General features: G+C 41.1%; 10 protein-coding genes across 13 annotated transcripts in view; 7 read left to right on the top strand and 3 right to left on the bottom strand.

The window, feature by feature from the left end:
- LOC129582542 (protein transport protein Sec23A-like) overlaps positions 1 to 95 on the bottom strand; it is a 5,983-nt gene extending 5,888 nt beyond the window's left edge. Inside the window, 1 exon segment of the mRNA XM_055474054.1 lies at positions 1 to 95. This exon segment is cut by the window's left edge and continues 511 nt beyond it. The gene's annotated coding sequence lies outside the window, so the exon portion shown is untranslated.
- A 266-nt stretch (positions 96 to 361) lies between these two features.
- On the top strand, positions 362 to 7,790 carry LOC129582880 (cationic amino acid transporter 4-like). Its single transcript, XM_055474502.1, has 12 exons — positions 362 to 1,126; positions 1,946 to 2,088; positions 2,150 to 2,213; positions 2,614 to 2,805; positions 2,887 to 2,943; positions 3,774 to 3,841; positions 3,930 to 3,996; positions 4,592 to 4,684; positions 4,887 to 5,020; positions 5,684 to 6,295; positions 6,638 to 6,746; positions 7,294 to 7,790. The coding sequence occupies exons 1-12, from the start codon at positions 946 to 948 to the stop codon at positions 7,476 to 7,478; spliced, it is 1,905 nt and encodes a 634-aa protein (XP_055330477.1). The 5' UTR covers positions 362 to 945; the 3' UTR covers positions 7,479 to 7,790.
- A 302-nt stretch (positions 7,791 to 8,092) lies between these two features.
- On the bottom strand, positions 8,093 to 9,093 carry LOC129582876 (uncharacterized). The gene is made up of 2 exons (XM_055474500.1): positions 8,735 to 9,093; positions 8,093 to 8,623 (listed from the first exon to the last, which is right to left on the bottom strand). Exons 1-2 carry the CDS (start codon positions 8,927 to 8,929, stop codon positions 8,480 to 8,482), a joined length of 339 nt encoding a protein of 112 aa, XP_055330475.1. The 5' UTR covers positions 8,930 to 9,093; the 3' UTR covers positions 8,093 to 8,479.
- A 2,998-nt stretch (positions 9,094 to 12,091) lies between these two features.
- Positions 12,092 to 29,075, top strand: LOC129582745 (uncharacterized). The gene is made up of 5 exons (XM_055474353.1): positions 12,092 to 12,206; positions 26,559 to 26,825; positions 27,032 to 27,318; positions 27,521 to 28,264; positions 28,454 to 29,075. The coding sequence occupies exons 2-5, from the start codon at positions 26,561 to 26,563 to the stop codon at positions 28,640 to 28,642; spliced, it is 1,485 nt and encodes a 494-aa protein (XP_055330328.1). The 5' UTR covers positions 12,092 to 12,206; positions 26,559 to 26,560; the 3' UTR covers positions 28,643 to 29,075.
- Positions 29,076 to 31,904: 2,829 nt separating this feature from the next.
- LOC129582615 (exportin-2-like) lies at positions 31,905 to 40,103 on the top strand. 2 transcript variants are annotated; one of them, XM_055474166.1, is made up of 23 exons: positions 31,905 to 32,244; positions 32,311 to 32,456; positions 32,550 to 32,660; positions 33,223 to 33,368; positions 33,950 to 34,040; positions 34,172 to 34,375; positions 34,599 to 34,766; positions 34,913 to 35,048; positions 35,129 to 35,194; positions 35,488 to 35,597; positions 35,682 to 35,768; positions 35,840 to 35,924; positions 36,070 to 36,128; positions 36,199 to 36,499; positions 36,585 to 36,694; positions 37,037 to 37,190; positions 37,265 to 37,470; positions 37,702 to 37,799; positions 37,878 to 37,966; positions 38,055 to 38,125; positions 38,451 to 38,605; positions 39,102 to 39,184; positions 39,670 to 40,103. In XM_055474166.1, exons 1-23 carry the CDS (start codon positions 32,169 to 32,171, stop codon positions 39,852 to 39,854), a joined length of 2,937 nt encoding a protein of 978 aa, XP_055330141.1. In that variant the 5' UTR covers positions 31,905 to 32,168; the 3' UTR covers positions 39,855 to 40,103. The 2 variants fall into 2 exon arrangements, with proteins under 2 accessions (XP_055330141.1, XP_055330140.1); XM_055474165.1 differs by having other exon boundaries at positions 35,673 to 35,768.
- Positions 40,104 to 40,185: 82 nt separating this feature from the next.
- LOC129582616 (uncharacterized) lies at positions 40,186 to 46,049 on the top strand. 2 transcript variants are annotated; one of them, XM_055474168.1, is made up of 9 exons: positions 40,186 to 40,871; positions 41,107 to 41,217; positions 41,786 to 42,149; positions 42,609 to 43,090; positions 43,397 to 43,560; positions 43,742 to 43,928; positions 44,165 to 44,410; positions 45,088 to 45,683; positions 45,913 to 46,049. In XM_055474168.1, exons 1-8 carry the CDS (start codon positions 40,608 to 40,610, stop codon positions 45,145 to 45,147), a joined length of 1,878 nt encoding a protein of 625 aa, XP_055330143.1. In that variant the 5' UTR covers positions 40,186 to 40,607; the 3' UTR covers positions 45,148 to 45,683; positions 45,913 to 46,049. The 2 variants fall into 2 exon arrangements, with proteins under 2 accessions (XP_055330143.1, XP_055330142.1); XM_055474167.1 differs by having other exon boundaries at positions 41,053 to 41,217.
- LOC129582617 (uncharacterized) lies at positions 44,898 to 46,718 on the bottom strand. 2 transcript variants are annotated; one of them, XM_055474170.1, is made up of 4 exons: positions 46,534 to 46,718; positions 45,919 to 46,037; positions 45,461 to 45,666; positions 44,898 to 44,930 (listed from the first exon to the last, which is right to left on the bottom strand). In XM_055474170.1, the coding sequence occupies exons 1-3, from the start codon at positions 46,619 to 46,621 to the stop codon at positions 45,469 to 45,471; spliced, it is 405 nt and encodes a 134-aa protein (XP_055330145.1). In that variant the 5' UTR covers positions 46,622 to 46,718; the 3' UTR covers positions 44,898 to 44,930; positions 45,461 to 45,468. The 2 variants fall into 2 exon arrangements, with proteins under 2 accessions (XP_055330145.1, XP_055330144.1); XM_055474169.1 differs by lacking the exon at positions 44,898 to 44,930 and having other exon boundaries at positions 44,981 to 45,666.
- Positions 46,719 to 47,443: 725 nt separating this feature from the next.
- LOC129582531 (AP-2 complex subunit mu) lies at positions 47,444 to 52,689 on the top strand. The gene is made up of 10 exons (XM_055474039.1): positions 47,444 to 47,673; positions 47,745 to 48,010; positions 48,142 to 48,224; positions 49,065 to 49,200; positions 49,941 to 50,082; positions 50,245 to 50,361; positions 50,430 to 50,565; positions 51,052 to 51,261; positions 51,349 to 51,527; positions 52,289 to 52,689. The coding sequence occupies exons 1-9, from the start codon at positions 47,600 to 47,602 to the stop codon at positions 51,481 to 51,483; spliced, it is 1,299 nt and encodes a 432-aa protein (XP_055330014.1). The 5' UTR covers positions 47,444 to 47,599; the 3' UTR covers positions 51,484 to 51,527; positions 52,289 to 52,689.
- Positions 52,690 to 53,301: 612 nt separating this feature from the next.
- On the top strand, positions 53,302 to 55,816 carry LOC129582614 (ubiquinone biosynthesis O-methyltransferase-like). Its single transcript, XM_055474164.1, has 3 exons — positions 53,302 to 53,522; positions 54,097 to 54,607; positions 55,061 to 55,816. The coding sequence occupies exons 2-3, from the start codon at positions 54,248 to 54,250 to the stop codon at positions 55,529 to 55,531; spliced, it is 831 nt and encodes a 276-aa protein (XP_055330139.1). The 5' UTR covers positions 53,302 to 53,522; positions 54,097 to 54,247; the 3' UTR covers positions 55,532 to 55,816.
- Positions 55,817 to 58,446: 2,630 nt separating this feature from the next.
- LOC129582541 (activated CDC42 kinase 1-like) lies at positions 58,447 to 67,147 on the top strand. The gene is given in 16 exon segments (XM_055474053.1): positions 58,447 to 58,815; positions 58,880 to 59,080; positions 59,741 to 59,947; positions 60,990 to 61,117; positions 61,803 to 61,955; positions 62,034 to 62,088; positions 62,625 to 62,716; positions 62,925 to 62,999; positions 63,161 to 63,212; positions 63,283 to 63,307; positions 63,310 to 63,428; positions 63,653 to 63,747; positions 63,835 to 63,949; positions 64,518 to 64,880; positions 65,621 to 65,891; positions 66,369 to 67,147. Coding segments are annotated over 16 exon segments (2,628 nt in total). The 5' UTR covers positions 58,447 to 58,758; the 3' UTR covers positions 66,989 to 67,147.
- The last annotated feature ends 1,320 nt before the right edge of the window (positions 67,148 to 68,467 follow it).

Raw genomic sequence — 68,467 nt, 5'->3', positions numbered from 1 at the left:
ATCACAATAAAATCCGGGGATGTTGGAAACGATTTTTTTGAAAAGAAGCTGGAAATTCCTGTGAATTTCCGTGCAGCAGAAGATGCTCTGCACTTCCACGTCATGCGAACAGTGAAGGCAGGGGGCGGTTCGTATGGTGCGTACCGGAAACAGATGCGCGGCTGTGATTGGTCAGCGGTTGTGCCGATGTACGGTGAACGGACCGACCGCACGAAACAGGGAGCCAACACGGACTGCGCTGTTTTCTGTATTGATAAGAACCGGCGGTACAGGGAATTTGTCTGCGACGCGATGAATCACCCCGGTTCCGGTTTGCAGTGCGACGCGCTGTGACGCATGAGTGGTAATCGCTGATTACTTTGTTTCTTTTTCACAACTGGCTCGCTCACAACGCGAAAAGCAGAGCATGAAGGTCAGAAACAACAGGTTTCTCACCGCGCGGATGTTTTTTCCTCGCTGAGCCAATGCGCGCTTGCATACATTACCGTTTTCTTTACCGTCTACATTAGCATACAGCAGACCTTGTAATCAGCGTTCAAATTCATTGGATTTCTATCCTTCTTCCCATCGTTTGATACAAACAGGACGTTTATTTACCAAACGGCTGGTATGGATTGTTTAAAAACTGGATGGATTGGTTGACAAAGATCGCGTTTCCTCCCGCGGACAAGGGAATGGCCCAACCCCTTCCGATCGATCGATATGGGATAAGATCAGCCGCTGGCATTTGCATCGGGAGAGAGTGCGCATAACGTGTGTGCGCTGTGTGCTGGCTGTCATTTGTCAGAGGAAACACTTGTAGACGCGCGACGGCACAACAAGTCGCCTAATGAGATCAGGCTACATATGCGCAGATTGTATATGTGGATCTGTGATTGAGGCGTGTGCATTTCGGGGGGCTAACAGCTGGTGCAGTATATTCCGGCGGTGTTTGGCGGATTCGTCATGGGGGAGACGGGGAAGAAGGTGGCCCGCTGGCTGGGGGAGTTTGCGGGGAAGTTGACGCGTAAGAAGCGCATCAGCGGCGATGTTATGGAGACCCCGCTGCAGCGTTGTCTGGGCACGTGGGATCTCATGTTGTTCGGTGTGGGCCAGATGATCGGCGGGGGGATTTATGTGCTGAGTGGTAAGTCCGTTAGTGGGCTATTTTTAGGGAATTTCTATCCTGGGTGTGGCGTGGGCGACGGGGAAAGGAAATTAATTATGGAAATTTTTGTAATCAGATTTTATTAGGGAGAGAATTAATTACGGATTTAATGCTAGTTGTGAGCAAAGGCTATCTTTCGGTTTTGTGAAAATACTGTCGTTTGTTCATTGGGTTATTTAAATTTTTTCAAAATTGTCTTCCGCTTATTTTTCAATGGGCAGTATCGCAAAAAAAACATATCCTGCAACAAACCGAATTGTAAAAACTGTACGTGTACACTGTACATAGCTTGGTGTTATTTTTAGCTTTTTGGCATTTGTATTTGTGTTGTACGCGTGCAAGAGCGAACGGAACTTTTTTAATTCTTAAATCTTAATTTTAAATTTGGCAGAAATTATAAGCAGGACCTCTATGTTATAAAAACCTCTTTTAGCAAAATTAATAGAATTAATTTTAGCATCGGCGAGAATTTGTTACGTTGATCATTGCTTTTGTTTGAATTGTGAAGTGAAGTAATTATACGAGAAATAACGTACTCTAGCTCATAATTATCTTCAAATAAAAAAAAACGGTGGTTTGTATTGGTCTATAAAACTTTATGATTGTGTGCTTTCGTCACGCATGCTTTGCACTTGCAAATCATAGGTAACAGAAAGTAAAAGAAATAAACCGAATTAGAAGTATAGATTATGAACGCGCGATTGGCGTGCGCACGGAAATTTTTTGGGATATTAAGAGTAGAGATAATATGCAATAACAGGTTTGCAAAACCAAAATTAAAAAGGTTGATCGGCACAGGAACGGTGGCCAAGGATAACGCCGGTCCGGCAATCGTCATATCGCTGCTGATTGCCGGTTTCGTGGCGCTCTTGTCGTCGTTGTGCTATGCGGAATTCGCGGCCCGGATACCGAAAACCGGATCAGCATATTTATTTGGCTACGTATGTCCGTTGCCGCTTGGTCTGGTTAGCATTTCCGCTGACGTTATTCTGTTCGTTGAAGGTCACTATGGGAGAATTCGTCGGCTTCGTCATTGCCTGGCAGATGGTGCTGGAGAATATGATCGGTAAGTCAAGTCGCATCACTTGGGAATAGACGGCAATTAGAGGAAATTATCTGCTGAAAAAAAATTCCCATCGAGAATATTTTAATCGTTTTTGCTAAACAAGACAGAACTGAACTTGCCAGCTTAGCAAAAAAATATTATTATGTCAGAAAATGTAGGATGCATATTTTAAAAAAATTATCGCTCTGTTCTGCGCCTTATTTTGAAAAAGTTGAATTACTTAGCGCAACCTGTGACTGATTAAGCGCGTGCTTATAAGTAATAGATTTGCCAGAATTACACGTGGGTGGTTAATAATTTTTGGAGAAATTGTTGCTTTTTTATGGCGCTATAATTTATCTGCAGTTAACCAATCAATAAATTATCTATAAATTTTTTGCTTTATTTATTTTATTTACAGGCGCGGCCAGTGTAGCGCGCGCATGGGGCGGCTACGTGGATTCCATGCTGGACGGCGCCATCCGCAACTCCACACTGCGGACCGTCGGGGTGGTGCGCGTTCCCTTAGTCGGCCAGATCTATCCCGACTTTGTGGCCTTTGCGGTGTGCATGGTGGCCTGTATTGCCGTCGCCATCGGCGTCAAACATTCCGGTAACAGACGGACGATATGATGTATATGTTGTGCCGTTATCATCCGGCAACATCAATTATTCATTAGGGAATGTTTTTCAGCCCGACTGAACAATGTCTTCACCCTGGTGAACTTGATGGTTATACTCTTCGTCATCGGTAAGTCGGGTCTGCATGGCAGATCGTGCAGTCAAGCGGAGTCGAAACGGGGAAGCGGCGCATAAGCTGTTAATGACTGGCCATGGCGAATCGGAAGCGATATTGTGGAAGAACATGTCAAATGCGCTTCCGATTGCCGGTTTCGCGAAATAGGGAAAAAACGTTCTTTCTTCGAAGTACTCGCCATAGAAGTTAATCGTTTGTGTCAAAAATATGCGATGTGTATTTTATTTCCTTTTGTGAATATCGTGCGAGCTTATTAACTAATAACAAATTCAGTAATTTCCGTAATTTTAAAGCTAATTTAATTGCATTAAAACTTATTATTCTGCATTTTTGGGCGTATATAATTTTATGCAAACGCTTCAGTTTGTAGAAGCATCTATTTACGGGAAATTTAATGTCATGTGATTTAAGAAAATTCTGATTGCGTAGGTTTTGTCGGATTGCTTTTTGTTTATGTTTGTAACAGAGTCTACTCATTTTAGCGAATTCGTTTTGATTGAAGGAAAATATTGCCAGGATTTTTTGTTATCTATGTTTTGCTGTAGTTTTCAAAACGATTGCAGCGAAATTTCAGTATAGCATTTAGTATCAAACACATTTCAATAGCGTATCTGCAACGGAGTGTAATTCACGCTTCTCTGCTTTTATTGGCCTTGGTGGGATACATATCGGCTTGTTGTTGGTGTTGCAGCGGTTAAACATTTTAATTGTGCCATGTAATAACAGCCTGTCAAAATGTTTGACGTTAGTGGCACACGTATATAAGGTGGATCGATGGGACTGATATAGCCGGGTTAATCGTGTTTATTTAATGTGTTTTACAGTGTTCGGTTTCACATTAGCTGACAGTAACAACTGGACGGCGTATGGCTTCATGCCGATGGGCTTCGCGGTAACATTTGCATACTTGTTGGCTGCATATCAATTCTCTGGTGCATGATCAAAAACGCTCTAAAATGTTGCTTTCTCCCATTCCGTAGGGAGTGCTGCGGGGCGCAGCCATCTGCTTCTTTGCATTTATTGGATTTGATTCTATTGCCACTGCCGGTAGGTGGGAACCGACGTACGGAAAGGTCAACAATGAATATTTATGTGCATAGTGTTTGGGAAGGCTGTATCTCTTAACTGCGGTATTATTAGTCTTTTTTGTGCTTTTGCGTTTTGCGAGGCTTCATTAAATTATTCTTGAAAAATACCTTCATTTTACCGGGAAGTTCCTTTTAAATAATTTAAATTATTCCATTTTTTCCACGTGTTTTACTTTAGTTTGGAGGAAAATAATTTTGAACACCTGTTTCTGATTGTTGTATGAGCGAATGATGGTAAGTAACAAAATTAATGTAGACTGATGTAGCCGCTGCTGTGCTATGTAGTAGATGATGGCTTATGACAGCCTTATGTATGGCATTGTTAGATCCGTTGCATTGTACGAGGTGTGCACTTTCTAGCATTGATGTCTGTTTATTAAGAGGTAGATTTTTGTGGATGTAGAATTAGTTTTGATAGAATAAAAAATTTGTTTTTGATTCTATGGTGAAGCCAAGTTGTAGTTGTGGAAGCAACCTGTACGTAGTTCGCATAATTTTTTTATTTGCCATGGCTCTTATCCAGTTGCTTATTTAAATTTGCTGTACAACCGCAGGCGAAGAAAGCATCGATCCACAGCGATCGATCCCCATCGCGACCCTAGCGTCAATGAGCATCGTTACCCTGTCTTACGTCGGAGTGGCAGCTGGTGAGTGGCGGCCCGGTGCCGGTTCTTTGTCGCCAACAGATGCTGCTTGTTGCATGTTGTTGGGATACTTCATTTCTACTTGTGTCATTGATCCGCGGACGGCAACTGTAGCTGCGCGCCATCTCGTATAAACCCCACTTCCGTTGATCATGCGCCAGATGACGTGCGTGTGTATGTGTGTGATGGTTGATGTTGATTGCAGCCCTGACGCTGATGGTCCCTTACTTCAAAATCAACGCCGATGCCGCGCTCCCGGATGCGTTCGCGCAGCACGATCTCACCTGGGCCAAATACTTGGTGGCTATTGGAGCGCTGTCCGGCATGACGACATCACTGGTAAGGACGAGCACGCTGTTAAAAGCAGATGGTGAGAATGCCGGCAGAATTTTGCGTGTGGCATGTATCGGCTGATTTAATTTTCTGCCTGGTGTGTTTTATTACGAGGAACGCGCTTAAGAATCATGAAGGTGAACAGCATAATCATGTGTGATTGTAAATCATAACAGGAGCTAAACTCGTAAAGTAAATTGGAAGGACTCTTTGCAACTGCCAAAACTTGATAGTTGTTGACAACTTGACACACACGTTCCCTACTCCACTGCATATCCGGTATATACTATTTCGTAGTACAGTGGCAGTTACATGTAGTGGTATACGGTTCTTAATGACTTAATCGAGATTACAGTCGTACGATATGTTGATTTAACTGCATTGCATTATGCCCATCTTCTCACGTTTTTTTGTTAGCGGTAGATTTTGGTGAATCTAGAATTCTGGAATGAGCGTGCCAGGGTGCGAAAGTATTTCTGTTCTAACAACTGAAAAAGTAGAATCATTTGCTTTAGTTTATTACAAATATCATCGCATACCGGCGCAGTGTAAAGTGTCTGGGCAGCTTTTCTCGGGAAATTTATTAATAAAAGATGATCTAAATAATTAAACACTGCTGATATGTCCTCTGCTTAAGTGTATTAACCATTCTCGTTGAACCTGCAACAGGTCGGGAGTGTATACGCGTTATCACGCTGCTGTTACGCTATGGCCTGCGACGGGCTGCTCTTCGAGTTCTTCTCCCGTCTGAACGCTCGCACCCAGGTCCCGCTGAACGCCGTCATCGTCTTCGGCACCATCAGCGCCATCTTCGCCCTCCTCATGGAACTGCACGTCCTAGTGGAGTTCCTCAGTGTCGGCACGCTGCTGGCCTTCACCATCGTCGCCGCCAGCACCATCATCCTGCACTATCAGCCCAAAGTGGATTTTATCAGTGAGGAGAAGAACTACGGGAGCATCACGCCCACGGCGGAGGAGGCCGGGATGCCGCCGTCCACGGTGGCCGAGGAGAAGCAGAAGATGGCCGGGACGCTGAAGCCGGCGTTTAGCTATATGACCTTCCTGTCCAAATTGCGTCCGGGCGTGGCGGTGGTGGTGGGCGTGGTGCTGATGGCCATCTTCACCGGGGCCTTCTGCTCGACGCTGGTGCACGGGCTGGGACAGCTGCAGCGCGGGACGTGGTGGATGGTCATCATGGCCATTGTCTTCGGGATTGGATTGGTGCTGAGTTTCGGGTTGATTATTGTCCATCGACAGAGCGATCTCAACTTGAGCTTTCAGGTATTATAAATCAGTTACTGTATTTATCATTCCGCTGTTTTGTTACACAGATAAATTATTCAGTGCAATCAATTATGTAGTATAACTTGGTTAAAAATGTGCTTCCTTAGGAAAGATTGTCAGACTGATGGTTTAAAAAGTGCACGGAAAACCTCTGCTTCTGAGGGGAAACTGATGCCGATAATTTGCAGGTTTTCGAGTTCTTAAGTGTGGGCAGTTCATGATTTTATTGTTACGGAACGCAGTATTATTAAGGAGACATGCTAAGATTTTCCGTAGGAAGCGTAGATTTGGAATGCAGATTATAAGGGAAGCGTGCTGCAATTCGTTATTCATTTACAGGTTCCTTTTGTACCTTTCACGCCGGCTTTGTCCATTTTCTGCAACGTCGTACTCATGACCAACCTGACAAATATGACCTGGCTTCGCTTTTTTATATGGATGGTCATTGGTAAGCCGGGTTGCTGGATGGGCGCACGCAATGAACTGAGTAATTGTAGTGCATTCTACTCGTATATGCAGTCCCGTTTCTGATTGTACTGTAATCCAGTTAGCATTGTAGTACATCGGCATATGCTTTATTTGGCAAATTGGCAGTACTTTCTGTATGCCGTATATTTCCGTACTCAGGTTTAATAAACTTGTGTTCGGGTTGAATTTCACTGCATAATGTGTGCAATTTTCTAGCCAAAGTACTGCTTTTTGAAAAGTTTTTGTCGATGTGAATTACCGATCTGGATTCTGGACACTGTGATAATCCTTCTTTAACGCGCAGTTTGCACAGTTTGTTGTATTAATGTTCTCGCGATCATTTCATTTTAACCGCTGTCATATTTTAATAAAAATAAATACTGTTTGGTGTTGCTTCGGTGGTACTCTCATGCTTAATGGTGAAGAAGACGTACATAAGATAGCGTGTGCCTAGTAGATACAAAAATTTTATACGAAAAGGAAAGTTAAGAACTCCGTTATTTTATTTTATGTGTACGAAATTGCAGGTCTGTTGGTGTATTTTGGCTACGGTATCCGGCACAGTAAGGAGAACAAGATCCTGGACTACGGCACGATGATGGTGGTGAGCGGGGATGACGACGCGCTGTCCCTCAACGGCACCATCCATCGGCCGCAAATTGACGGCATGAAGAGTCCCGGTGCCGGCCAGCCGAGTCCCTTGCCCCAGTGAATGTGTATCCTATGAATGCGTTCCTTTTGTGGTGTATTCGTTCCCCGGTTGAACGGCCCAGATCTGTGCAATGTTTTCCCGGTTCATGTTTAAAGCGGAAAAGAGAGATCTGGTGGTTTCCTAGTCGAGATTCCGTGTTTTTATTTTGGTAGGCCGTTTTTACAGATTTTTAATGATTCCTGTTTAAGGCGTGATGTATACGCGTACCGTGATGTGTATATTCTGTAATCGTTTGTTTAATTGTTTTTAAAGGGTTTGTTTTATGATTTTGATGTTCGGTTTCTGACTAGCAGGTATTAAAGTTAGTGAAAGGCAAGCCTTATAAGCGATACTCAGGCTTTACGAAAATTTGTATTTCTGGTAGCGGAGCTTGATTGTATACAACGGAACATAATGCGCTGGAATCGATTATGGTTCAACAGGCAAAATTAATATATAGATATTACCCAGTTCATTCATCTCTGAACTACTGTGTACACTTATTGAAGTTAAATACCTTGTAGAAGAGTTCTCATTAAGTACTGTACTAGTTTTTATTCGTTTTAAAACGATGCGGTCTCAAAGAAGACAAACCAAAGCTAAACATTGCACTCATTAAACTTTTTCGTTCCTTCCATTGTACCAGCCACCGATGCCGCGTTTTCTCGTTGTACCTCCAACAAAAGTCACTGACGAAGAAAATTCCAACTGTACTGTACATTTCCAAATTACGTAACTTCGAAAATTCCAGTGAAATGCAATGATCGCTGCTGCTGAGAAGCTTACAAATTACTGTACTTCCTTCCTAAGTACAAAGAAATATCTAAAATTGTAACTACAGGATTATAATTAATTATCATAACAAAGCTCAGAAATGAAAAACATAAATACTGTTAACAAATGATGCAAACCAGCTCATGTTAAAAGTTAATCACAACAAAAATGAAACTGTTCACCGATCGTTGAGCGTTGTGACCTTATTCATCATATGTTGTCAATGTCATCGTCCTTGTGTGCGCGCTTTAAGATCTAATTTGCGCGAGAAAATGCAGGGACATGCGCGATAGTTTCTCTAACTGCAGATCTCCCAGGATAGCCTCGAACCATTCTTTTCCGTGGTAATGCGACCCCGGACGTGGATCTGCCGTCTGCACCGAACTCACTATCTGCAAAGCAACGTCAATTCACTTTCATCGGTAGGGTTATCATCGGTTGTTAACGTTATAAGCCGGGAAACTATTTACAACTGAACAAAATTCCCTGGAACAAATTTCTACCTGGCACACCCACAGGATCTCCCTTTTTTCACCTATCGGCGGCTCTATCGGCGGCTGGGACAGCCCAGCTACATGCAGCGACAACCAGGCAAGCTGCGCCGCCGGCGGCACAGCCAGCGCCGCCTCCAGCGCATCCCACAGAGCGCAGCCGAAACGTCGGCCCTCCAGGCTGATCCGCGCTTCCGGAAATTTCATTGATAAACAGACATCTGCTGGTTTATCTCCTGGCTACACAACTCAACGTCGCAGTTCGTCATGCTGAGCACGTCACCCGGCAGACTTCGGCAAACACCCACAAAATTCTGCAGGCGACAATACCGGTGGCCAATCTCCGCCATGGACCCACTCCTCCGGTCCACCATACACACTCCCCGGTTGATGGAATCTGACTCGCTGTGGATCCACAGACGCAGCGTCATACCCCTCAAAGACACCGTCGGCAGTCGGATCCCAGGATACAGCTCCGCCATGTAGTTGATCATGCCCAGCATCGCCAGAATATCCTCCATATCAAAATAATTATGGCGGTCAACCACGAGAAGGTTTCGGGTGTGGGGGCGCAGACATTTGTAGATGACCGCCGAGAGAAGGAAGCGCGGGCGACGAGTGCCACCCTTCCGACTGGTTATGCTAAGCGTGGCCGTTAGCGAATATTTCTGCGAGACGATGATGTCGTTCCATGCTGCCGAGACGGCGCGCAGCGCCGTCTGCTGCAGTGTGTCCAAATGGGAAATCACTTCCATCCATAATTCTACCGGAAGCCGACTGTAGTCAGCTCGTTTATCCGGCAATGGCTGACCGCACAGCAGGTGGAACTGGAGGCTAGCTATGACGGTCTGCAGAACACAACCAGTGACGCCACGTATAAGTAACCGCAAGCAAACGACCGTATTTTTATTAGTGACCTTCCCGGATCGATTTAGAAAATGGGTCCCCAAATAAGCTGCCCAAACCTTGGGCTAAAGGCAAAAGCAAAAAATGATACGAGGATATTGTACGAGTAACTTGTGATGTTGCAATATTAAATTTATATTACGAAACTTCAGAAAGTATTGTAATGCGATGAATTGCAACGACGCTAGTTTTTCTTAAAACCAGTACACTAGATACCGTACACAAACGGTACACTGTTGTTAGTTGTTACCGTACTTTAAGGAGAGCACGAATATTATGCAAAAAGACATAATATAATGCAAATGCAATATTGGTACACTTTATTTGCAATAATTTTAAAGGCGAGCATCACTCACGAAATACGTGCAAATAAAGAATTTGTCCCAGTTAGCACGAGAAGGGACAATAAATGCATAATGTAAAGAATAAGAACCCACGTACGCCGAAATTTAAAGCAAGCAGGGTACTGCTAAACGACCTTAAACTGACCCACCCAAATGCAAGCAGTGCCAAGCACAGGACTAAATACGTGAAAAATATGAATTCATTCTCTCACCAATTTCAGTTAAAAAATGTTGTGAATCGTGCTACAGATATTTAACCAATTTTGTAGACAATGTGCAATTGCGCATCACGCATGTAACGTTCGTACGCGTTCTTTTATAATTACCAATAATACTCGGTTATTATTACTAGTTTTCTCTTTGCCTTGGAAAAATAAAATTCGAATAAAGCTTGCGAAACGCTCGCTGTTAGCCCTATAGAACCGAACCTATTTCAAAGACGATTCTACCCGAACATGGATCAACTGACCCAGGCATAATAAACTCTCCCAAAATAAAAACCTTACGACAACATAATGACCCTGGGTTACTAACTGGTAAAATACCGTTTTATTCGCTGAATTTGAAAAGGTCCAGGCGAAGAAACATCTGCTATTTTTTTTATATTTTTTTATTGGCGGCTGATCACAACAGAGCCTAAAATAGTGGAGTTTTAAAACTACACACTCCCCCAGGCGCCCCCAAGGGGGCTTGGTTAGGGGCACAGACATTTTTTTTACTGAAATGCTTTGTATGTTAAAAAAGCATTTGACTATTGATGGTTAAAAAAATTTTCGAGCGAAGCGTGAAGCTGACGAGCCATTTTGTTAGGAAAACGCTAGATAACTCATTTTTCAAGGCCATTCCTTTTGTTTTCACAGTTTTAATGCGAAAAAAAATCATTACCAAAGTATGGACAACTGCTCTAAGCTACTCACAATTACTCTAAATTCAAATTTAAGAATGCCAGCCATGTATTTTGAACAGAGGAAGTGAGCTTATTCTTGGCGTCATTAACGTGCGGTGACCTCGCTGTTGAACTTTTAGATGGAAATAATATCCTTTTCGCGCGAAGCGCGAAGCTGACGAACGATTTTCTCTTGAAATGTCAAGAAATTCCATTAAAAATGCAAATTATAAGTTAAATTTTAATCTTTCAGACCCCTCTAAACTTTTCTCGTTGGATTCCTCGTTTTTTAATCTTGCACATTTAGAAAGTTAAAAATGCACAAAGCACATTTAAAACTACTCGTACACAAACTGTGTAATAATACACACTATTTTAGGCTATGGATCACAACACGACGGTGTCAGTCAGTGGAGAATAATAAACGGCCGCGACAGGACTACGATAAAGGACAGACTGAAAGAAAACAGTGAAGTTTTCCTATCAGAAAGAAATTCGCGAACCACGTAATGTACTCGTACCAGAACGAGTTACGAGTATATATTATTAGACTAATCTACCCAGATTACCCAATCACTCAACAGGGAGCCGTCCCCGGCTACAAATTCAGAAAATATTTTCATCTGAAATCGTGAAAAACAACAAAACAAAAATTAGACGAATACATAGTACTCCATACTGCAGGAACTACGGCGCAGTAAACTACTGCGCCGTAGGATTTTTCGTAATACGGTAATTTTGCTCACGTATATTTTGATTTTGTGGCTACTGCAGTAGCCGTTGTCCTGCACAGTGTGCACACTGCAATCTTCGAGCACCGACGTAACTGGCGCACGTATGCGGTGGCCGATGCCATCGCCACTAAACTGTACAGTCTGTACTTACTTAATTTGAGCAATTTGTTGTTGGCTAATTTGCAAGCGCATTTATGAAGGAAATTAGTTTTTAATAATTAGCAAAAAACGATTTTTTTAAAAATTTATTATGGTTTGTTATTGTACCATCAGCCAACGCATCGGTGATCGACTTCTGCACGATTAACCTTTACTCAACGGATACCTACACCGGCGAGGCGCCGACACCGTTGAATGGCGTTGATCATGCCATACGTTAATCTTCGCCTCGGTGGGCGCCCTGATGCGTCTGACGCATAGTTCAAGCCGCAGCACGATCTCTTTCAAGCACATCATCGTAGACGATGCCCGGATGCTGACGGAGCCGGAAACACTGCGGCCAGTGGGGTCCTATATTGGGCGGGGTCAGGAACGGGAAAATGGTGCGAGTCGGAGAAGTGCATCAACTGCTGCCGAAAGTGGGTGCGGACGTCGCCCATGTTCGTTGACTGCAGGTGAAGATGTTTGAACTGGTTAGTAATTGTGCTTTGTGCAACATACCCGTATTTCGGTGCTTTGCACGGTAATTTGTTTTCCAGAATTCTCTACTGTTTCCTGTACTAGATCATTACATACTAAAATTTCGGTTTAGTGCAGAAGTTTGTTACGACATCATCCAAAAATCACCGCATCCAGTCATCCACATCCAGTGATTACCGCATCCAGTGATTGTTAAACTGAAAAGTTTTGTGTAGCAGAAGACAGCTATATTTTGACTTAATTCTTAATTGAAAATACTTAATTATATAGCACTTAGATACTTACTTATATTTATTTATCTACATCCGTAACCACGTATACACGATTGATAATGTAGCCAATGTTTGGGCGAACGGCTGAACCGATTTCGACGCGGCCAAGTGCGTTAAATTCGTCTCAACGGCGCGAATGTTCTTACGCTATTGCGCCATCGATACGCCCCAAAAGGGAAGGAGTAGCCCCAAAAAACAAATTGTTGCCATGGGCCCCCATAGACATACATGGTAAATGCATTGTCTGTTCGCGGACCGTTCGGAAAAACCGAGACAGACCGCGGCCTTCGGCATCGGCACGTTACAAAGTATTGAAAATTTAAGAAACATGTGCAAAAATTAATCGTAGTCAATCCCACCAGCGTGATCGGTATATCTCGTATTCTTTCATATACGATATTTCTTAGATATTTTAGGTTTCTTAGGTTTCTTAGGTTTTCTTCGGTTTCTTAGGTTTCTTTGGTTTCTTAGGTTTTCTTAGGTATTCTCAGGTTTCTTAGGTATTCTTAGGTATTTTTAGGGTTTTCAGGTCTTAAGTTTCTTAGGTTTATTAGATTTCTTGGGTTTCTTTGTTTTCTTAGGTTTCTTAGGCTTTCTTAGGGTTTCTCAAGTTTTCTTAGATTTTCTCTTTCTTAGTTTTCGTAGTTTTCTTAGCGGCTGGGACCAATGCAATCAACCGTTGCGAAGTGTGCATTGCGTAGCAAACTTGCGCCGCAAAAGTTTGTGTACGGATGTAGATCCCGTAAACTGGTTATATGAATACTAATCATCTGTGCCAGAACTTCGGCCCCTCTCCTTTGAGGCAAAGGATCTCGGCTTCTACTTCACCAATTTTGCTACTTTAAAGTGCATCAGAATTCTCTCAATGTGGCGGTGGATCATAGATTATTGATTTTTTGCTAAAATCATTTGGCTACGTCCAGTGGTCAGTCGTAAGCTTGTTACCATGGACACGATAAGAAATGCATACACATCTAACCCGACCTGACCCAGCGGAACACTAGCATTCTAGCAGTATCTTTGCTCGTATTTTAGTACAGTACAAAGTATCAGCGTAAACTATGTGTAAATAACTTCTGTACACTATTTAGCCAGTCCGTGTTGCGATAAACATAAGTATGTTCATTACGAGTATGTAAGAAAACGAAAAGCAAAGCATCTTTGTGTGTAATACTGATAGTACTTACGTAAAGTATGTAGGCAGGTCACTGAAAACTATAATATCGCTCATTCTGATTGTTTCTTTAGTTTTACCGGCATAATACATAAAACTGTAGAAATTAAAGCATTGCAGTTAATAATAGTCGTACAAGCCAATATTCATCCGTGCTCAGCTTGTAATTTTATACTTGAGTACCTAATGTATGTACTATGTACAGTATATAGTATCTATATATGTAAATATGTGCTTCCAAGTAAGTATACAGATTTACAAGTATCGGTCGCGCTAGCGCGCGACCAGTTGTGTTTGAGGTATGGAAGAATTAAAGAAATACAAAATATACTTCGTAAAGCATTAAAAAAGATTTTGAGAAATATTTCAAATATGAAACCCAGCGAGGCCAGCTACGAAAATATTTTGAACATTTGGAAATGCGGAATTTTTTCAAGCTTTCCGGTTAAATTCGACCATTTTCTGAAAACTGTGAAAGCCCCCGTAAGTTTTTCTTTTTTCATGGTTCTTTATCGCGTTTTTAATGTAACTTTATATTACCGATCTAACGAACTGAAGACTTGATTTTTTTGGTACCACAGAAAATATTTTTACGGTGATAAAATGGATTGAGTGGGGTCATATATCTGCACACGATGCCCATAAAATACCATTTTTTAGCGCAGAATTAATGGAAACTTGCGGGGAACAGTTAACGGTCGCCCAAGGTGTCTTTGCAGGCTGCATCTTTAGATACTAATTGTAAGATTTTTTCAGCCATCAGTCAAGCTCTTCAGTATTTATTAAAATAAAATTAATACATGTTTATTAGATTTCGAGGTTAGTGAATGCCCAAGCTACCACCAGTATCACCGAGCCGCCATGTGAGTAGAGATATCAACGGTTCGACCGGTTCGGTTCCGTATGTGGTTCGACTTGACATCGAAGTCACTTCCTTTCTAACGGTTCCAAGCACGAGTCACTTAAACCGGTTCGGTTACTGCCCCAAGTGACTTGTAGATATTTAAAGCGCTTCGTCCGCGTCGGCGCGGCTTTTAGATATTTAAAGGCTTCGTCCCCTTTCTAAAGCGTATCTCGTTGCGATACAGCACCGTATCTAGTTTCGCTACAGTACAAAAATGGGACACTATTTGGTGCGCATCACCAAGATGCAGCACAGGCTACGCATATCGAAACTGGGCTCGCTCTCCGTTTTCTGTGTCGAACTTTCAGCTTTGGTTCCGTATCGCTGTATTTGCGTATTTGCGTATTCTTGTGCTGTTTTTATGCCCTCATTCTAGTTAGTTCCTAGTCTGAATTGCTAGATGTTGTTCCCTGGATTGAAAGTTTTTGGCATCATTGTCCTTACTTTTTAGCTGGTGATGAGTCAGATCAGTCGCACCACCCGCGCAATTATTTATTTTGGCCAGCATGCTGCAGTATAGTAATAGCGTTAGAGCAGCTACATAAGTAGTACATACGGATCAAAATTTGAAAATTTAGATCTTCATTGTCCGAGCGCTCCTATTCAGTATTTTATATGGTAAAGAATACAAACCAATTTCGTATTCCAAAACACACTCGGTCTGAATAATTGTTTTTTGAAACCATTGTTTTTCGAAACCATTCCGCTTCTCTGTAGCCGCATGATGTTGTAGTACTTAATTGTTGTTATCTGGTAGAATTTTTATTGTTTTGAGCTGGTCACATTTCCTGTTTCAGTTTTTTGTGCATTCAGTTGGGTTTTAAAATGATTAGGAATTTCACAAAACGTAAATAACCCACGAAAAGAAATCGTCACACAATGGCAATACTAAAAAATGCTCGCTCATCAACAAAAAAATACCAGGGAAAGCCACCTCTGGAGGTGGCTTTGCGTACCGTATCATTTTTCTTTGTATTTCAGGGTATGCATAAAAAGCGCTCGTAAAATTTTTGGTTGATGTGAGACGCGGGTTTGGTACGGGTTCTGAGATGCGGTTCGCAGGATACCGTATCTGAGAGTTGTGGAAACGGGACGCATTCGGATACGCAGCACCCCGTCCCGAATCTTTGCACTGATAACCAGATATGCGAAGCGAGAACCGACATACCGTATCGCGTAACTCCTATTATGGGACGGTGGTGTCCTGTACCGTAGCTAGATTCGCTACAGATTGGGGACGAGGCCTAATATTTAGAAATTACATATAAATTAGACAATCAAGGGATTTGCCCCGGCACATAGCACCAAATTCGGGTACATACACGGGAACTTTCGCTGTCGCGCAATCTAGACACTTTTTTGTATGGCTAGGTATGTACCTAATATTCATAACGGCTCTCATACTCATACTCATAACCCTACTCCTAATTCCGAATCCATACTCATAACGGCCCTCATACTCATACTCATAACCCTACTCCTAATTTCGAATCCATACTCATAACGGCCCTCATAATCATAATCATACTTTGGTCCTACCGGTCATCATATTAATTTATTCATAATTATAGCTCATATCTTAACCATTACTCATGCTGGTGTGTCAAAAATGTAATATTCAATTACAACTATGTGTTCATGTAAGTCTACTCAACCGCCCGCTTTCGTCCACTCGTAAAAATTATTTCATCATAATTAGTAGCGAAAAAATATTTATTCGAAAATGGCTTCATTACAAAATGACTTCAGCAAACTTGAACTGGGTAACGAAAGCTAAGTAGTTTAATCTGCATATAAAACCTGAGCAAAAAAATCTACCATTGTCCACTTTCGTCCATTTTTTAAACTACTTGAAGTAGTGCTAATGATGAAAAAACCTGAAATGTTAATGGGCTTACTACGTAGCTTCCACCAAACAAAAAGTGAACGGGCTGTTAACTTTTTATTTCCACAAAACTAAATTTCGACAAAAGCATCGTGTACACTGTACAGCAATAGAGCACAGGAAGAGTAATAACGCAGTTTAATCGTTGCTAGCCAGGACAAAAGCAGATATTAAAAAAAATTTTTAAAAAATTCAAGAACGGTGCACAATTTGCGCAACAGCAATTACTACTTAGTGTCAATAATACGGTTTTACGATTAATAAACAATATAATGCTTTTGCTAATAACAATAAGCGCAGTACCGCACTGGTATGAGTAGCGGTAAAGGTTTGAGTTATGATTATGAACAAAAATATGATAACCGGTAGGATCAAAGTATGATTATGATTGTGAAAGCCGTTTTGAGTATGAATTCTGAATTAGGAATAGGGTTATGAGTATGAGGACCGTTATGAGAATTAGGGTTTGGGAGCGCGCGACAGCGGAAGTTGCCGTGGACAGTGGCTAAACGAGACCCCCATCGACCTCGGGACTTTTTTTAGAGCAAATCTGACCTCGGGATAATTTTCAGCGCATTTTTCTGATACTGAAACCATTTTTCAAATTTTTTTTTGAAAGAAAAAATTTCTGACTGCCGGGCCCCCATACGCCCCCAATAACCTTGGGCGGCTGCAATGACGCCACTAACAAAACTCTTATTTTTGCATTTTGAACACTTTTTCTAGGAGAATCGATGTCGCTGATTCTGAATATGTTGTTAGAAAAATTGTTTGAGCCAAAGGAAAGAAAAATTTTTATACAAACAAAATTTTGCAAAATTTTCCTGAAACTTTTAAAAAGAAAAATTCTTTCTTCAGATAACTCATACAATTTTTCTGACAGCATATTTGGAATCAGCGACATCGATTCACCTAGAAAAAGTGTTCAAAATGCAAAAATAAGAGTTTTGTTAGTGGCGTCATTGCAGCCGCCCAAAATTATTGGGGGGCGTATGGGGGCCCGGCAGTCAGAAATTTTTCTTTCAAAAAAAAATTTGAAAAATGGTTTCAATATCAGAAAAATGCGCTGAAAATTATCCCGAGGTCAGATTTGCTCTAAAAAAAGTCCCGAGGTCGATGGGGGTCTCGTTTAGTCACTGGCCGTGGATACATTCAAATTTGGTGCTAAGTACCGGGCCAAACCCCTTAAGACCGCGAGATATTGAGGTACTCAGACATTTCTAGACATTTTTAAAATTCGAAGCTCTGGAGGCTCAGAAAATTAGAGGTAACGGCCCCGCTGCGCGGGGCCGAGTCGAAATATTTAGAAATGTTTAGAAATTCTGGAAATGTAAAAGCTTTAGAGCCGACTTTGGAAAAATTAATAGTTATTTTGAGGTATTCGAACATGTTTTAAAAACATCTTAGAGGTTTCAAAAATTTTAAAAAGTTATAATTTTGATGGAATTGACAATTTAAATAACATACACAGATCTGTAGTTTAGGTTGCTAAGCTGCGAAACAGACTACAACAGTACGTACTACAACGGTATAGTACAGTACTACAACTGTAATACTGTACAGTATACAGTACTGTAATACAGCTTTTAATATTATTGTATTAATACGCTGGCGATTAAGTGATAGTAGTACTACATTTAATTGCTACAACTTACGTACTGAGTACTGTAAAGTACTCACGCATTGCCAAAATAAGTAATTTAATTAGTAGTACAGTACCTTTAAGTACTAACAACATTTTAAGTACTGTACTGCAACATTTCAAACTTTTTTAAGAACTGCTTTAAAACTGATAATTTTTTTAAAGATAAAGGTAGGAACGTTTGTGTGATGCTCAATTTTATAAAAATAATAACTTTTTGAAAAGGTCAATGGTGATTTAGGAGATAATTTCCAAAACTAACAACTTTTAAGTACTAAAAACCCTTAAGTACTACAACTTTCAAAAATTTTATTTAGACTTTCTCCAAAACTTGTGATTTTTTTAAAGATAATGGTAGGAACGTTTGTGTGATCCTGTATTTTATGAAATTAATAACTTCTTAAAAAAATCAATGTTCGTTTAGGAGATAATTTCCAAAAAATAAGGACGTAAGGATATATGAATCTATGTATTGCCCCTGGCCTTCGGCCCCTGTCCTTTGAGGCAAAGGATCTCGGCTTCTACTTCACCAATTTTGTTGCTTTAAAGTGCATCCAAATTCTCTAGGTGTAGCGGTGGATCCAAGATTGTTGACTTTTTGCCAAAATCATTTGTCTAGGTCCAGTGGTCAATCATAAGCTTGTTACCATGGACGCGATAAGAAATGCACACTGTTCTAACACAACTTGACCCAGAACAGTAGAAATATCTGAGCTGCTACTTAACAATAAGTACGAGTACAGTACAAAGTAAAAAATTCATGTAACTTAACACGTCAGTCATCATTGCAAGTTATGTACTGTATGTACAAGTAAACAGTCAGTCATAATATTACTAAACATACGTACGGGTTTATTAATATTATGACAGTCTGTAAGCGACCGCAAATCAACACATCCTTGGAATTACTTATTTTTTAATAGTCATCGGCCAATATTCATCCGTGCTGGGCTTGTTGTGTACTATACAGGCAAAAGGTTGACTTACTTACTCATACTTATTCAAAGGTTTACTTTTAAAATGTGGATTTATTTTCAAAAATGGTTGCTGACCTTTTGAACATTATCAGAAATGAGTACAGTCAAAGGCCTTGAGTATTATACATTTTATATGCAAATTTGCTAATATCAAAGCGAACCCTGAAACTCTAATTAATCGCGTGTCACCGGCAGAGAGGTTTACGGGTTAAAGGTTTACGATCAAAGGCGCCGACCAACCTAGCTTTCTGCCGGATTTCGGTGGAACCTTCCGCCGAAATCCGGCAGAAAGGTTTATGATACGTAAACCGTCCTGCCGGTGGCAACTTTGGAAGCTTAAGGGATTTGGCCCGGTACATATTAGCACTAAATTCGTGTACTTACATTGATGGGATGCCGCTGCCGGATCCGTAAACTTTTCGCAGAACGTTTGCGTAACTTGCGTTTGCACGATTATAACTTATTCATTCGTCTGCAGTTACAATTAGTAAACAAAAGAATACTCAATAAATTCGCACAATGCACTTTTTGTTAGCTAAACAGAGGAAATCCTAATAAAAACGACGGTTCACAGAGTTTACTGAAAGCCTAAAAAATACAACCATTTATTATTATTGAAAATTATAATTCGTTCTAATGTAACTACCAAATCAAAACATAAAAACACAGGATCCTCCAAAGAATGTCAGTACATTATATTAAACAAAAACAATCAGCAGATTAAGAATCGCACCAGAAATCAAACCGTTTCCGGCACTGATGCGCTTCGTGGCGTTTGCCTATCCAACACTTCATCGTGCATCTATATATGCGAACTTCAAGAGCGAACTTGTTCGAGAAAGCGCAGGGAAATGCGCGACAGTTTCTCCAGCTGCAGATCTTCTAAGCCGACCACGCACCATTTCTTTCCGCGATAATGCGACGTCGGGCGCGGATCACAGGTCTGCACTGCACACAGCACCTGCCAATAAACATCATGCGGTTTTTTTTGTCAGTCGTACAGTTAGTCGGTTGTCTACGTTTACCGGCAATATAATGTTGCATCGTATTTACCAACGGCCTGTGAGACAAATTCTTACCTTGCACACCAACGTGACATCCTTAGATGTAACTTCCCCCGGCGGGGCCTGTCCAGCCAAATGCTGCGTCAACCAGTGAAGTTTTCCGGAGCCGGCAGAGACAAGGCCGCCTCCAACGCATTCCACAGTGCGCAGCCGGAACCACCATCCAGTGTGATGCGCGCTGTCGGGATTTGCATTGACAAGCTGACCACTGCTGTTCCTGTACCACTGGTCAAGCACAATAATTCAACATTGCAGCCCATCATGAAGAGAGCGTCACACGGCACACTGCCGCAGGCATCCACAAAATCCTGCTGGGAACAGTAACTGCCGGTATTAATCCTCGCCAAGATCAACTGAGGGTACACACTCGCCCAATGCACCGCACAATCCTTCCAGTACACAAGATCGGGCGCACCGCGGAATCACACCGTGCGCAGTCGAATTCCGGGATGCTGCTGCGCCATGTACCGGATCATACCCAGCATTGCCAGAATAATCTCCGTGGCAAAACCTCCATGCCGGTCGGCCAGGAGAATCTTCTGTGTGTGGGCGCGCAGACATTTGTAGATGACCGCCGAGATTAGGAAGCGGGAATATGGGTTGACCTTCCGGCCGGTTATGCGAATCGTGCCCGTCAGTGTATATTTGGGCGAGACGATGATGTCGTTTCATGTCGGCGAGACGGCGCGTAGCACATTGTGTTGCATTACTGTGTCCAAATTGGAAAACACCTCCACCCATTATTCCGCCGGCAACTGGCTATAGTCAGCCGTTTCCGCTGGCTTATCCGGCAATGGCAAGCCACATAGCAGCTCAAATTCAAGATTAATATATATATATATATATATATATATATATATATATATATATATATATATATATATATATATATATATATATATATATATATATATATATATATATATATATATATATATATATATATATATATATATATATATGTATCTCATATATATCAAGGAACTAGATCTATAATACAACTACATAAAAATCTGAGGCAACGAGATCGGGAAAACTATAGCATATCGGAAAAAACTGTAAACGCTATCAGATTCAGCATGTTTAGAAACTGTGTCATATGATTTTAAATTTTCAAAAAAAATAATTTTAGCCGTAACACTAATGCCGGTACCGGTGAAACTGGCTCCGGTACAAGTTTAGAGGTCATCTTGAAACAATAGCCATTGCAGTTGCTTAGATCTATTAAAATAAAATTTAAAAGGGCATTAGTACTCTTATAATTATTAACTCGATTAAAACCAATATCAAAACCAATATAAATACTATCAAGGAACAAGATCTATAATATAACTACCTGACACATCGAGATCGAACCTAATAAAAAAAACCTAATAAAAAACCTGCAGAACCTACTGTAATAAAAAAAGCCTATTATAAAACCTACAGAACCTAATAAAAAAAAACTGTAAACGCCATTAGATTCAACATGTTCAGAAACTGTGTCACATGCATTTTATTTCTTAAAAAAATTATTTAAACCCGTCCCAACGATGCCGGTTCAGACGAAACTGGTTTCGGTAAAGCTTTCAAGGTGACCTTGAGATTACTACAGTGCCAGTTGCTTAGAACGTTTATTAAAGAATCAAATATATGTACTATAATAAATTTGTAGTTATTTGCAGGCATGCTAAATTTTAACCGCCTGATTGCTATTCAAATGTTCAAAGGTTCAAATGTTCAATGTTCAAATGCCTAAAAAAATCCGACTGCCGAACCATGTTTGAATTAGCCCAGGTTTCGAAGGAAACAAAACTCAGTGAACAAACCTGCTAGGGCAGTGAGTGTCCCAGCTACTACCACTTTTCAGTAAACAAAAGGAAATCGCATGGTGAGTGATGACCGAGCAATAAATCGCTAGGTGAGCAGAATTGCTAGGTGAGCGAGCGACCGAGCTACCACCGCTGTGCAGGGAATAAAATTGCTAGGTGAGTGGAGTGACCGAGCTACCACCACTGTCCAGTGAACAAAATCGCTAGGTAGATGAGTGACTGAGCTACCACCGCTGTCCAGTGAACAAAATCGCTTAGGTGAGTGAGTGACCGAGCTACCACCCGCTGTCCAGTGAACAAAATCGCTTAGGTGAGTGAGTGAGCGGGCTACCACCGCTGTCCAGTGAACAAAATCGCTTAGGTGAGTGAGTGACCGAGCTACCACCGCTGTGCAGGGAATAAAATTCCTAGATGAGTGAGTGACCGAGCTAGACTCTTTACCTAAAAAGTGTTTTACAATAACTGCTAAGGAATTAACTAATTAAGGAATAACTAGTTAGTGAATTTAGTCAATTTACCGAAATACTGTAAATGCTATGATTTGTTCAAAGCGGCCGTGGCTCACAAGAAACGCGAAGGCGAAGCCGCAGCGGTTTCTTGTATATATTAAGTACAAGATCTATACTACGCGCGGTGCCCCATAGTTTTGAGATCTCTATAACCATAAAACTTCTGGAAAAACGGACAACGCCATTAGATCCGGGATAGTTCAGAAGTGGCCGGCATGTATTTTTTTTATGAAAATATCGAGCCGGTATCAAGCCGGTATCAAGACCAGATTGATCCAACCCATCTTAAAGGTCACCTTGAAACTTAGAAATATTTGCCTAGATACAATACAAAATACCAATTGACATAATTATCACACTAATTAAACCGAAAAATAAATAAATTATTGTACTTATTCAAACACTCGCGTTATTCAAACATTCCAGCCGGTGTTGCCGAGCTCGAAACACGTTTAAAATCAACCGATATAAAAATGTAAAAATATCAAATATAAAATCAGTACGAAAAATCACTGGACGAGTGAGTGACCGAAACACTATCACCAACCACTGAGCGGAATCTCTAGATGAGTGGGTGACCGAGCTACCACCACTGACCAGTAAGAAAAATCACTAGACAAGTGAGTGACCGAAACACCATTACTGCCCACTGAGCGAAATTTCTAGGTGAGTGAGTCATCGAGCGGGCTTTGCTCTTGCTCACCTAACGGGCTCTGTGCACTGGACAGTAGTTGTAGCAGGGTCACATCCTCACCTAGCGATTTTTCTCCTTACCTAGCGATATTTCTTACTGGATAGGTTGAGCTCGGTCAGTCGCTCACCTAGTGATTGAGTGCGTCAAAAAATCGCTAGGTGAGTACGTGACCGAGCTACCACCACTGTCCAGTGCCCAGAACCCGTTAGGTGAAAGAGTAATGAGATACCACTACTGTCCAGTGCACGAACTCCGTTAAGTGATCTAGTGACCGAGCTACCACTACTGTCCAGTGCATAGATCCCGTTAGGTAGATGGGTGACCGAGCTACCAATACTGTCCAGTGCATAGATCCCGTTAGGTAGATGGGTGATCAAGCTACCAATACTGTCCAGTGCACAGAGCCCGTTAGGTGAACGCGTGACCGAGCTACCACTACTGTCCAGTGCACGAAAAACTCCGTTAAGTGATCTAATGAGCGAGCTAGAACTACTGTCCAGCGCATAAACTCCGTTAAGTGATCTAGTGACCGAGTTACCAGTACTGTCCTTTGCATAGATCCCGTTAGGTAGATGGGTGACCGAGCTACCAATACTGTCCAGTGCATAGATCCCGTTAGGTAGATGGGTGACCGAGCTACCAATACTGTCCAGTGCATAGATCCCGTTAGGTAGATGGGTGATCAAGCTACCAATACTGTCCAGTGCACGAAAAACTCCGTTAAGTGATCTAATGAGCGAGCTAGCACTACTGTCCAGCGCATAAACTCCGTTAAGTGATCTAGTGACCGAGTTACCAGTACTGTCCTTTGCATAGATCCCGTTAGGTATGGTGGGTGACCGAGCTACCAAAGCTATCCATACACAGAGCCCGTTAGGTGAACGCATGACCAAACTGCAATATTACTGAACAAAATAGAGCAGCGCCTGCTAAGTTCTAAATGGGTGACCTATCTAGCACCACTGTCCAGTCTTAGCGTCCTTTTAGTTTGTAATGTGATACTCTCGTGGGTGATTAGATTCGGATGGTTTTTCGCTAAGAAAATTTAACAAAAAATGATCTGTAAAGTCAAAGTAATTGCGTTCGACTGCACGAAACCAAAACATCCATTTTTTTATAAAATTTTTGTTATTGGGCTCTTCAGATTTATCCGTTCTAAGTTAACAATCCGTAAACCGGCCAAGGAGTTTAGAACCCAAGAAACGCGGAGGCGAAGCCGAGGCTGTTTCTTGTATATTATATATATACTAGTAGACCCCGCGCAAACTGCGCGCAATATATCGGCTACGTAATAGGAACGATTTAAAATCAGAAGGATATCATCATTATTTAACTTTTGGTGACGAAGATCACGGTTTTTTTGTGTCATCAGCACTATCATGCACTGTATTGTTTGTGCGAATAATGTTTTCGTGGCAACGTCACAAAGTTGAAGCAATTGTAAATCCCCAAGTCTAATACCGGAAACAGCACTATGAGTCTATGACTCACCATCAGAACTAAGGAGCAGACATTGCTCGTGTTTCTGGTTTCTGTCTACCCCCTCCGTAAAAATAATTTTTCGACCCCTGCCCTTTAATCCGAAAGTATCAGTACGAAGTATAGGAAGTGGTGGGAAAGCGGAATGCAGTCTCGGGCAAAAAATATTGCCACGATTAATGTCTCACTTGATGTTCCGCTCGCGCCGCAGCTTGGCATCGGGCGTCGCCTGCGGCTCCGCCTTCGGTTCTTATTCCTCATAAAGGAAAAAATCAGATTTTCAAAAATTTACGACGCAAAGGAAAGACTTATAATGTTCCGTGACATCTGGAGCCACCTCTTCTCAGATCTAATTTTTCCTGGTTCTGCAGAGTAACTGACTTGGAGTAAAATCCATCGAATGATAGACCCCGCGCAAATTGCGCGGTTTAGATCGGCTACATACCGTTCTGACTTCTGAGGATAATTCAGTCCAACAGCTACCACTATTATATGGTATTTTGTAGTATGAGCGATCTGCAATACGCAATACGGTACGGTATTTATTTAACTCCACCGAGCAGAATAGGGGTGGCGCCATGGCTGTTGACTTACAACGATTTTTTTAAAAATTTTTCTCCCTTGCTGCTTTGCCTTCTGCTGGTTGCCACACATTTTACAAAACAGAAATTTTAGAAAACCTTTTTTTACTGCTCTCGAGCCCGCTCACTGTGCCAAAAGTGCCTACTTCCATTGCTCACCAGCTGCTGCCCGTGGACGCGTTGCTGGTATGCTACTTACTTTAATTTAAAACTGGTCAGACTCCTGCGGAGGGCAGTTGTCTTAATGATCATGGTGGAAACTGTTCGATACGCTTCGACTCCAGATCTTCGTTGCTTTTTTCATCAGACTCTCCTTTCTTTCGGAGTCTGAGTTCCGATGAGAAAAAATAAAAACGCGAGGCTCCCCTATAATTTATAAACATTCAAGTTTCGTTCCAGTGAAACGCTCTGGAGGCGTTTCACTGGAACTGCTGCTTGGCAGCAAGGTGGTTTTTGGCTGTTTATTTGAGACAATGGTGAGGTGGTCGGTTCTGCAGTGGTGGATTCTTCACTTCTCCCGTAGACTCGGCATGTTAAGTTTTTTCAATGTTTTATGAAACTGGAACTGTTTTTCTCAGATCTGACTTTTGATGGCTCTACTACACGATAAGAGCTATCGAATGATACCAAGACATCGAAGTTTGGTCCTGTGTGTGGCTGGGACTGACTCCCCGCAGTTGAATTTTGAGCACTTCTTATTCTTTTAGTATAAAGGATGTACCGTATCTGTATATCTAACATAGCATCCTTATTTCTTAGGGTATTTTAGTTTTACCAAATTACTGGTCACCTTCCCCGATTTAGAAATCCACCCCGAAACAAAGACCCCCTGCTACTGCTTCGAACTTTTAGTCCTACCCGAAATGCAAGTCCAACCTTGAGCGTATTACCTTATGTACTGCGGTATGGTATCAAAATAACGATAAATGTAAGCGCGTACTAAGATAAAATAACAATAATACACTACTTACTTGTTGGCGCTAGCCGCCGGACGAAATGGGTGCGCGAATCTAGCTTCGACATCGTTCCCTACCACCTGTAACGGTGACCTTTCACTCTTCTATGGCCTATGCGCTCTGGACACGCACAGACACCGTACTTGTGCTCGTCGTGTTGAGTAGCCGCAGAACGAAATTAATACACGGCAGAAAATTATGCAAAAAATAGATCGTAGTGCGGTGGCTATCACCGAAAAGCGCTATCATGCAGCACTGCGTGCTGGGTAAAGTTGTGCAGTTGTCTCTGGATGTCTACATTTGATTACCTAGTCCTTCAAGACAAACGCACATCCCAGTCTACCCATTTATACCCACAATTATTCTCTTGATTTTTTAGCAATGGATTACGGTGTCAAGTGGAGGAGTGGCCGCCGCAAGTGGATGCGCGCCACGGCCAATTACCCGCTTATCGTGGAAGTGCGAGGAGAAGATGAAGTGCTTCAATGTGGCCAAGCGCTCGCAGCTATCGACGGAGGACTGGCTGTGGATTTTCGATGCATCTACCGCCCGACTGAGCCGGTTGCCCTGGCCATAGTACGCGTAGCCCGCACGCAAGAGTACTTCGTGCCGCGTACGCGAACTGACGGAGCTCCCTACGAACAAGGTAGATGGAAGAAAGAAACTAGAATAAATATTAGTATAATGTATGAATAACGATGAGGAACATAAACTGTACTGCACGGTTTTTTGCGAATGTGAAGCGTAAATGTGATTATGTGGGTGCATCGTAAATGTGGGTGCGTAAATGTGATTATGTGGATTGAAATGTAATTAATTGCATGTTACACTGACGTGTATATTTGGTGACAGGGTTGAGCGAGCCAGTGGAGGTGCTGATGCAGGACTGCAGCAGTCTGTTGGAGCCGTGGATGTGGCAGCCGGCTGAAGTCGTCGTGTACGATTGGGCGCACCGCCAGTTCGCCATAGTGACCGTTCGCACGCGGGATTCGAATGGGAATTGGACGGCGGTAAAAACAGTGGTCCGACAGGATCGAATCCGACGCCCATCTACGAGTACGGAGGCAGCTGCACTGTTCCCGCATGAATTCCTGAACATGGTTAGCGAGCAGTGTGGAGAGACAATCAACGAGTATTACGTAAGAGTATGCTGTGCAAAGAAAAATTTCATTCGGCACACTTATAGAATAATACCAGTGTATCAGTACGAAAAAAAAACAAAAACTATGAACGTGAACAAAAACTCATAACATCATGTGCAAGGTGTATAAAATAATAAAATTGTACGACAATATTCTGTGCTGTGATTGGTGGGTAAATCGAATTGATGATTAATTGCAGCGACCTACTGTATATCGACCGTTGGCGAGCGAGATCCAGCCTTTGCCACCCAGTGAAGTGGACGGCGATGTCGGACTGTTGCCATGCAACGTAGTTGCGGAAATCATGCAGAATCTGCCCACCGTTGATCAGTGCCGTCTGCGGGCGGTACGCGCCGGCTGGAACTACATCCTCACCTCAGCCGAGGTCACCCAACTACTGCACATTAATTTTCCCACCGATCGGGCACCTACGCCGGGAGGCATTTACATGGCTGTAGCCTGCGCACAGCGCTGTTGGAGCAATCGGACGGTGGCAATGGTTGGCCTGCCGCTGCCCGCACACCACGAAGCAGTGAAACTGCGCAACTTATCGCTGATTGATGCGCACATCCTGACCGCGGTCATGCAAGGACGATCCGAAAACTTCCCACAGCATCTGTTGTTGCAAGATATTCATGTCCAACATACGCCGCAACGTGTTCAGGAGGAGGACTACATTAACAGTCTGCGCGATGTATTCAACTCATTGGCGGCGATTTGTCATACGCTGACCGTGAAGAACTTTACGTGTGAGGTAGACTCTTGGTTGGATGGCTATGTGCCGATCACCATCCACATCGCTTTGGGACGGATGAGCCACGGCCGGCGTCTCCATATTGAGGACTGGTGGGACATGATTGAGCAGGGAATCCCAGTGCCCCTTCACCAGTGGCACGTGATTGACAATGTGATCAGTTGTGGGCTAAGTGACCGTTCTGAGAAGGTAAAGCTAGACAGGCTAATAATACTGGCCATAATTAATAGAAAAAGCGTAAACAAATACTGCCACGCCGTTTTTGGCAGCAGCGCGCGGCGCGCGATACGTTAATTACGGATATAGCGTTGATGGTTTTTAGCTGACGTACGTACAGTACTAACGTACAGCTGAATTGATACGCACAACGTTTTACAGATAATCCAGCACCGTCAGAGTGGCGATCCCCGCTCGTCAACTTCCTATCTGAAACCTTTCCCCGATCCCACAGTAGGACAGCCGCTTCGATATGAGCCGGCAAAGTGCACTCGCATGGTGCAGTTCCTCCTGTATTGCGCCAAATTGCGGATTAAACCAACCTTCGAAGTGACCTGGCCCGCTTCTTAGTGACTTCCTATAAAGTGCAGAATAATACTTGTGTTGTGTGCCGAGGAAAAAATTGCTTAAGTTATTTTTGGCATTTTTTATTTAATGGAGAATTTTTTATTAATTTATTGTCCTGCTGTAGGTTATCGGTCCGCCTTACGTTTACTTCTCCGCGCGTCGATTACGAGAATTTTATTTAATTTTACACGGTTTCCATGCATGTTATGTTGCCCGTTCCATTCATTTCTGCATCCATGAGGCTTTGCTTGATCTGAAAAAATGGAAGTTTCTTTTGCCAAACTGGGCGGATACCGATTGAACGTCGTAACTTGGAACACATGGCACCCTAGGGAAAGAAACTTCTCTTGCGTGTTAATTTATTTTGTGTTTTATTTGATTTTGTTATTATTATTATCCTGTCGGCACCCACAGTGCAGCGTGGATTAGCATCGGCAGCGTTCGTAAAAAATGCAAAAATAATTTTTATTGTCAAATGTCAATTATCAAGTTCAGTTAAGTAAGTAAAAATCTGACGATCAATAAATTCAAAGAAAAACCGTCTGAGTGTCTGTAATCCAGGAGAAAAACAAACTGTAAAAATTAAAAATTACAGATATTGCTAAATAAGACAAATTTAAAAAAATAGAAAATAATTTTTGTAGAAATCCACAATTGTTGCTGAATGAAAAGAAACGGTAAAAATTAGAAACGAATTCAATGAAAGAAAAATAATTATGCAGGAAAGAAAGATTAATAAGTATTACTTACATACTCGTATTTTATTTGGCAATGGCCATTAGGCCCACTAATGAGAATAAAAAGCCAACGCTGGTACAGTGCACACTAAATAAAATGGTAGAAATTATTCAAATTTGTACTTGATGTAATACAGTTATATACTCGTACAAATTCAAAATTAATTAGTTAGATTCAAATTATATACTCGTACAGGCTGAGTGTGAGTCGTACTACAGTGTAGATAAAAATGTTCCTAGATGTATATTGTATAAGCATGTGGTTCGGGGCGGTTGGCATTCCACTGGCAGTCGTGTGTTTCGAAGATGCGGGTAAGGACATGCGACTGCACTGCCAATGCGTTGAGCGCGCTGGTGTTCGTTGCGGCGTCGGCCAAGTGCAATGCGGGTGACGTCGACAAGGCATACTACCTCCGGATGTCGCAACACGTGCAATAGCTTTACTGTGTTTAACTTTGCAGTCCCATAACTTATTTCTGATTTTTTAATCGAAAATAATTAATTTTTAATATCTTTGTCATTTGATGTAACAATAAGTCGATAAGTCATTAAGTGCCAAATTCAATAAATTGCTAATGCTGTTCACTAGGTACGTCAAAGTTAATTTATAATTCACCGGAATATTCCACGAAATTCCGGTTTACGATTTTAAGGAATAAGCTCTTATATTTTGGCTGATAGTGCATTTAAGCAATTTCGCGACGCCTTTGGATTTTTGTGGAATGTACCGGTGAATCATAAAATTTTGTGGCGAATTTTGTGGAATGCAACGGTGAATTACTTATAAAATTTTACCGAGGCGCCAGCATAAAAATGCACCTTCGGACTCCCCATTTTTTCAAAAAGTCCGTCGAGAAAATTTAAAATATCCGTTTTCTTGCATTCATCGGGTGAAATTTTAACTACGCTAAAGATTTTGCCGCATCTTTTTTAAAATTCTTTTGCAATAACTGCACTGAATTGTAATTTGTAGGTCGAAAATAAGCACTTCGAAGTAGGCAGATGCCGGCTTCCAGAGTACTGTAGCTAAAATGTTTTTTCACTAGCAATAATAAAATCACACAGTCTAATATTTTCCAATAATATCAATAGTACCAAAAAATAATACTTCGTAAGTTACACGTACATACTTACCAAGAATATAATTTTTAAAGAAATGGGCGCGCAACATCAGGCGGCTAACGTAATTTAGATTATTTTTTATTTGCCAATTACCATTGATCAGATGCTGGCCGAAAGCCGACTACTCTGTAGCACTCGTGCAAGTGCTGTACTTAGTGCGCATCTATAAAGTTATTTTACATAATTCCTCATATAATGTTATACATATAATACCAGATGTAGTATTACTATATCTGCGTAATATAACGCAGGTGAGTTGAAAATTAATATTGCAACAACAACACATTTCTTTTAAATAAAAAAGTTATAAACAGCCGCAGGATACAATTATGATGCCGGTCTATAGAAGTCACAAGCACACAAGCACTATGCGCTAAATGATTATTTTCAGAAAAGTTATGAATCCTTTTGTGGTGCACAGTAATCGGCATTTGTAGACACCGTGGTGCACAACAATGCTGGACGACTAAGATAAATACGAACTAATGACTCCGTCGCCGTCGTGTATTCTTTACACGAGTATTTTTAATTTTACATTTTACTTTGGTCTGCCTTAAATTCATGCCGGAAACGAACGGTCTGTTTGGCGTCTCTCCAAATGTTTTGGTGTATATACGAGATAAAGAAAGGTTAACGTAGCGCACAAGTGACTATACAGTTATACTTATTTATCATTAATGTATAATTTTTAAGTGTCTAATTACAGTGCAATCAGCTCCAGTACCTGTAAAATGCAATTTTTTTTAATTCTCAATCTGTAACATACGTAAACTGTAATTATTTAACGAGAAATTCACTATTAACTTAACTGCATGCGTGAGTATTTATTCTTAAAGCTTAAAGGGTTTTTTGCCGCATAACAGCATACGGAACTCAATAAATGTTGGTTGTTCATAAGCACTCAAAACAACAGCAAAAGTTTGTTCAAATAATTTAGCACAGTATGATCGAAAGTACAGTACCGGCTCTGAATGTGCACTAATTATTTTAATATTTTTGAGATTTTATAAAATTTGTGAATACAAAATTTAATCGACAAATTTTCAAAGTGAACTATTGAAATCGACAACAGCGTAGAATTATAACATTAAACTTTGACGTACAAGTGCGCAGAGAACAGCATTAGCAATTTACTGAACAGCATTAATTTACTGAATTTAGCACTAGTTGGAATTATCGACTTATTGTTAGATCAAATGACAATGGTATCAAAAATTAACTATTTTCGATTAAAAAATCAGAAATAAGTTATGAGACTGCAAAGTTAAACACAGTAAAGCTATTGCAGTGTTGCGAGTTTTGCGACATCCGGAGGTGGTATGCCTTGTCGACGTCACCCGCATTGCACTTGGCCGACGTCGCAACGAACACCAGCGCGCTCAACGCATTGGCAGTGCAGTCGCATGTCCTTACCCGCATCTGTTTCGATGTGCAGATTGTTGTCGTTTTTCCACTCTGGATGCTCAACGACTGGAAGTATTTGATTTTTCTTCTGTTTTTCCCACTCGTTATCGATAGCAATCAGACTGAATCAGTATAACTAACCGATTGTGAGTATTCATCGTGTAAGAGTGGCATCCGTGTCTGACGGCTGCGACGGCACTCGGTGGCGCGGGGAGTTGCTCGCTTTGCTTTCAAGTGCTGCGTAAAGCGTGCTGGAGCCTGGAAGCATGGCGAATAACGGGGATTTGACGCCCCAGTGCCTGCAGTTGACGTTGCTGCCTGATGTGTCCCGACGTCAGGATGGTGAGCTGACCGTTAGAAGCGAAGAGAAAGGTATTCGGTGTATGTAACAACCTGTCTCTGTCGTAGGCCAGCCATCTCTGCAGCAGCTGCAACAGAGTGAAGACGATGTTGGACAGCGTCTGGTGTCGATTATCGATGACGAATCCTGCGATGTGGCGTTTCGCTTGTCCGCCGCGCTGGCACTGCACCACTACGTCCAGAAGCACTGGCCGGTAAGAAATGGAATCTGGATGTTTCACCGCAGCAACAGTGTTACGAAGAAGTGAAGAAGCGTTCTACTTATATGGCTTATGTGTGATATGCAGGCGCCCGACAAGACAGCCACGGACCTGCAAATGTCCGCTGCCAGCTGCGAATTCCTGAAGCAGCACTTGGTCCCTCTCATGAACGGCGTCCCGCAGATCGTGCGGTACAATGTGAGATTTTATCTCCTTACTGCTCATTAAACGCTAATGATCGGAAAATTTACAGTATCACGCAAAACAGTTGCACTACTCTAGTAAAAAGGCGCTGATCGATTCGCCGGATTATGGCCCAAATATTATCAATATTATAAAATTTCTCGTTTCTGTAATAAAAAACGAATTAATATTTTATTACATCGTATACATATTTATTTATTGATTTATACAAACTTTTCATACATGGAAATCAAATTAGAAAACATTTTTTTACTGGCACTAGATAATTGTTAATACCTTTCAGTTAATTTTTAGAGAAATAAGAATAAATGTTTTCAAGAAATGGAAAATAGAATTACAGGTAATTTCAATACAAGCGCTAACATCAGTTAAATGTCTTGGATGTACTGTAATTTCCATACTCTTCTTTGTGCATTCTTCTGTGCTGCCAGTGACTTTTTGGTGCATTTCTTGACAGATTGTTTCGTTTTCTTGTAGAATGTTGTTCTAATGGACGACATAGTGGTAGCTGTTTGTAAATTTTCTGTTGAATTTTTAACATGAATTTTGTTGTCAGATTAGCGAAACTATCGGCGTTATTGCCAGGATTGACTTCCCAGAAAAATGGCGGAGTTTGCTGCCTGATCTCACAGCCGTTTTCGACACAGGAGAAATTGATCCCATTCTGGCTTCGCTGCGCACCGCTCACGGCTTGTTCAAGCAGTACGATATGCAGAGCAGTTCACTGAACAATAGAGCATTGTATCGCCGACATCATAAGAATCATCATATTGTAGTATTTAATATTATAATTAACTTAACTTTTTTAATTTACTTTATAATATCTGGTTAATTTGACTCATAATTTTTAATTTATTGATAATCTTTAATTACTTTTACAATATGGTGGTTGCTTAATTGATGGTTTTTAGTTAATTTACTATTTTTAGTACACTCGAAGGAAACGAGTTAAATATTACAAACCTTTTTAATGCAGTTTAACGTTACGCTGACGCCTACTGTCGTTTCCATTTGCTAATTTAATTGAATAATCGTCATGTCAACGCGGACGAACACACGCTGGCGCGAAAGATTTTCGGTGCCACAAAATTGTATTGCAGAACTGAAAAGTGCAGCGTATATGTTATTGATGACTCACAAATAGATAGGATAATCACTTTTATACACGAAAGGACGTTTTACCGTATACAGTTTGGAATGGCGACAAATGTTCAATTTCGCGCCAAGTAAAACTCAGAGCGCGTAGCCATTTAGTTGAATAATGCGCATGTCTTTGATGGCAGCTATCGTACAGCTGCCAAATCAACAGCCCTGTGGGAGGAGATTCTCCATGTTCAGCGTGAATTGAGTTCCCCGTTAACATGGTTATTCGAGGTAGGTGGAAATTTATGGTCTCTCAATGTGCGAATTAATTCGAAATAATTCAAATGACCGTTAAGTTTTAGCTGTAAAGCTTTTTAAGCTGTATAAGGCTATAAACAGATGCATCTCTTTCTATTTTTCAGTATATTGTACAACACATCCGGCGTCTGGAGAAATTACCCACGGGCTCTGTGAAGAAGGTCTTCCAGATCCTTCTGCTGGGCTGTCAAATCTATCACAGCTTGATCTTCCAGGAAGTGCCGGGTAGGCTGGTGGCGCAGTTGGGCGGTTGGCTGCCGGCATTTGACCAGCTACTGCATTATGTCAATTACGAACTGCGCAGCGGAGTAAGCTGATATATCTGTGGCTAAATGCTTCGATAAAAAATTAAATTCAATTAAATCTTAATATGAACAGCATTACAAATATTTGCAGTTGTCTTGAGTTATTACGCTAAACACGATTCGATTACAGTTTAATATTAAGACAAGTTTTATTTTTTATCAAATAAATTTTTTTATCGCTGGTGTATGTTTTGGTTGTACGGAAGTGTTGGTGGTTTGCCGGTAGAATGAGGATCAGCCGGGTGTTCTCCAGTGTATCAAGGCGGAAATCTGTGAAATTCTCAGCATGTTGCTTGCCGAGATTGTCCATGAAGTGGCTCCTTATGCGGCGTCGTTCGTGCAGACGGTTGTTACGTTGCTGAAGAGTTGCACACCGCTGATGCGGGACGATCGGGTATGGGGTAGTGTTAACTGATGGTTAGCGTAGAATGTTTGCTCGATTGCCTTCTTGATTAATTAACGCTAGCCGGGGTGTTCTGTGCAACACTGATGCGCTGTTGAGATAATAAATTGAATTCTGGCATTTAATTGGAATTTCAGCTGGTATGCCGTGGCATGGAATTCCTGAGCCGAGCGTTGGCACAGAATACGTATAAATACCTGGATGTATTTGGTGAACAGGGCTTGCTGGAGGACGTCTGCGAGAGGATTGTCGTGCCCAATATTCAGATGCGAGGTAAATGGGAAATATTTGCTGGAAATGATAGATTGATTCTGAACAGTTGGTTGGATAACTGGGATTGATTACCTTTGTAGACTCGGATGTGAATGACTTGGCTGTTAACCCGGAAGAATTTATCCGTCGTGATATTGAAGGTTTCGGTGAGTGAATGAACAGGGAGAAAAAGAATTGTCTTTTCCGTCGTTTATTTTGCAGAATTGATGTATATCGAGTTTCTGGAGGAATTTCTCAATTGTTGACATACAGCTGTCTGCATAACGTGAACAATAATTCAGTTAGCTTCTCTGCAAAATTACACAGATTTCTTTCATAGTTATTTTTATTGTCTGTTTGTACTTGTGCTTTTGATTTTGGAGTATAGAGTATGAATCAGATAAGAAAGATGACGATGAATTGTTACAGTAATCGATCCCATGCTAAACTTGTGTTGCAGATATCCATACGCGTCGGCGCACAGCTGCTGACCTGCTGCGGGCTGCTCGCACACAGCACCAGCAGCGCACCACGCAGTGCGTGCTGAGCCACGTGGAGAATCTGTTAACTGTGAGTCTCTGCAGCGTATTAGAGTAGTTCAGAAGTTCACGCTGTAATATAATTTCCTTGTCGGTATTTACTTAGGAATTTCAGAAGGATTCCCAGCGTAATTGGAAGCATAACGAGAGTGCCATTTTTCTGGTGGCGACGTTGGCGGCCAAGGACAGCAGCGAAGAATGGGTACGCCAGGAGCGGTTCTTGTAAATGCCGGTACTCGTCGGCCGCTGATGTGTAGATTTGGGCGATTGCAGTGGGGAGCAGCGATGATTAATCCTCACGTAGACGTGGTAAAGTTCGGCCAGCAGTACGTCCTACCGCACATCCTCGACGGTCCTGGTGAGTAATAATTGCGCGCTGTGGGGATTTTCTTCGGCTTTTTCTTGGGAATGTAATGGATTGCATTCTAACCTGATAGTTCTGTGACTGTCATCTGGTTACAATTTAATTGTCAGTTGAATTACAGTTAATTGCATTTTTTTAGGAGACCACGTCGTCCTGTTGGCCGCTTGTCTGAAATTTGTGGCGGCATTCGCAGCACAGGTGGGTGCGCGCTCTGGGTAATGGTGTCGCGTGTTGTAGTGTGATTGGTGATTGATACTGTATTTGGCAGCTTCCAGTGGAACTGCTGATGGCCGCTCTGCCCGCCGTGGTTGGCCACTTGGATTCGGCGTATTCGGTGGTGCACACGTACGCCGCCCACTGCCTGCAGCGCCTCTTTTCCCTGACCGACCCCACCACCGGCCGGTCACGCCTTTCACCGGCACAAGTCCGCCCGTTTTTGGACTCCATGGATGGCACTCCCTTTAATTCCGCGGCACCCAATACGCTTTTCTCCCGTCTGCTGGCCTACCGTCCGCTCGACACCGAGCATCCTGGTGGACGACTGGATGAGAATGAATACACCATGAAATGTACACGTTGAATATCGTTAATCATTTTTTGGCTTTACCGGGATAAACCGTGGTCATTTCGCATGTTCATGCGTCTGTGTCATAGGTATTATGCGAGCATTAGCCTTCTTCCAGCTGAGCGGCGAATTAGTGCCGCATTTGCAGTACATTATACCGCAGTTGCTGCAGCGGATTGACTATGAGTATGCCGTCCAGGTGAGTAGCTGGGTGTTGATGGCTGCTGCACTGTATCGTACTTCTGTGCGATTTATGAATGATTTTCTTCCTCCTCATTTATCCTGCTGCGGGCTTCGTTTTATTATTGTCCTTCACGAGCTTAACTACATTTTTTTTTATTTTTTTCACTGGGTTTAATGGCATCTTTTATATTTGTTCGCTTGTTATTAATTTTGGCCCTTATCGGCTGTGATTGATCGGGATAGTGAAGGAAACCGTTTTGCGGTTGTACTGTTTTATACCGCGCCGCCTCGCGCATTAAATTGTGCAGGCTTTCTTATGCAGGAATAATATAGTAGAATGGCATCTTATTTATCGTAGAACCCGGGATATGCGCGCTACGATCATTACCTGTTCGAATCGCTGGCGCTGTGCATCGGCGTGGCGGCTCGGGCCGACGAGGCGCGTGTTGTGGAGATGCTGGAAGCGGAATTACTACCCACTGCCAACCATGCTGTGGAGAATTCCGTGGCAGGTCAGACTAGCACGCTGGGTGGACTGTGTATGTGTGATGGGATTGGGGAGTGTCTAGCCGCGTTAATTGTCTAGCATTCCTTCCGTACCTACTGCAACTGCTGGCGCGGCTCCTGGAGACCCGAGCCGGTCGTGGGGACATTCCTGACGCCTACCTGCCGCTGCTGGATCGGCTGCTGGATCCGCAACTGCTGCGCGGCAACGAGACGCTGACGGCGTCGCTGGTCCGACTGGTGGGCGCCTACTTCGAGGCCGGTCCGGCGCAGGTTGTCGGACGACTGGTAAGGCTGTCGCACACCGCCAGTACCACCCAATGGTCAAAACACACGAGTAATTTCAACGTGTGGTAAAAATTATAATTTACATTAATTTACAGTTATTTATTGAATACTTATTGAGTTTAAATTAATCATTATTATTGATGCTTGACTTGTTATTATTTTTATAGTTATCAATAAATAATGAATTTTTAATGGCGGGTCTGTTGTTGTATTTTTGTAATGTTGTTCCAGGAAGCGGCGTTTGGTCTGTTCGCGATACTGGTGTCGAACGAGGAGTACGACCACGAAGGATTCAACCTCTTGCGGTCGATCATCGATAGCATGCCGCGGTAAGGCCGCTTTCTCTCCGCCTTTTCGTTTTTGCTGGCTGAATACGGAGCGTCCTTAATCTCTCTGTTTGTTACCAGGGATAGTCTGCAGGCGCATCTGGAAAATGGCATCTGTCGCCCCATCTTCCAACGCTTGACGGATAATGAAACAGATCTGCTGGTGGAAAGTACGTACGCCAGTGTTGGTTGCTGCCGTGCCGGGCTAGACTGATTTTTCTCGGTTGATGTCTGCCATCTGTAATTGTGGTGTTGCAGGTCTGGTGCCCAGCCTGTATCTCATGGTGGTGCGGCTGGGAGCGGCCACCTTCATTGGCACTCTCGATGCGGTACGCACTCACTGCACCCGGAATTAATTCCTCCAGTGAATCCGTTTTAATCAGCATTTTTTGCCATTAGTTGTGAAAGCTATTGTAATAAAAATGCAGTCAATTATTTTCTGCGGATTGTGCCTGAATTGCGGTCTACTCATCCAATACGGTCTTTCAACAGAAATACCATATAATTATACCGCTGCCGCGCAAATTCGGGTTTTTATTGCAAAAAATCTTGCTAGGTTGTGTCCGCGTGCATCCTGCTTTTCTTTCCGGTGTGCAGTGAAGATTTCCTTACAAGCGAAGAATATTTGTTGTTGACAGTGTTGTTATACTGCAGATACAGCCCGATTACAGTCTGTTTGCGATGCTGTTGGAGCACATCATGCTGCCGGATGTGCTCACCGTGCGAGGGACGTTGAAGCGCAAGCTGTGCATGGTCGGTTGTGTGGCGCTGCTGAGCGACGTGCTGGGCGGCCCCTACAATGCCAGTTGGTATGGTATATATATTTCTTTTTCGGCTTATTATACGCTAGTTTACTTAGTTTTTTAAAAGATTTGCTGTAATATATACGTCATATGTTTATGACTTTATAATTTTGTTGTGAACTGTATAATACACTCATAATTATCGCAGCAATAGCCAGACACTACGATACGAGTACTGCTTCAAATTTAAATTAGGAAATAAACTGACTTTGTCGTTTATTTTTCGTACAGACTCGCGTTGAAAGCAGGAACCAGTAAAAATATTAGCGAAATGATGCAAGCACGGCGAGAGGGGAGCAGTTTGAGAACGTAAAAATAGCAGAATATAATGAACAAAAATTAACTACACTTGAATAAATTAAAAAGGGGAAACGATATATTTGTCGAAATACGAGTGAAGAAACCACCACGCCGATTGCACGTTCTCTTGCCTCATTCTGTTGACACGTAATTACCTGCAGAACATTGTACTAATTATGCGCTAATACGGCCGGTTGTGTAGGTCGAGCATTCTGGAAACATGCGTGAAGCTCAGTAAACTGCCAGAAAAAGCGGAGATGGTGGAAAATGATGAGCATTTATACGGTGCGTGAAACATCTTTCACTACAAGTATTTTTACTTGTAGACTACAATCACATCACTACAAGTTGTAGTGATTTATACCTTTTCATTAGTAATGATGTAACATCGCGCCGTCTTAAAATAACACGGCTTATATGAAGAATCCCTTCCAGTTGACATTGATTTATTGGTTTGACAAAGTAGCGCAGTTAATTGTATGTTTGGTTGAATCATCAATCCGGCGCTAAATTATCTATCGGGTTATCCTTTGTTTTATGATTATTTTCTGCTAGTGCAGTCCGTAATCCGATTATTCGGTAGTTAAGGACAATTTTGTAATTATTTGTAAAGTTATTGCCGTTATTGTTACTCGTCTCATAAAAGTCAGCTTACTCAGATGTATTTATTTGATTCTCGTTTATGCGGGATAATCCATAGTCCTTCCTGGTCCCTTGTTCTAGTATGGATGTGTTCTTTCACTTGTGAGACACGTATTGCTTCTCTGCAGATCTGCAGTACCATGAGGACCATCCGAGATGTCATCCCGTGCCGAACCCGGCCGCTGCTGCGTGTCAGCTGCTGTTTGCCAGAAAAGCCGAGAAGGACTACGTCAGCCATGTCGATGTGGCTGCTGCCAAAAGGCTGCTGGCCACTCACTTGGAGTTGACCACCGTATCACAGCCTGCTCAGTAATTAGAACCATGGTTACTTACTAGAATGATGGTATTTGTTTTTCTGTTTTCTTATTGTTTACTGAACATTTACATTGTACATTGACACTGTACATTGACAGAACGTTAGTTGAAGCATTCGCAGCCCGGAACATGCACGCCTTGTAAAGTCGCCAATTTCGCCGGGCATTTTTAACGTCGATAGTTGGGTTCTTACTGGAACAAAGAAAAATGTTTTGGCTGCCGATAACAACGCAGCAGTGACACTTGAGCGAAGGGCGCTAAAACGTTCGACAAGAGTCACAAGACTACGATACATTTTAAACTGTTAACAAGCAAGTTGTGAGGAAATTCCTACGAGGAGGAGCAGAAAAAAGTGTACTAACACTCACTCACGCCGCTGCCCACTGTACATTGTAGTGAGTGTACTTTACTCACAATCTATACGAAAACACGTTGAAGAAAAAAGAAGAGACGGTATTGGAGGACAACTTGACTGCAGTACGAAATACGGAACCAAACTCCACCTCTTTTGTATGAGTTATTGCCCAGTTCTTTTCTATGGGATTCCGCTAGCATAAAAGTGCAGAGAAGAACAGCTATTTTTTATGCATCCAAGAACACTTTAAACTTTCAGACACATACCAGAACTTTCAAAATTTGTATTGGAATCAGCAGTTACCAGACCACATTGCAGCTGTGGTGTTATGACGATGGAGTTTGGTGCTAAGTTTTTCTAATATCTTCTTGAGTTTCTTATCAGAGCTTTAGTGAGATGTCGCATGTTCAGCAGATTCGCATCCCATCGGCTCGAAACACACAGGCCCGATTGTTGCCGACCGATCAGCATCACTTCCACATTCCTGATCACATTCTAGCTGTCCTGTGCAGTGCCCACTGTCTGGACAATGTCCAGGAAGCTTTCCCTGTTCTCAGTGCGCCGCTGCGATCCGACAACTATCTGGCCGTGATGCATCTGCTTCTGTACTGTGAGGAATTCTATGGTATCGCGCAGCCGGAGAATTTGCGCATTCCCAGAGTGAGTTTGAATTCGGCGTTACAATGTATCATGTGTTCGCGAAACTGTTTGTGATTTGTGTAATCACTGTTATTTTTTTTCTGTTTGTTTATTAATTTGTTGGTCGCACTTCGTGCTAACGATTGCCGGAAGGAAATAATGTAAACAATTTTGACAGATTTTTTCATTTTGCCGTTCGTAGGCTAAAATTGTTCAGTTCACTGATAATTTGCACTGCGCGACAATAACTGTGCAGGCTCGCAACGGGAGAGCGGCTGGATTACGGGAAATGGATCGTGTTTTGTTGGTCCGAAGCGGAACGTATCTCGGGAGTGATTTCCAAGCGCACAGTGGACGAATTGAAGAGGTGTAGAGCGTAGTAGTTTTCTCTTGCGTTTAAAGTTTATTACATATATTTGGATATTTATTTTGCTTTCCTATCTTTATTTTTTTTTATACAGTTAAAATATTTTCCTCTTTTACCTTATCTGCATATTTCGTGACTGATAGAAACTTTCTGTACGTACTTTGTAATCAGTATATTCCTTTTTGATTTACTTACATGCAAATGATGCAGTTTTTAATTTAAAATATAATACATATAACAACACTGCAGCATAAATAAATGCTACGATAGACGGAATTGAGAAATTAAAATTAACAGAGGTATTTCTGTTTCCCTGTACAACTGTCAGATGCCGGTCTAGGCTTTTTTGTAGAGTTGTTCACTTGCGTGCCTATTTATTGATTTATCTTTTGATTATTTGTTTATTTATTTATAGTCTTTTAATTACAATAGTTATGCACTGTTTTTCCTTCCATTGGCGCATCTGCCACTGTTGCAAAAGCTGGCTTCAAATTGTAATTCATCGTACATTACATGTTCATTTACAACAGTTTATTTTTCTTTACATTTTGTTGTTCTGTGTCGGCAGATCCAGACCGCGTCGCGACCACCGACCATCCACATCCGCTTGGACCACGCCTTCACCGACCCTCCGCCCAGCAATTCCACGATGGACATCTGCCGCGCTGGTTCCCGTGTGGCCTTTCGTCAGCTGCACAATGCCGTGGAATCGGTGTTCCGTGCCATGGGACCGCGATTTTTATTTCCGGTGGCTATAGAAAACAATGATGCGCTGGATGAGACGTTCGCCGAAAACGGCGCTTGGACGTACTGCAGCACGATTCTGGATGCCGTGCAGCGGAAGGCGGTTGACTGGGTGTGCAGCGGGGATTCCAGCTCGGCTTTGCACGAACCGGTGGATTTTGCGCCGTACATCATCACCGGTGCAGCAGGTACTAACGTGTGCAGTTTTGAATTGGGGATTTTAAGTGGAAAATGTTTAGCCTAATATGTGCTATTTTACGAAGTGAACCGGTTTCGTTTAATTTACATAAGGATTTTTTGCGGATTTTTATTTAGTCTGACAGTAGGTCAGTACCGCCAGTTACTGTTCCTCTGATCAAAAAATTTTCTTCTGGTTACCTTTATCGACATTTAATTATTCTACAGTACTTCTAGTAAAAGTCTTACAGTGCAAGTTTGCAACTGAAATCGGTCGAACTTCTTCAGCATTATGCCATCTCATTACGTTGGGTTCTGTGACGGGTGTCTATTCAGTATTATATTTGGTAGTTACCGTATTCTCTCAAAAGTTCCCTGTTGTTTTATTTGTTTTATTGATACATTTTGTTGTATCAATATTTTATTATATATTTTGATTCAGTTTTTGTTTACTCTTCACCGGAATTTAGGCACGGGGAAGACGAGTGTGGTTTTGGAAATCCTGCACCAGCTGACGGTCAACTCCACTGCCTTCCGCGTCCTCGTCTGTGGACACAGCGACGCCTCGGTTGTTCGCTTAATCGAGTCTTTCCTGTGCACCGCGAACAGTCCGTCGTATGTTTTCGTGACGAACGATGCCGGCACCGATCGTCTTCCTCCGGCTATCCGTTCCCACGCTTACACCGCCGACACCGTTGATCATGCCATTCGCAGCCGACTGATCTTCGCCGCGGTGGGCGCCGTGATGCGTCTGACGGATCAGTTCAAGCCGCAGCACGATCTGTTCACGCACATCATCGTGGACGACGCCGGGATGCTGACGGAGCCGGAAACACTGGCCAGTGTGGCCCTGTTGGGCGGGGCCAAGAGCGGGAAAGTGGTATTAGTCGGAGATGTACATCAGCTGCTGCCGGAAGTGGGCGCGGACGTGGCGCGCGCATGTGGATTGCAGGTGAATATTGGCGAATTTAGCTGCAGAATTTCTTGCAAAATATTTCTGAGTGATTGGTGCAATAATTGCGACCGCGATATTTCGCTATAGAATTCTCTGTTTTGTTAAGGTAACCACTGTTACAGAACCGATTTAACGCAAAAATTTGCATTATTATAGTATTTTTTAGTGTTATATTTCTATTGTGCTGTTATTTATCTGATGTTATATGTTCTGTATTGGAACACTTTACTGCATGGGAGTTCTCTGATCAACCACATTTTTTGCAAATGTTTCTGGATGATTTTTACTACATTTTCGTTCCAGAATTCTCTGTTGTTTCGTTTACTGGATCACTACTGTAAAACCGGCTTAACGCAGAAATTTGTCACCACGCTACCCAAGAATTACCGCATCCAATCACCCCCTTTATTGCTACCCTCGTCGCTGTTTTGGGAGGATGTTGGTTATGATCCGGAAATTACTGACAGGTATTCCGCACATGTATTTCATGTGTCATATAAAAGTGTAAACGAATTTAAACTGAAAATGTTAAATCTACTAATACAGGGGACCAAAACGCGGTGATACATTTTTCGCAGAGATCTAGTTGAAATGTGGTATTTTGTGGTTGTTGGCTGCACGAAATTGCAGTTGACCTTTATGTTTTAGGAATCCAAACAGCCGACAACCGGCGATCTACTTCTGTGAATGTGATGGTCTGCAGTACACCGATGCCGCACTTTTATCGCCATATAATCGACAGGAAGCGGAGAAACTTGTTGATTACTGGATGGAAATTAACGCGGACGGCACTAAAACTGAAGAAGTGGGAATTATTACGCCTTTTGTGGGACAGGTGAGGAAATCGTACGTTTCTGGTCGGGTGAATAGCAGTTTAAATTCTGGCGTCTATTCTCACAGAAGGACTATTTTTCTGTGTCTTATAATACTTTTTTATTGGCTTCTCCGAAACGCATTTCTTCGACACGCTTTTATAATTAAATTTACCGGTTGATTTATTTTTCGTTTGCCTTTTGATAATAAATATTGTCTGTTATGCTTTTTTATCTTGTGCAAGTTTTTTTATAATAGATGCGACGCATTGAAAATCTTTTGAAAGCGAAAATGCCCGGCGTTCCGCTGCCGAAGGTCGGCTTACCATCCGCTTTCGTCAACGATGAGAAGGATGTGATTCTGATTAGTTGTGTCCAGTCGTATCCGTATCTGTCCGTCGCTGGTCAGGGATTCCTTAACGCACCGGAAATGAGCTACATGGCATTGTCGCGAGCCAGGAAACATGTATGCATCGTCGGGAATTCGGAATATCTGATGTGCAGGGTAAGAGTACTAATATAAATAGACATGTATTATTTATCTGTACTTTACAAAATGACAGAACTTTATCGCCATAGTCGTTGTATATTTCGCACTGACAGACAGAACTGTGCAGTCGGTATTGTCCATTTTACTTCTCCCTTTCGTCATCTTTAGCTCGACTAAAATCGATAAAAAAATAAGTTAATAAAATACAAGCGTTGAATCAAAATGAATTATTTCTAAGCCAGTGGTTTATAATCTGTATTATATTTATTCTATGTACTTGTACAATGCTCGTAACTAACAGCAGCAACTGATCCGGAAATCCAGACAGATTTTTCGGCATCATATTTTGTAAAATCAGTTTTCATGGGGACAATGCATTCATAAAATATAGACCAACATAAAAATTTCTAAATACCAAGGCACGGGCTCTCGAAAACTTGAGACAAGGTGATTCGATTGTTACAAACGCAATTTCAGGAAGGAAACGGACTGCATTGTAATGGCAGGCAGTTGATTGGTAATCCCCATACGAGTACTGCAAGAGTCTTTAATATCGTGAAAATATAGCATACTCAGCAATGCAGATGTACGAGAGAAATTTCAGAATAATTTTTAAACAGTCAGTCAATAATTAGTCTGTATACCGTCAGATATATGAAATTGCTGCACAACTATAATAATTGTTGTCGTAGGAGGATATATTTTGGAAACAATTCATTGATATACTCAAGAATTCCCGGCTCATGGATTGAAGTGTCTGTTCATGTGTGCATCTTTATTTAACGGAATAGTGTTTCCGGTGATTTTCATTCCCGATGCTGTTTGTTTACTTTATTGTAGGCGCATAGTTTTTATTTGACTCTGCGGAAAATTTCTTCATTATTATTGAACAAACGTGTTTAAACTGTGACTGCAAGACTTTTTTTGTGTTACCTTGACCGTGTGATATTTTTAAAATTTAGTAATGTTCTGTTGGATTATATCGTACGATTCGTGTTTAATCAAAATGTTTACAATTTTGACTGATTATACATAAGATTATGGAGCGTTAAACATTTGTCGCACACTGCCGTTCATATGACCGCGTCGCCATCCGGCCAAAAGACGCGGCAATAGCCGAGTCGGTCGCGCGGATTCGGGCATACTTCGGAAGCGATACACTGCGGCTCTTCGACGTTGAGCATCTCCGATGCCAACCGGTGTCCGGCATAGGACAGCTGGTCGGCCGCCAGCCGGATGGGTCTCTCGCAGTCTAGCACGTTGTTGCAGCCCTGAGGAAAATTAACAAGTATGTATATGTATACAAGTAATTGAGCCACATGCCAAAAATTAATACTGTTTATTTGTAAAACTGTACCTCATTTAGCCGGATACGTAGGAAAAGCACGGACAGTACTCATATTCGTGATGCACATAGTTTCAGTTAATAAATCTTTAACTTGAATTGTATCGTATTTAATCGAGACAAATCAATTTTGAAGAAGATGCACTGTTTAATTTAAAATTCTATTGTCAAGGCTTACCCAAAACTGGACAGCTTCCGGACCTTTATCGAAGATGCACACACAGCGGCCATCATGGCAGGTCAAGCCCGGATCGCCACATGACAATGTGCTCGTGCATGGGTCATACAGACCGTTTCCTGAAACATATTTCACTCTACATTTAACTGCAGTTAGCATTACCAAATACTCTGATTTGGAAACGTTTTTTTAATTTATCTACCAGTGTGTATAGAAATTGGATAACTTAGTGCTGACCCGTCATTTTCAGTTCATTTTATTAGAAACACATTGAAATTTACATTACATGGTCACTGTACAATAATTACTACTAATAACCCTGTTAAAAGTAAGTTATTTATATTTTTAATAAGATTAATTCTAGAACAGACTGAAATAAAAGGTTTTACAAAATAGTACGGTACCGCGCGGCGGTATATAGTTGTAAGTATTTCCAATTCACATGTACAATTGCGTTGTATCAGTATGTATATCCTTATATAGATATAATTATATAGATAAATATATATATTTATACTTATCTGCATGTGCGACATTCTTTACGTAAGGTTACGCATAAATTGCTATTAATTTTGATAATTTATGTACCCACGTACACCATTTACTATGACCCACCTTCTATCGAAATAAAGACGGAGAAAAAGATAACTCCCAGAAGACGCCAAATTATTGCCGGTTTACAAATCATCTTTACTGCAAACATTTACTATGAAGAACGGGATGAGTTAGCATTATTCCCCATAAAAAGGCCCGATAACAGCCGTAAAAGTGAACGCGCAAAACTTAAACATAAGTGCAGGTTTTGTTATAGCGCTGCAATCGGTTTGTATGTGAGAGAACCGGCATTCCTCCCACATGTCTCCACTTCCGGTCTACCGAACGTTCGGTTTTCTTGGTACGACGTACTTTGTTTGTCAAGATGCCCGCTTACTTAATTATATAACGCTAATAGCTTACAATCGCCAATAAATGCAGAGTAGTAGCATTATAGAGTTTACCCAAGAATTTTCATCCGCATCAAAGCAAGATCGCATTTTAATAGGTTCATTATGTAACTGATGGTGCGTCTTAGATAATAGTCGCTTCGTTTTCACACTTAAACAGCTACAGCATGCACTGTCCGGTCTGCTTATACTGTACAACAGAATGAAAGATAACTAATAAACTTCAATAAAAAATTTTGACCAATGGCAATCTACCGGTAGCAGTATAATTATGCTATTTTCAAAGCGTTGACCCAATTAAATCTACTTTTGGGCAAACGTAGCCACTGCACTACGAGTATGTGCCAATTGCAACTGCGTATACTGTATACCGATTCTACCAATATCGACCTGACGGTCGGCTTCACAACGGTTCGGACCGGTTTCAATATAGCATTTCATTAAGAAACCCAACCACGTGATATGTGAGGCAGTTTTAACGTAAGAAATTAGCACGTGGTCGATACAGTATTTGCGGTACATAGATCGTGTACGAGAAAATCGAGTACGACGTACGCGACGCCCTTCACAGCCACGATAAACATGAAAATAATTTTATCAGCAATAAATCCCAGAGCAAAAAAACGGGAGCACTGCAGTAGTTCTCCGCGATTCTATTTATTCTTGTTTTGTTACCACCGAACAATCCTTCATTTTTATAATAAATTTATCCAGTTATCTGGAAGTCCGCGAGAAAAATGATCGGTGGACTCTTCATCTACAATCACAAAGGAGAAGTGCTGATTTCCAGGGTGTATCGCGATGACATTGGGTATTTGTTGTTTTTCCTGGTTTCCTCTTTTCATTGTCTGCAGGGGTTAGTTCAGAGTGTTTATGATGCAGACGCAACGCCGTGGATGCCTTCCGCGTGAATGTGATCCATGCCCGTCAGCAGGTGCGCTCGCCCGTCACCAACATCGCCCGGACGAGTTTCTTCCACATTAAACGCGGAAACATTTGGATTGCCGTCGTCACCAAGCAGAACGTCAACGCCGCCATGGTCTTTGAGCTGCTCAATAAAACCGTGGAGATTATGCAGTCGTACTTTGGGAAACTGAATGAGGAAAATGTCAAGAATAATTTTGTCCTCGTCTACGAGATTTTAGATGGTAAGCCACGCAGTTCCGCGGTTCTTCTTCGGAAATCCGCACTTGGGTCGTCGAAATAATTCTTTTTTATTGTTGGAATGGATATGTAATTATTGTTTATTCGCCTAAATTGTGATGAATTTTTTTTGCAGAAATTCTGGATTTCGGGTATCCGCAAAACTTGGATACGGGAATTTTGAAGACGTTTATCACGCAACAGGGAATCAAATCTGGGGTGAGCTCTTTGTCCTGTTTTATTCAAAATTCATTACAGTGCCATAGAAATGCATCATTATTAATGTTAAATATTTTGCGCGAAATTTACTGTCTAATTTTTAGTGTTTCTGCCTGAACTTAATTTTGCAGTCAAATGTTTCTGAAAATAGTATTCAAGATTTGTCGTTGTCGTATTTATTTTAAATTTTTTTTTAAAACGTCCGAAATTCTTTCGGAAGTTTTTAGATTTTAATTTTTGAATATCTAATATTTTAGCTCCGTTATTTTTAAAAATATTGTCGTATTTTGTGTTACATGAACTGCATTTTAATTTTTTGTTGATTATTCTTGGGATTTTCATGTAACTGTGGCCTTGAAATTAAGTTGTTTTGTTGGAGAAACTAATCCCATCCGATTTTCTTAAGTGGTTTGTTATTTAACCCGTAACTTCATTTTATCGCTGGCAAATCGTCTTTTGATAAAAGACAAAATCTCCCCAGCAAAATGATCAGGAAATCAGCGTCTGTGAGCGTGTGTGAGTGGCGTTACGGATCTGACACGGAGACCCTAATCGATATTGATCCATCGCGGCGATTACGGGCGACCACCGCCGCATTGCATTGCGCCTTTTGTATACAGTACACTGCTCACTGAACTTATATAATACGTATTCGCAACGTCTGAATCCAGGGCGGACGCTGGGAGACAGTGGCGGAAGGCGGCTTTTAGTTTTCTTGAATAATACGGCTGCATTGGGTCACCTCGTAACCGCATTATTTTACGGTTATGGAAAGTGCCGTTTTATTAGTGTCGTGATGGGAATTGCATCGCTGAGTGATTGGGTGTTGTTTTGTTGCAGACCAAGGAAGAACAGGCGCAGATTACGTCGCAAGTGACGGGCCAGATTGGCTGGCGCCGCGAAGGCATCAAGTACCGGCGCAATGAGCTGTTCCTGGATGTGCTGGAGTATGTTAATTTGCTGATGTCGGCGCAAGGTGGGTGCTGCTAGTGCAGATGGCTGGATTGTCAATAAGCAACCGCGATGATTTTACTTCACACTTTTCATTGAAATACAAAGCACTTCTGGAAATTTTGTCGAAAATAATGAATTTTGCCTGCGATACATTCAAAGCGAGAGGTGAAAGCAGTTGTGAGTTTTACTGAAATTTGTTTTAAGCTTTTCCTATGATGGATTATGCAGTAAATGTTACAGAAACTTTACTGAACTGTTTGTGAAATTTTTGTTGAAATGTATAGAGTTTTGCCTGCGATAGCTGATGCAGTAAAACAGTAAATGTTGCAGCGAAATGCACTTTTATTATTTTTTTATTTTACATGAGTTTTTCTGACGATGCTGGATATGCTGTAATTTTGAAGTTAAATACGGTTTTACATATGCAGTTAAAAAATTGCTTTTTGAATTTGTTTTGCGTACAACATATTTGTACATCGGTGAGTGGTCTTAGCTGTTAGTTTGCTTTGATATTGTGAGGTTTGTTTAACAGTTTGTAGTCTGTTACTTCGCGAGCGTTTATTTAATGGCTTTCCTGGTTCTCAAGATGGATTGCGAACCTTTTTACTGACTATTCTTGGGAAAATTGTTTTCCGGTAAAAATGCCCTTAATTTAATCGTCGTTTAGTTTCACTGTGCTGAAATTGTGCTTCCTGTGGTATTGTAATATCTAATTGTAAATTGAATGACTGGAAAGTGTCTGAGAGAAAATCGTGTTTGTAGGACAAGTGTTGTCGGCCCATGTAGCCGGAAAAGTCATCATGAAGAGCTATCTGAGTGGGATGCCCGAGTGTAAATTCGGAATTAATGACAAGATTGTGATGGATTCCAAGAACAAACCGGGCACCGAAGAGCTAAATAAAAAGTATGTACACGTAACAGTACACCGTTTTCTGTTGTAATTTGTATGCTGGTGTTCGTAACGCATTTGCCTACCTCTCTTTTTTTCCGAAATTTTTGTTTTTGACATCGTTCATAATTAACGATTTCACAATAATTATCGTAAGATAAATTCACCGTTTTTCAGCCGCACTGCGATCGCCATCGATGACTGCCAGTTTCATCAGTGTGTTAAGCTGAGCAAATTCGAAACGGAGCACGCTATCAGTTTTATTCCGCCGGACGGAGAATTTGAACTTATGCGGTAAGAATTTCGAAGATTCGCTTGCTGGAATAAATATTATGTGAAGAATGAATGTATTCTGTTGCCAGATACCGTACAACCAAAGATATTAGTCTACCATTCCGTGTTATTCCGCTGGTTCGCGAAGTTGGCCGGACGAAAATGGAAGTCAAAGTTGTGATAAAGTCTAATTTCAAACCGCAGTTATTGTCGCAGAAGATTGAGGTGCGTATTGATCGCTTGATTACGCATGAGTAACAAATTTACATGGAATCCTTATTTTGAAAAATAGATTGGGAAAAAGAGAAACCTAAGAAATCAGGAAAAACAGTGATAAAATTCAAATAGTTATTGCATTCAGTTGCTGAAATATAGGTATTTTTCGAAAATTTAAAACACCGAATTTTTGAAGCAAGATGTGATAAAAAATTTAAGAACACTTTTTTCACAATGCTCCTGAAAGGAAAACAATTTTATGTAATGTTTTAATGTTGAGAATAAAAATAATATTTGTTTGTTCACATACTTGCTTGAATTTTTTTTTGTTTTCAACAATTTTCCGGATATTAAAAGAAAAAAGGAAATTTGAGCATATTATTTTTGGTCATTTTTTTCTCTGCATATTTGTTCGTTTAGGAAACTGGTTAAATATGTGTAGAACACGGTTTGTGCTGAAGTACAACGTGAGAATGTGTTTTTTCGACGGTACAGGTGCGCATTCCGACGCCGTCGAACACCAGCGGTGTCCAGTTGATTTGCATGAAAGGCAAGGCCAAGTACAAGCCCAGCGAGAACGCCATCGTGTGGAAGATCAAACGCATGGCCGGCATGAAAGAGTCCCAGCTGAGCGCCGAGATCGAACTCCTGCCCACCAACGACAAGAAGAAATGGACCCGGCCGCCCATCTCCATGAACTTTGAGGTATGATCAATAATTGTTGGTGTTTGGTTGTTTATTTGTGCCGTACTATTTCTTGGCTATGTGACGGAATTTGTGTTGTGCATGCAGGTGCCGTATGCGCCATCCGGGCTGAAAGTGCGCTATCTGAAGGTCTTCGAGTCCAAACTGAACTACAGCGATCATGATGTTATCAAATGGGTCCGCTATATTGGCCGGAGTGGCCTGTATGAGACGCGCTGCTAACGTGCATTTGTTCCCCTTCTGCAATATGGTCGGTGTGAGAAAAGGTTGGTGCCGGATTGTATAAGGAATACTTTTGAGAACGCATTTTAAAAATCTGCTGTAATCTTTATAACAAATGAAGGGAGTTAACAGTGATTAATTCAAACGTCAGTAGCCAACAAAAATTGAACTAATGGACATATTAATGCCAGTTTCGATGGTCGGTGATTTTAATCTTGGTGGTTTTGGTAATTAGGTGGGATTTCAGAAAACTGTACACAAAGTGATAAAGAAAATATTTAACAATATTTGTGAATTGGTAGTTCACAGAGCGATTAAGAAAATCTTTGTTGCTTATATCTATATGTGCACATAATACAACCGTTAAAATAAAAAATTAACAGTGTATGCTTCTTCAGGCATCAGTAACCACACGAAAAATAATTGTGACATTAATGTATTTTAGTTCAGTTAAAGTTTCTTTAAGATTTTAGAAAATATCATGCAGAGTGATAGAGAACATAGCATGCGTCAACAAAGTCGCGGAAATCTTGGGAATGGTGCATTGGTGCAGTACCAATATTGCATAATACATAAAATTTTCCCCCGATTACATTAAGCATCTCTAGTAAATTTTCTTAACAGCTATTTAGAGAAATTCATCTAGTTTTGGTGAATAATCATACTCTGGGGTTTTAAAAGCTAGAATTAATAGTTATAAGAAATGTTTATGTACAAATATTGGTGTGTAATACAGATACCGTTGCACGGTTATACTGATACATCAGTTTTACATAAGTATTTCAAATCAAGGTTGCTTTGATAGGACAATAACCCGCAGCCGGTTTCAGCGAGCGTTACTCGGCACTGGTGAAACACAGGATGGACGTCAGTGGGATTATAATTTATTATGTAATTATGGCCTTGTTGGTGTTGTTGACAATTAATGTTTAACTACAGTGATTTGTTTAATTGTCCGTACTGGTTTTCTTGACAACTTTTTGCGTTGACGGCTGTCGCTTCCACACATTCCCTGTTGCATGTTTTCGAACCCCTGTTTCTGATTATTGCGCGCGCGGTGATTTAGTATTGATCGTCGGTTTTGTCTTTTCTAATTTTTTTCATTGATGTTTTTAATTTGATTTTAGTTTCTCACTACACTGATTTTAACGCTGTTGTATAGTTTGCAAACTGATGTTGTGTATAACAAAATTTTTTTCGATTTGGCGATCTTACTTTAATAAATAAAGACCTGTTTATTCCGTGAATTCGCACAAATTTATCGATGAAAATTTTTATCTACGAGTAACTCACATTTTATTTATTAGTAAATCATTAATTATTAGTAAGACACTCGCTAAAATTTAAAATAAAATGAATTATTCATCGTTTAATGCCTGCCTAAAAAAAGGAACAAAAGCACATTTAATTGGTGAATTGATTTCATTACGAAATGGCTACCGCTACTAAAATGTAAAATAAATTTCCTGTGAAGCTGTATTTTCAGAATTTATGGGCTGGAATTTGGAAATAATTCTGCATTTTGTCTGCGGTCAAAATCCAGGGTATAAGAATTACTCATCAATAATTCGTAAAAATTTGTCGAATGCGTTCCAAATTTTCCGGTAAAACACTGCCAAATTGACCGCAGAGACAAAGGTCACAGTTCGGTATGGAAATGGATGTACTTACTTGTATGTGTAGCAAAATGCCTTGGCTATCTGGTTGAGGCTGGTTTTTCCACCGGTCAAGGTTTACAAGTCACAGATGCAATTCACCGATTATGACTATATACGACGTTAGAAGCTCCGATTGTGATCCAGTGTAAAAAGAGTAAAGTACGAGTACTTACAATATTAGCGTCGTTTCCAACAGCGGAGGGAGCAAAAATTGGTTTACTGACAGTTTTAATTTGGCACGGTACTTGTTTACGCGGCATTACCGGAAATTGTTAACTGACAATTTTAGCCGGCGACTGTTTTCGCATCCAGTTTTGCCTTCGCTTCCTGTTTTTTTTTGGCGTGAGAAACCGGAGCCCAGCTAGATAAAAGGCAACAATGGTATGTCAAGTTAAGAAAATACTTTAATTTATTTTTTGCTTTTGATAACACCGATTAGTCAAAAATTTCATGCTTTTATTACACTTTATTGCATAACCTAGAATGGTGTACCGAAGAATTTGCAGAAACAGCGTTCGTTCTTAATAACAGTTTCAAATAACGTTAACGATCAATAACTTTTACAAAAGAAAAATATTTATGATTATTTTGTACAAGCACTATTTCCGAAGCAAATACGTACTCTGTACGAGTCGCGGTACGACAGCGGTACGATTACTATATCTACTATTACATAATTCTTATACTTACTGTATAGATATTACAAAATTTATTTTTTTATTTTATAGTTTTATACAGTGTTATTTATGTTGTATACTTGCACTTGTTTTATACTGCGATATAATTTTCATTTATCATTATATTTATTTTATACTAATGTACACATAGATTATTAAAATTTATAATTACTGTAATTAACACGACTGTGTACCGCCGTACATCAGTTTCAGATTTAAAAGCAGCTTTAGCATATTACGTAAAACACTTGGTTTTTGAGCTTTGTTGCAACATCCAGGGTTTTCTGCTGCGAGTGTGGTTACTGGTGACGTTGCCGTTGCGGCTCGCCTTAGAGCTCGTTCCACACGTACGTTTACCATCCGGAAGAAGAACCCGACCCGGTACCGCCAACTCCCTACAGCGCTAACAAAAACGGCCACCTCGACGACATGGATCTGTCGGCGGAGAAACGGAGCAAACTGGAGGAACGTCATGAATTCTGGTGGGGCACCAATCGCGACGCGCCGTCACGGATCCGGCGGAAAGTGCAGGGACTGCGCAGTATGAACAAAGTCCGGCTGCAGTTGGTCTGCGATACGTACTACCGGCATGTATTGGGGCGGGATCAACTGCACAGTGTGGATACGTCGGATACAGCGACGCCGCTATTGGGTGCACGCATCTGTGAGGTGGGCTGTGGAGGCGGTCTACTGGCGGAGGCGCTCGTACAGCTGGGCGCGGATGTGGTAGCCATTGACTGTGATGAGTACGATGTCTTGACGGCCAAAGCGCATTGGCGGGAAACGCAGGCAAGTGGAGCATCAATTTTACAACATTAATACGAGTAATATTACGTAATTAACAAATTTTGTTAAAGAATATTCTTTTGCTTTTTCAAAATTATTTTTGAAAAGCTTTGCCTCTGACATATGTACCTGTTAGAAGTCTCTAGCAATACTGTAATGGAAGAATTCTCCCAAAAAAGGCAATAACATGGTAGTGGAAACAGTTGATGCTGCGTGTTGGTGAGTACGTCTCGGTTAACTGTATGATTTCGTAGTTAAGGGGCAACCAACGAATTCGAAACTTCTTCAATCGTGCTATAGAAGTTTACCGTAATATGCACCAATTCTCTGGAATCGCTTTTTGCTAAAACTGAAAGTGATAACAGTCATGATTAATTAAGGACATAATGCAGGTGCCGTACTACGCCAAATATAAATTCCTTGTAGTGAAATTTAAATTAATGTGTATATTTTCAGGGCCGCGATAGAATAGGTCCCTCGTACCACAACGCCAGCGTCAAGGAATTCAGCCAGGCCCATCCCGGTGAATTCGACATGGTCATCTGTTCGGAGCAGCTGCAGTACCAGCACATCAACGGACTGGAGTACGTCCCGTACATCTGCAAACTGGTCCGCGACGGCGGCTGCGTCTTCTTCACCACCAACAACCGCTCCCTGCCGGCTCTCCTCTTCATCATCGGCTGGATGGAGCACGTGGCCGGGACGATGCCGGCCTTCACCCATCGTTTCCACCGCTTCATCAAACCCGATGAGATTGCTGATGTGGTACGGCGCTGCGGATTCGAGACGATCAACGTGGCCGGGTTTATTCCGCTGGGGATGACCGCCCGTCTGAAATGGCGGATGCAGTGGTTCCTCACCAGCTTCATCGGCGTATGGTATGCCCTCATTGCGAAAAAGGCCGAACATGTCTACGGTGGTCAATAAAAAGGAGATTATTTATTTAATTATTCCACAATTGTTAAGTGCCATTGTAGTTGTTAAATCAGAAAAGATTATACGAGTGCAGAGTGAACTTAACTGAAGATATTGTTAATTCGTTCTTCTTATATGATTGTGTTTGATTCGTTGGTGGTTACATTTTTTACTGAATAAATAATATCCACACACAGTACATTTCTTCTTGCACGAGGGTTTACTCGTTTTTTGACAATATAGTATGCATTTAATTGGACAACAGCTTCTCAAATAAAAGACCACTGTAGCTCAATATCGACGGGTCGTTAAATTGGTAACTTTCATTAACCAGTTAAAAGAAATTTTATCAAAATTTTAGTAAATTCGTTACATACTCGTATAATATACATGCTTCATTTAATTTACGATCGCTTGTATTTTGATATTTAAAGTACAGTACGCTGCTATCCAACAAGAACAGGCATCAAACGAGCTATTTTGCAGCCCCGACGCTACGATACGCGCACTGCTATTGTACAATACTCACGTACAGCATTTGTAGATTTCTGTGTGAAATACACAAAAATTTTGGGCACCCAGTGCACCGTAGACTCTATGGTATAAGGAAAACCGTCCTCTAAAGCGACTACCCAATCCTGATCACTACTATCCAACCAATCCGAATTGCGCACAGCTGGTCAGTATTCCAGAATCCAAATTATTAATTGCTAGAGTAGGTTTAATTCTAGCGTTTATCACTTGCGACATTTAACTGAAACGAAATCGAAATAATACAATTTTTCTGGATAAGGGCCTGACATTTTATTAGCAGAGATAAAATAGCAACCACAACTGTTTCCATTTCCCATTAACTGAAATGCTGAACAACACGTGTGTTAATTGAAAAAATTATGAATAGTTTTTTAGAGTGATATACATTAGTAATGATATACATACACATAAGTAACAGTAAGTTAAAGAATATCCGATTTTTTTATAACATGCTGAGAAACTAACAAAAACTCAGTTCAGTATATCCTGAAAAATTTTATTATACTGTGCAAAAAAATACTGACAGCATTCTATACGACGACGAAAGCAGGATATGTATTTTAGTCATAAAAAACAAAGTTTTTACTACAGGCCGTACACTGTGGTGTCCTGCAGGAAATACGCCACATAATACTGCAAGCTGAACACTAGACTGTACTATAAGATTACTATCAACTCAACTTAGCGCACTACAGGTTAAACTATAGGCCATACACTAGGTTATACTACGGGCTGTACTACAGGTTGTACTACAGGCAGTACATTAAGCAAACGAGCAAGCACGCCGGTCTATGATCATAATGCATAATCATAATGCATAAGATATCAGCTAAGCATTCTGATTCCTGGATATTATTTTTAGTTATATTTGATCATATTAAAATGAGTTTAAACGTTAAAATAAAAATCTGCAAACCGGAAACACGGAAAGATATCTGGTACGGTTTTAAAAATTTTATTGAATTTAATGTAAAAGACTTTATGAACGTAAAACAATTTTACTAAATTATAATTTTAAACAGAACATCGCGCCGTACTATTAACAAAATTAAGTGCTATAAAAAACATTTATAAATGCAAAAACGCAAAAAAATTGTAGTGTTTAGTTTCAAAAAACCGTTTTTTTTTGAGTTTTTTACAAAAAAATTAATCGGGTGAGTTGTACTTTGCGCACAGATGTATATTAAAAATTGAGATGCATTGTACTAAACAAAATAACTAGCCAGTCTCATTAAATAAACTACAGTTATCACAATGTACTGCTGAAATGTTTTTAAATCTTAAATGTTGTGTACCAAACATGTGCCAAACAAGCGAAGGTAAATACTACAGCAAATTCATAAAACCTGTAGTGTACAAACCTGTAGCGTACAACCTTGTAGTGTTTACTTTATTTATAAGACGGTTTGTTCTGAGGTTTTACAAAAAACGATAATAGAGTGATTCGTATTTTGCGTTTATAAGTATATCAAAAATTTTGATGCATTTCATTAAACAAATCAACAAATCAGTCTCATTAAATAAACAAAAAGCATACGATGTACTGCCTGTAGTACAACTTGTAGTGCAGCCTGTAGTACAACCTAATGTATGGCCTGTAGTCTAAGCTGTAGTAAACTAGGCTTAGTTAGTGGAAATGCTTGTAGCACAGCCTAATGTTCAGCCTGCAGTATTACTTCATGTACAGCCTGCTGTACACCTCTGTGTACGGCCTGTAGTAAAAACTTGGTTTTTTTGTGACGGGAATACGTATGTTGCTTTCGTAGTCGTATAAAATGCACCCATTATTTCCTTGCAATCTATTAGGACATACTGAACGGATTTCTCATTCGTTTCTCAGCAAATAATTAATTCTGATGTTCCTCAACTTATCATTATCCATCTATTTATATGTATATCATTACCTATGTACATATGTATGTCACTCTACAAAAAAATTCATAACCTTTTTCAAATAAAATGCATTTTGCTTCTCGTCGCCATACTAATTAATGGGAAATGTGAAAGCAGTTGTGGCTCATATTTCATTTCGGCTAATGAAATATTAGGTTTTGATCCAGAAAAATAAGAAATATTTCGATTTCGTTTTAGAATGTCACTAATAAACACTACTCTAGCAAAGGTACTCCTAGCAATCAGTAATTTGGGAGTACTGACCTGCTGTACGCAATTCGGATTGGTTGGGTGGTAGTGAGCCGGATTGGGTAACCGCTTTATAGGGCGGTTTTCCTTATACCATAGTCTACGGTGCACTGGGTGCCCAAAATTTTTGTGTGTAGGAAATGCGTAGGAAGCAGCTGCCGCCCTTCGTGGGCGATTAAGTATTTTAAGCTTCAGCGTGCGACTGTATTAAAGAGCCACACCTCTCACACTGTCACTTTTTGAGTTATTTGTGTGTTGTAAACCTGTTTGATCGAACAAGTCAAGTGACAGCCGATTTGTTTCCGATTTTATCTGTGATGCTCATTGTTCTGATTGCCATCCTTCCTTTTTCCATCTGATCAGAATGGAGAATCCCTTACAGTTATAATTTGATAGAGTGAATTCCATGTAGCGTTACAACTCAGTATCTGATTGATTGTATGGAACTTGTTTGGCAAAACAAGGGAAAACTGTTTAGGATGAAGTTACTGGAGTAGAATCAGTAGATCGCGAAGTTCTCGTCTGCTCACTCTTACGGTCTTACCAGGAGAAATCTTTCCAGAATGAATCCTAAGATACCTGTGGAGGATTCTCCGGAACTAGTGCTTCAGATATTGAAGGTGGGAAAGTTATAGCACAGATATTTGTCTGATCGGAATTTAAAATAAGATGAGTGATTTGCAGAGCGTCGATCTAGAAGCGTTTTTTCCGCGAATTCGTGACGAACTGAACGTGACTCGTCTGGCACATTTTGACCATGTGAAGGCCAGTGATCTGGCCGCCATCCAGATGGGCGGACCAGCGCGGCGCCGTCTGTTGGCCGCGGTGAAGGCCCATCAGGACGCGATGAAGCCGCCGGGAATTATGTCAGGAATTATCGAAAAGGTGTGGCGATCCGTTCGAATTTCTGTCGTGCGGTATCTGCTTGGTGATAATAAGTTATTTAATATTTTTTTTATCACTGTTACGCAGTATATTCGTCCGTAAGAACATCGTAATTTAAAAAATTTCTGTGCATCTAGACTTCCGGGGTTGGAAATATATGTTGAATTTTCAGAAATTTTTAAAATCATTTTCCGAAATTTTTAAAATTTTTAAAATCATTTTAAATGGGATTTATTCATTTTTATGCCTACTTTACTCACTGATAAAGTAATAATCATTTTCAGAAATTTTTAAAATTTTTAAAATCATTTTAAATGGGATTTATTCATTTTTATGCCTACTTTACTCACTGATAAAGTAATAATTATTACGAGCGATTTCTTATAGTTTTGTGTTTGTGTACTTCTGTAAAAGTTAGTCCGTTTAAAACGTGCTGAATTTGATAAATGATTTCTAATGATAAACGGTTTCGTTTATGTATTAATTATTGGCGAGTTTTTGTAATTTTGTATATTCACTTTTTAAAAAGTAGATATGTAGTTGGTGTTCAAAATTTACTTAGTTTTAAGAGCGATTTTAAATGACATGTAAATTTATTGCGTTTTCACCAAATGATGCATTTCATGGTAAGTATTTATTCTGATTATTAACATGTGCCAGGTTTTGCCTAAAAACAAGACCAACCACCTTGCGAAGCCGGGAACTTCCGCAAATGCAGCCCAGTTTCATCTGCACACCTCCCAGCTGGATGCCAGTAAAGTGGGATGTTTGATTAATACCAAGGACGTGGTTATCAAGGAGAAACTGGGCCAGGGAACGTTTGGCGAGGTGATGCGCGCCGAATGGACGCGACCGGATGGACAAGTGGTGAATCATTGTTTATGATAATTTATTGTACGGTATTTAGTTATGAGATGACGTAAGGTACTGACGAATTTTTTGCTTCTTTTTGTTTCTGTGGGAAACTTCCTGCTTCCGTGTATTTATACCAGTACAAGCGTTTTAATACACGCTAATGTCGTTATTCTTTACCGCACACTGGAATATGAAGTGATTGTCGTAGTGCAGTGGTTATTAGAATATGACCAACGATATGCGGTGTTAGAAATTATGGATTTCAACGTGAATGAAACGGTAGCATATAATTTTACTTTTTTTTATCTGGGAAATTAAGTAGTGCAAATAATCTGTAATCATTTAAATGCAAGTTTTTAAATGTAAGTAAAAATCCCTGTCACCTTTTTTATTATTTCCAGTGGTGTTGTTAAGGAATGCTTTTCTGATATTAAAAAAATTTATAAAAAACGTTTAATGCGGTTGAATATGGTATTCAAAAAGGGTCGTCACTGTTGTTATACAACTTATACGCAGTACATATATACGGAACGTGTGCTGCTGCTGTTCCGGCCATTATCCGCGGTTTGAAGAATTCGCTTACCATGCAAAAGTAGATGCCGCAATGTTTGTTTACGTGGAGCGCATTGTCCTATATTAAATGTTGTGGAATACGATATGGCGCTTCCTGACAAGCTACTGCTGATGCAACAGATTCTTGTTTCTGTTACTGTATAAACATTTGCAGAAATTTTTTAATTTGGCGCAACAAAAATTTACCGCGATTTTTATAGTTTGGTGTTTGCATTTTTTATACTTATAATTCGTAAAACTGAAGTGGAATAACCCTAACAAATCTAATCTAGCCGCGCTTGCAAACGAAATGTTTCACATTCAAATCGGCATCGTGAATTACGCACGACCTTGCTTTTCGTGCTGGTCTGAAGTGGAGTAAATTTCTGTCTGTTGACCGTTTGCACAAAAGCGTATCAGAAGTTGATTGTGAATTAGCATAAGCACGATAATTATTATTTATTGTACGTAATTAAACGATTACATTTTTATGGTTTTATAGGTGGAAACAGCCGTGAAAATGTTACGCAGTGAAGCGGCGCTGCCCGGCGCATTCTCCGATTTCGTAAAGGAAGTCGACGCCATGATCGGACTGCACCATCCGCATCTCATCAGTTTATACGGGATTAGGTGGGTTTTATCGAAAATATGTTCCGGGTGCGATTTGTGGTGAATGCGCGCTCAGAGTTCGGATTAAAACTGTAAAAAATCTGCCAACCAAAACTTATATAACCAATATTTAGAAATCTAAATGAATATTTAAAAATTTACAAATAAAAAGGCAGATAAATAAAATAAGTAAATAAAAAATACTTTTAAGGTAATAAATGTTTTTTTTTAGATTCCTGGCGATGGAATTAGTAAGAAAAACATTTTTTAGTTAATATTGCTGTTTGTACTGGTCCTGTACGACAACGTCATTGAAATTTTCCAAATTTTGAAGTTTGTGCGATGTTTTACTATAGGAAATGGATATTATCTGCGTAAAAAGTAAAAAAGGTATAAAAGACCTTTGTAATGATGTTGCGCAGCAATATAGAAGTGCTAAAAAATTCATGAACGAAAAATGTATGAGAAAATCCACAGATTGTGAATACTGTATATTCAAACAAATGCTAAGTGCTTCCGCTGCACCTCATTATCCACCTGACTGGATATGGCGTATTTGCATGCGAACGTTCGTTGCGTTCGGACGACCACTCACAAAACTCTAACAGCGTTTTGTCTTGTCACGGCAATTTTCTTTCCAGCGCGCTGGCCATTGATCGGTCAAGTTCGACTGCTTGTCTGAATGTGTTTGCTTTTTTCGTCCTAGTTTATCCTCTCCCTACATGATCGTCCAGGAGTTGGCGCCGTTGGGATCCGTGCTGGATCGGCTGCGCAAAGAGTGCGGGCGGACGTCGGTGGCGCGCATCTTCAACTGGGCCAAACAGATCTGCCGGGGAATGGAGTTTCTGGAGAGTAAACGGTATGGTTGACGAACGTTGACGTGGTTACGTGGTTACCTTTTCTGATTTATTTGGAATTTATTTTGGGACCTTTGCAGAAAGGTGCATCGGGATTTGGCGGCGAGGAACATTTTGCTGGCTTCTATCGATCATGTGCGTCCATCGTTATTATCAAGAAACTATGATTTTAGCAGAGCTGAACACAGAATTCATTATTATATTATATTCGCTGGATATTGCGGAATTTTTCTATACTTTAAATTTTTGTTACATTTTTTCCTAAAATTAAGTGGCTAATGATTACTAATTCAATTTTATAATTTTTTATTTTATAATAAAATAATGATTAATAATATTTAAGTCATTAATATTCAATTAACATATATTAATAGTAATATGAAGGATCTAATTTTTTGGCTAGTTATACGTTGCATATTCGATTCACATGGGATTTACTTATTACGATTATGCGTAACGCGGGCATTTTCGGTTTCTTATTCTGAAAGTCTGCATTTTGTTAACGTCTTATTTATTGACGTAAAGAAGAATTGATGGTTTGCTATGCCAGTATGCCTAACGCAGTATTTTGAATCTAAGACAAGAACTTTTTCGGGATAATACTTAATCTTGTTTTGTACAACATTATGTGTGAAGCAGATTTTTAACTACATTTTTTTCGTGATATGCAGATAAAAATTGGAGATTTCGGTCTGACCAAGTCAATCCATCCGGATGAAGACTGCTACACTATGACGGAGCACAAGAAAATCCCATTCCCCTGGTAAGTTGCCGCATAGTGCGTCTCAAAGATTATCTGTTTGTTTTGCATTTTCATAGCTGATTACTGTATATTATCGTAGTGCAGGGGTACAAAAAAATAAGCTATTTGGTTGTACTCGTAATTATGAAGCCCCGTATCAGATTATTAGTTGTTTCTTAGTTTTTGTTTCCACTTTCTCATATACTCGTAGATTTTGGTTTCATTGAAGGTGTGCGCCAGAGTGTTTGAAGTGGAAGAAGTTCTCCCATGCCAGTGATTGTTGGGCATATGGAGTGACGCTATGGTAAACCCTTTTTGGTATTTATTCGTATTTACTGTTAGTTGGTTACAATTTTAATTAATAATTTAATTCTGATAATTACTTCCAGTAAACCTTTTTGGTAGTTATTTACTGTTAGCTGGTTATTATTTAATTAATAATTTATTTTTGGTAATTACGTACAGGGAGTTATTCACTTTTGGTCAACATCCTTGGACCGGTTGTTCGGGCGCAAAGGTTCGGTTTTATTTTGTGGATCATTGTTTATGTTCCGCGCGCAAGCAGTAACAAAGCGTTGATTGCGCAGATTTTGGAACTGATCGATCAAGAAGGAAACGCCTCAGTAAACCGGACGCCTGCCCAACCGAGATCTACCAGATGATGTATTCTTGCTGGCTCCATCGTCCACAAGACCGGCCGAATTTCGCGTCACTTGCTGCGTATCTTCGCGATGTGCGTACACCTTTTCTGTAGAATTTTTCAGTTTCTGGTATTTCTAGTGATACAATGATTTTCTGAGAAAATCAAAATTTTCTCTGTATGCTTCCGAATGATTTTGTTTCGTATTTCTTGTTTGATACATTTTACTATTGTTGGCTGCACGAATTGTCAAAGTTTCTGCTGGCAGTGCGGTTGGCACTTTTTTTCCAGTGTATCCTATTTTCCTTTTTTTTCAGAAAAGCCTCGATACTCTCAGGGCGACCAAAACATTTGAGGAAGAGGGGAAATTAAAACTGCAGCCAGGCGATGAGATTATCGTGATTGATGGACGGTACAAAAATACGATTTGTCGTATCAATTAGAACACGATTTGCCGTTTGGAAGTTATTGTATGTAATGTTTTTGCTTATACACACAGATTGGAATGCTACTGGTGGACGGGGCAGAATCAGCGCACTTATGATGTTGGACAGTTCCCTCGGGTTGCCGCTGCATCCGGAAGAACGCGAAGGCATTCCGACATTAGCAATCCGGTATGTGACATTTTATTTCTATGATTCGAAGTTTCCCTGTATTAATTTATTATGAAGGCCATGAGATTATCATCAGATCTTAGAAATGCTGCTTAAAAAATAATTATCAGAGTCTGGATGACGAAAAAGATGGTAGTTGTCAGTTTGCTATTTAATAGTAAAAAAATGTATATTAAAATGGTAACAATTTTATTATTTTAAGCTCCTTTACGTTGATAGCCATTGCTCTACAATAAATCTCACTACGGGAGAATTTTTATGGTGGAGGATTTGTTAATAATGTCCGACGCGCGAAGTGAAACGTTACGTTGTGAAAAATGCTGTTTTCGTATAATTCCATCCTCTGATTATCAAAAAATAGCCACCCGGGTTGCAAAAAATGCAACCGCCGAGTTACTTGATAAAAAAACAACCAACCTCTTTTGCTTCTCCTGGGGCACAAGGCACACCTGAGGTGTTTCATTTGACAACAGCTCTGAAGCGCTGTTTGAAAAAATCAGTAGACACATAGTTCTTCAGTTAATTTCCCAATTTTGCGATCTGTATGCATCCTTATTTTATCTCGTAGCTGCGGCATTCCTTCGTCCACACGGGCCACGGTGACACGGATCCGAGTAAGACCTTCGGCAGTCCGGCGGTCATTGACGAGATCTTCCTGCGCAATCCCGTTCCCGCAGCGGATCTGCTGGGCGAACTGGGATCGCCCGCCGCCTCCGCCGCGCCCACTCCCCTCGATCTCCAGGCTGTGACATTGCCGAAACCGCCCGACAGCCGACGGAATGCACGGGGCGCCTCCAGTGTCCCGTCCTCATCCCCGCCGCGCGATGCCCTGATTGATCTGTCGGATGATGCTCATGTGTTGCATCCGGGACTAACCCGGTTGAATTCCCAGTCGGAGAGCAATCTGGTCAGCTCGGATTATGGATCTCAGGTATTTTCGGCAGTTAGATGCTGGACCATGATCATTGGTTAGGCTGACATTTTAAGTCCTTTAGAAAATATATATAAATATATGTAAACACATAGATATAAAACTGTAGCTGTAGATTGAGCCGGGAATTAATCATCAAGTGTAGGAATAGTAGGACGGCTAATTTTGCTAAGCAGTTTTTATGTTTTGTGTTTGTTTTTCAGTCTCATTTTACGAAATTCGTTCGTACTGTATTTGTCAGTGAAGGAAAACATCTCTTAGCTGCATAAACGATATGTGTTGAGAATCAACCGTAATTTTACAATTGCTTTCTGGGAGTGGTTAAAAATAGCTGAAAGTGAAGCGAAAAAGTTTTGTTTGATGATTACTAGTTGAAGGGTACGGTACGGCGAATTCGGGAACTCGTTCACCGAAGCGGACAGACTGGTTATCCATCAGGCCGTTGTACTACGAATCTGCGGTAACAATATACCGCATTGAGCAGTCAGTGTAAAACATCTGATTGTGAGTTTTTTTATGAATACCAAAGCACTTTCCACGTGTTATATTCACTGTCAGCAAAATTTAAAGTTCTTCGAATTCTGTGTTATAAAGAATTTGTTTTTGCAAACTGTAGTGTACATAAAGGTTGTTTTTCGGTCAGGTATAAGTGTACTAGATAACGTTGATCCATAGAGTAGATTCGCATCTTCCCATTTAATAAAATTATTTTTTCTGTGATATAATCATGGCTTTTGCAGTCCTCGCCGTTATACTCCAACGATTTGGCCCACATTTCGCCGCTTCCAAGTTATTTCAATCTGCCGCCAGCGAACGAATGGGGCGCATCCCCGAGTATCTATCCCACTGCGCCGCCCTACTACTCATTCAGTGATCTGCGAGGAAGCAAAACCAGTACTCTTTCCAGTGGTTCCACGCCTGGGTTGCCGCAGCGACCGCAGACGTACGGAAATGTCCTGCCGCCGGGTAATTCGGGAATGTTGAGCGGTCAGTCAACGGTCATGCCCACCGGTAAGTTCGGTGTTTTTGAAAATTGAATAAAATCCTACATCTTGAAAACATTGAAATCAATAGTAAAAAATGCAGAAAGATGAAAAGATGCATGCAGTCTTGTTATTTTCATATATCTGGCTCACATTGAGTTTGTATTGCGAATTTGCGATCATGTTTGAGTAGTTAGGTGATACTTTATGTTGAGGCGTTGTTTGTAGTGCATTGGCTTGTTCCTGTTGGTATGTCCCTATAATGTTATAACCATATGTAAAAACTTTATTGATTTCAACATTGTACAAGCAAAATGCCGTTTTACACTTAAAACTCAAATATTGAATAGCTAAAACAAATGAAAGCCATATGTTGTAATTTTCCGTGACGGATTCTTAATTTAACATTTTTTTAAATTTTGGTGCTATTACATCATTTACCGGGTTAATCAACGCCGTAGTGGAAGCGAAGCATGCTTTTGATCGATTTTTTGCGTTCCTTTAGTTACTGCGTTATATTCTCCCGACTACTATAATACTGCAACCCAAATTCTGCGTCCGGCACCTCCGCCTCCAGTTTTCGCCGCTCCATCCCAACCGGTCTCCCGCTCCCCGGGTGTTATCCCGCCGCACATCGCCGCGCTGCTCCTGCCACCTACCAAACCCGCCAACCCACCCAAAAATCACTTTAAATCCGAGCACATCATCAAAACCGTCCCCATCACCGATCTGGACGATCCCTTCGACACTAGCCACCTGGAACGCGGCGTCTTGACCAAGGAGACAGTGGCGCCAATCTACGCCACGGTGAATAAGCCTACGGTGGCCCGCGTGACGCCGCTGCAGGTTACCCCCGGGAAGAGTCCCGCGGCGGCCGGGAACACGGGATCGGTGCTGGAGGATCTGGTGCGGAAGGTGCAGTACGCCGTCCCCGGGGAAGCGGCCAAGAACTGTCAGGCGGTGCTGCACAAGCATCATTTCGATGTGGAGAAGGCCGTGGCGGCGTTGAAAGTGGAACGGCTGCTGCGGTTGGATATCGCGCCGGAGACGGTGTGCCGGAAGGTGCTGGAGAACTGTCAGTGGGATGTGGAACGGGCCGGTGAGGCGCTGCTGTCCGGAACATGAACGGTGGATTTTTATAAGAAAAGGTGATTATTTTTTTTGATTTTTTTCTTGCACAAGTTGTTGGTTATTATTCCTTCGGTAATAAATCTCGATGAATTAGTAATTATTATTAGAACAGAATTTTACGCTTCTTTTTATAATTAAATTGATGGGGTTTTTTGATTACTGTAGCCGCCCGCACAAGTTAGACCACAGAGTCGGTATACCGGAAAAAAGCGCACCAAATATACCTACTCTAACCGGGCAAATTACACGGCTGTCGTACGAAGCAATATTGATTGTCAATAATATTACTTTTCCTTCAGCAACTGAATGATTAAATCAAAAGTCACATCTTCTTCGTTTTATGAGTTCCCGGAACTATTCCGTTCTCACGTTCATCTCGCAAGAATCATCACCGTACAGAATACTGCAAAGTGCAAAGGCTGAATCGCTACCCCCCCCCCCACCCGCCAGGGGCACCCCAAAAACCACAACAAACCAGGTTTATCCATCAGCATCGATCCGAGCCCTAAGTTTTTTTGCTTCTTTTAACTTTAGATGCTCATAAAAACAATATCTTCAGCAAAATTATGAATTTAAAAATTAATAGACCGTCTGAGAACGAATTTACAAAACCGTGCATTCTGCCTGGTTAGAGTAGGTATATTTGGTGCGCTTTTTTCCGGTATACCGACTCTGTGGTCTAACTTGTGCGGGCGGCTACAGTACTTCTTAGTAGTTCTTACTCATTCTGTTTTCTGGTATTACTGGGCATTTCGCATTGTTTGATTGGACTCTAATGCTAGATCCAGCAGTGATCCAGATACGGAGACCTAAACGGAATAGATCCCGTGGAGTGAGCGATACGATATGGATCGCGAACTATGCGGAAACACAAACGTCGCACCGTAAATCGCTGACTTTTAATATTGAAAGTCTGAGAACAGAAAATCAACACTGATCGGCGCAGCTCGATCGTAAAACGTAGAGCCAATTCAACAGCGTGCAACGCTGTGCAGCACGTGCTATGCCGCGCCCACTATCAGAACGCAAGCCAATCAGAAGAGACACAACACAGACACGTAATCCTAAGGCGTAGCGCCACAGGCGTAGCGCCACTGACGTGAACGCTAGTGATCCCGGTCTCACATGCCTCTGGGGGGATGCCGAGCTCCTGTGAGGCTGGACACACTCGAATCCACGAGAAGACGACGGTCGCCGGTGTCTGTGCGTGCTCAAAACATCAAATTCTCTTAATCCATTTTATCATATCACATCAATTCCATAAGGCACAATTCCATTTAATACGATGTGAATAAAGAGATCCAATTATAAAATACTATCAGAAAACAGATCAACAGTTAAACAGATCAACAAAAGTATTAATCAAAATGTAGACTAGGATCCTCCATTTCTGACTCGTAAAGGTCACAGGTCCTGTCCACCGTTTTCCGCACTTTGGCCCATTCTGCTCCGTTGAGCAAGTTCGCGCGTCCG

The sequence above is a fragment of the Paramacrobiotus metropolitanus genome, unplaced genomic scaffold, assembly GCF_019649055.1.
Source record: "Paramacrobiotus metropolitanus isolate TYO unplaced genomic scaffold, Prichtersi_v1.0 Parri_scaffold0000008, whole genome shotgun sequence".
NCBI lineage: Eukaryota > Metazoa > Tardigrada > Eutardigrada > Parachela > Macrobiotidae > Paramacrobiotus > Paramacrobiotus metropolitanus.
Note: the sequence above shows the minus strand (reverse complement) of the source record. Positions and strands in the feature narration are given on the sequence as shown.

Coding starts and splice junctions, on each gene's coding strand:
- LOC129582617 (XM_055474170.1), bottom strand. CDS start 46,621: ATGTTTGCAGTAAAGATGATTTGTAAACCGGCAATAATTTGGCGTCTT. Junction 46,038..46,533: donor CGTCTTTATTTCGATAGAAG/GTGGGTCATAGT, acceptor AATATGTTTCAG/GAAACGGTCTGTATGACCCA. Junction 45,667..45,918: donor CGGAAGCTGTCCAGTTTTGG/GTAAGCCTTGAC, acceptor AATTTTCCTCAG/GGCTGCAACAACGTGCTAGA.
- LOC129582615 (XM_055474165.1), top strand. CDS start 32,169: ATGGCGAATAACGGGGATTTGACGCCCCAGTGCCTGCAGTTGACGTTG. Junction 33,369..33,949: donor GCTCACGGCTTGTTCAAGCA/GTACGATATGCA, acceptor CTTTGATGGCAG/CTATCGTACAGCTGCCAAAT. Junction 38,606..39,101: donor GGCCCCTACAATGCCAGTTG/GTATGGTATATA, acceptor CCGGTTGTGTAG/GTCGAGCATTCTGGAAACAT.
- LOC129582616 (XM_055474167.1), top strand. CDS start 40,608: ATGTCGCATGTTCAGCAGATTCGCATCCCATCGGCTCGAAACACACAG. Junction 42,150..42,608: donor CATCATCACCGGTGCAGCAG/GTACTAACGTGT, acceptor ACCGGAATTTAG/GCACGGGGAAGACGAGTGTG. Junction 43,929..44,164: donor TTACGCCTTTTGTGGGACAG/GTGAGGAAATCG, acceptor TTTTTATAATAG/ATGCGACGCATTGAAAATCT.
- LOC129582880 (XM_055474502.1), top strand. CDS start 946: ATGGGGGAGACGGGGAAGAAGGTGGCCCGCTGGCTGGGGGAGTTTGCG. Junction 1,127..1,945: donor GGGGATTTATGTGCTGAGTG/GTAAGTCCGTTA, acceptor TGATCGGCACAG/GAACGGTGGCCAAGGATAAC. Junction 3,842..3,929: donor TCATGCCGATGGGCTTCGCG/GTAACATTTGCA, acceptor CCCATTCCGTAG/GGAGTGCTGCGGGGCGCAGC.
- LOC129582745 (XM_055474353.1), top strand. CDS start 26,561: ATGGATTACGGTGTCAAGTGGAGGAGTGGCCGCCGCAAGTGGATGCGC. Junction 26,826..27,031: donor CGGAGCTCCCTACGAACAAG/GTAGATGGAAGA, acceptor ATTTGGTGACAG/GGTTGAGCGAGCCAGTGGAG. Junction 28,265..28,453: donor TAAGTGACCGTTCTGAGAAG/GTAAAGCTAGAC, acceptor AACGTTTTACAG/ATAATCCAGCACCGTCAGAG.
- LOC129582614 (XM_055474164.1), top strand. CDS start 54,248: ATGGATCTGTCGGCGGAGAAACGGAGCAAACTGGAGGAACGTCATGAA. Junction 54,608..55,060: donor CGCATTGGCGGGAAACGCAG/GCAAGTGGAGCA, acceptor GTATATTTTCAG/GGCCGCGATAGAATAGGTCC.
- LOC129582876 (XM_055474500.1), bottom strand. CDS start 8,929: ATGAAATTTCCGGAAGCGCGGATCAGCCTGGAGGGCCGACGTTTCGGC. Junction 8,624..8,734: donor AGATCCTGTGGGTGTGCCAG/GTAGAAATTTGT, acceptor GTTGCTTTGCAG/ATAGTGAGTTCGGTGCAGAC.
- LOC129582531 (XM_055474039.1), top strand. CDS start 47,600: ATGATCGGTGGACTCTTCATCTACAATCACAAAGGAGAAGTGCTGATT. Junction 48,225..49,064: donor AACAGGGAATCAAATCTGGG/GTGAGCTCTTTG, acceptor GTTTTGTTGCAG/ACCAAGGAAGAACAGGCGCA. Junction 50,566..51,051: donor TATTGTCGCAGAAGATTGAG/GTGCGTATTGAT, acceptor TCGACGGTACAG/GTGCGCATTCCGACGCCGTC.